We start from the raw sequence: 72,089 nt of genomic DNA, 5'->3' as shown, positions 1-72,089 counted from the left end.
ATTTTTTTTTATCATAATAATACATATAATTTTTTATATTTGATGCATGATGCACGCACCAATATTAGCTTAGGGGCCAACTACTTCTGCCCAATATTTTATAACAAAATAAATGCCATATACAATATATTTCTTACATAATTATTACAAGTACTACTGATATTAACAGGGTTAGAACTAATCTTTTCTATTATTTGGACATAAAAATAGGTTGACACTATTTTTTTTTTTTTGGTAAAAAGTTGTCACTATTTTTTGAAAAAAAAAATTTATTGCATGCATAGTTCATAAGATAAGGACTACTAGATGATGCATAATTATTGTTGAGTTTTTTATTAATATAAAATTAGATCATGGTAAATATTTGTTAAATGCATGCTTGAAGTATAAAAGTCCCTATGGTACTCCTTTTTCGGTAAATCTATATGCGACTCCTTCAACGTAGATTATAACTAGAAGATGGTAGAAATATGAACATAAGAAAAATACATGCTAACATATAAATTATCTAGAGTGTCTCTAAGATATTTAGACACGAGAGCAAATGGTGATGGAGTCATGATATTCATGCAACGTAGGTGATACGTAGTGGTTGGCATTGATGATATCATCTTCTTGACTCTAGCTCTTATGTTAGTTTAAAATTTAGCCCATTAATTTCGTGTAGTAAAATGTTCTACGTAAGTGATCCTTGTGCATGAGAAAAACAGAGAGACTTTTTTGTTCTTCTTCTTTTTCTTTTTCGCTTTGTCGCCATCAAGGGCAAAAAAAAGTTTAAACCCTGTGGCAATTTATGTGATTGTTTGCGAAGACGAGGGCAGAAGTGGGAGCGGAGATAGCGAGAACCGCAGCAGAGAGGCTGCCGTAAACGGGGCCCACGCGTGGGTCACGCGTACGTTATCCCCCCCGTCAATCGGCAAAAGTCTTATCCGACACCGACCTTTTTCTCGCTCCCACTACCCCCCTCCACCTCAATTAAATAAAAAAAATCTAGGGGCGATTCCTCCAGCTGTTTTCCCGCCACTAGAGGAGAATCGTGGCCGTCGATCCTGTCGCCCATAGGTCGCTGTCCGTCGGATGACGCGGGAAAGGATGGCGACCCACCGATGCGATCACGCCCAAGGCCAACTTTGTTTTTAAAAACACACCGCTGGCCTAGCCCTTCAAGCTTAATTTTTAGATTAAATTATAAAAATCTTCTCATTAGTTATAATTATTTTACTTACATCCAATAATACATAAAATTTATATTTATCTCAATTAAATTTATACAATTAATAAAATTATTTATTTTATATAAAAATAAAATTATCCTTATACAAGACATTAATGCATATATTTTTTTCATATCTTTCGTATTGCGTTTGGTACAGACAATCTTGAAAGATAATATAGATTGCCGTCGTGATAGATTGCCAACATTAAATTATCAGTAATATTGATTAATATATTTGATACACATAAATAATATTATAATAAAATTATTAAAAATTTTGATTGATATATTTGATATAATAATCAAATTATCAGTAATATAAAATCAAATTTTTAAAATACTTCGAATAATTTTACCATGATACTCTTTTTTTCTCTGATGAAAGGTAACAAGAGTGATGTGAGTGTGATGGTGGTACAGAAAAATAACAGATCGAGAGATGTGGAGAACCTTGGGCACTAGAGGGTGGAGAGGAGGTGGGCGCATATAAGACCGTAGGGGGTAGTGGGGATGGGGGATGGGCGTAGGGGTGGCAAACGGGTCGGAACAGTCATAAATGGGTCGGATCATAAATGGATCGAATCATAAAATGATCAATCGAAATCCGACCTATTTATTAAACAGATCAAAAATTTAAATCCGAACCCGATCTATTTATTTAATCCGACCCAATCCGTTTAATCCATTTATTAAATAGGTCAAATTAGGTTAAATGAGTTAAACAGGTTAAATGGATTAAACAGGTTAAATGGGTCAAGTTAAATGGGTCAGAAACAGGTTAAACATATTTTAAACAGATTAAATAGGCCTTAAATGGGTTAAACATATTAAACAGATCGGATTAAATGGATCAAAAATAGGTTAAATAAGTTAAATGGGTTATTTGACTCAATCCAACCTAAATATTAAATGGGTTAAACGGATTAAATAGGTCAAATATCTAAAATCCATATCCGACCCAATTATTAAACAGATTAAACGGATCGATCCATTTATGATCTGAATCCGTTTAGCCTAAACCCAAACCTGTTTATGACGGATCGAACACGAGTCGGGTTGGTAGGTTGAATCATATTTTGCTAGCCCTAGATGGGCATGGAGGAGCCATAGAGGGTGGTGGGGACAAGGGTGGAGGAGCTACTGATAGACAAAAAGAGATAGAAGAGCTGCGGGCCGATGGGACATATGGAGGAGGGTGAGGGAGAAGGTTGGATAATAAATTTTATGTGATTTTTTTGAAGAATAATTTTGTCTAAAATTTTTATTATAATATTATCAAAAAAAATGATAATCTAGGTAGCCATCCTTTCCTAAGACAATTCAGATTGCCTCCCATCAAACTTCCATGAGGCAATCTAGATTGCCAACTCCCATCAAATTTCTACGAGGCAATCTAGATTGCCAAAATAATCTAAATTATCATTTCAAAAGCATATCAAATACAATAATTCAAATTATCACATTAAATTATCAGCAATTTGGATAGATTACCAGTTACCTAACACAATTTAAATGATTATAATATCATATGAGATTATTTTAATTATGTACAAAATTTTTATATAATATTTAAATTTTATTTGAGATTAATTATTTGATTAAATTTTATTAAATTATAAATTAAAATATTAAATAAAATAAAATTATAAAGATTTTTGGAATTATAAATTATAAGTGTAATTTAGTTTTAATTTTTATGATTTTGTAGTTTAATTTAATTTTTAATATACAGTAAGCTCTACATTATTCATATTTGTTCAAAGTTGATGTAAAAGAATATTATTATTACTCTAAAGAAATAAAAAAAATACTATCATTATTTAATGTACACCACTTGTCTCTCGCACTCTCTCTCTGCTTCTCAGACAGATATAGTGTAGAAGGAACAAAAAGGTAGGCATCTACAAAGGGAAAGAGTTTTGTAATCAATTGCCTGTGAGGAAAAAGAGTGGGCAATAAGTCCAGTTCTGGGACAACTTATTGTACGCTCCATTAACTCAGTATTCATTGATGTTGTCAGTTGTGCAATCGGTACGCAAGTAGTTTTCTTTTCCCCTTCAATTTGATGGATGGATACCTGAAGTTGGATTTTTTTTTTTCTTGCTTAAATAATCATGTGATGGATGATTGGAGATTTCCGTGGGTCGGATCAGATCCATTTGGAGCTAAATTTAAAGCCGAATCATGTTGACTCAATTTTTTTAAAATAAAATTAAAATTGAACGGATCATCTATAAAAATAATTTGATATTAAATAAAAAAATTTGATCCAAAATAGATTAATATTTTATTTTATATAAAAATATATAAAAATTAATATATATTTTATTATATATATTTTTTAAAAATAAATTAATGAAAAATATTTAATTAAGTTTAAATTTAAAAGTAGCTGTCCATTTAAATTTTAAGTAAAAAATTCTTCACACTTGAAATATAACTTAAAAGCAGTTATCCAAATGGGATGAAATAACTCAATTGTCCATTATAGTAATAAAGCAACACTATACTATTATAAAATAATACTATACTATTATAAAATAATACTGTACTATTATAAAATAGTACTCAACTATTATAAAGTTATATCACACTATTATAAAGCAACATTGCATTATTATAAAATAATACTATATTATGATAATATCATACCACCTTATTGTAAAAGAATACTATACTAATATAATACAATAAAGCAACACTGCATTATTATAAAAAAATACTACACTAATATAATATAATACTGTCTTATTGTAAAGAAATACTGCACTAATATAATACAATAAAGTAACACTGTATTATTATAAAGAAATACTATATCAATATAATATAATATTATCTTATTGTAAATAAATACTGTACTATGATAATATAATACTATAATATTTTAAAAGATATAAATATAATTTTAACCAAAAATAGATAGTTATTTTTAATTTATGTTTAGAATGAGTAGCTACTTTTATATAAAACTCATCCGAAAAACTGCTTTTAAGTTGAAAGTAAAATTGAAAATTTATCTCTAGTTCTCTATTTTTTTTTCTCAGCTCACGAGAGAAGATCAAGACTTCAAAAACATTAGAAACCAAATGCTGATGGATGTAATAAAATCAGGATATTAAAAGCTCAACAAAAATAATAAAATTAGCATAATAGATTTTAAAATTATTAGTTTTGAAATTAATTATTGATGAGTAAACAATAGTTTTTTTTTATGGAAAAGTATTTGAAAAATTTGCTGATTATGTTGATAGCCAATATTTGATATATATCAGTTTTAAATTGGATGGCATTATAAAAACTGAAATATTATTGCTAGGTATTGATGAATGCTAAATGTCAATACCCAAATGAATTCTTGTATGCTATGAAAATTGCTCATCCATTACATATAAATTTCTAACATGACCACCAATGCCAAATTATAAAATTGTACCATGCATATTGAAAATAAAATTTAGTAGCTTGATTGCATGGCTGAATCATGAGAGGCACATGCTAAAAGAAAAAGTAATAAATCTCTAATTAATTGCATGAGTGATAAGAATACTAGTTAATGCTTGGGCATTTGATTATTGCTCCCAGTAAGACCTGTCCTAAGATGTAATTGCAATAGCATGGAATATTAGTTGTCATTGGGATTGGAGAATTGATATTCTTATTGATTGTATTATCTCCTTTCTTGGGTTCTTTGATTCAATGAAGGATTTGAGTTATATTTCCTAATCTTATACATGTTGTCATACAATTAAGGAATCTGTGGTGTCTAAATAGCCCTATCAAGTTTTCTTATATATTAATTAATGAAATGATGAAGATTTGGTTATATACTGTTCAAAAATTTTGTATTTCAGAAGAATTAAGAACTAGTATAGATGAAAGCTCAGTCGGAATCAAATGAGGTTGGATTTATACCAAAGTTACTGATACCAACATCGAAAAACTCTACCAACTAAATGATTTCCTTTTGTAAAAAATATTTAGCATAGCTGCCATAGATTATAGACATAATGCCCTCTTTACGTAGTTAGAATATTTCTTCATTAATTAATTTATAAATTTTTGAGTGAAATTGTATGTGAAATCATATGTAACTTCCATGCTTCTCTTAATTGATGAGCATCACATACTACTATTCATTGGCAAGAGGATAAGAGCTATGATTTTAGTTATGACATCATATGGATAAGAGCCATTGACAATAAGACCATAGCCAATTGATACAACATCAAAACTATAGTTAATTAAAAATAATACAAAATTAATTTTTGAAATTTTTTGCTACTATATAATCACAACCACCATCGGCTATGAAAATTGAAAGGACTGACCGTGGAGTAATCGAGCACATCCTAATCTATACAGTATACAAATACAACGAAAATAAGATTGTTTTGTCAAGAAAAGATAACTAGAACAAACATAGAACGCAAAATAGAGGAGACAATCAAGTAATAAAAAATAAGAGAAAAGAAAGTATATCAGATTTACATGGTTCGGTCTGATTGTTGGCCTATATCTACGGACAAGACCTCCTCAATATTTTTTTATTAATAATTCACGACACAACGAAGTACAAAATTGAAGAAGAAAAATAAAATGCTCACACAGACTCTCTTTTACAAAAGAAAAAATACTCTTTTTCTCTCAAAGGAATCTCACACCTCTCTTAGAAAAAATTCTCTTATTTTTTTCTCTACTATCGGATTTGATTTTTCTGCTCTCAACCCTACTATAAACCTCTCCCAAGACCCTCTCTTTAAATAGAGCTTGTAATCAGGAGAAATCTGATCCAAACTGCATAAAAAATGGACTCCGATTCGCTGTTCAATTGAAAGTCTGAAGTCCATCATCGGATCTGCATCGCATGGTCCAAAAACATGCCTCAAACGGTCCCGAAATCAGTCCAAAAACAAAAACAAAATACCATCAGCCATTCAATCAAAACTAGAAAGAATGAGGACCATTCGATCGCATCAATGGAGTGGGCCACCACTGCTTTATATGGTAAAGAGGAATCTCGGCCATCCGATCGTGTGTATGGCGTGTTCTTGACCGTTGGATGGCGCTCGGATTTGATGAACCATCAGTGGACTGCACCTGGTCCATAGAAAACCATGTACACCGATCTGCCCTAGCACCGCTTGGGCTTGGGCCGGCACTTCCACGCGCGTGCGCCCGCGCTTGTGGGCCTGGGTTGCTCTTTCTTGGGTCTGGGCCGGCCAGACATGGGCTTCAATCTGCTAATTCTCTCACTTGAAGATATGTGCCGAACTCATAAGAATATTTCTGGTGGCCTTGCCAACCTCCCACTCCTCACGTAGCTCCAAGATCGAGAAAAGCTTTACTCCAATTGAACTTCTCTTGAGTCACCGGCTTTGTCAACATATTTATTGGATTTGCATTAGTATGAATTTTCAATAATGAGACTAGACCATCATCAACCACATCTCTCACAAAGTGGCGAATGTCAATATGCTTCATCCGAGAGTAAAACATTGGATTTTTCGTCAAGTGCAACGCACTTTGACTATCACAATTCACGCTCATCACATCTTGCTTCATCTTGAAGTCTCCAAGAAGCCTTTTGAGCCAGATAACTTCTTTGCATGTGTATGGTACTGCAATATACTCTGCCTCTATCGTTGATAACGTCACCACTGACTGAAGCTTAAACTTCCAACTAAGAGCACCGTCGTCCATGGAGAACACATAACCCGTGGTAGATCTCCTCCTGTCTCGATCACCTGCAAAATTAGAATCAACATATCCAATGCACTCCAAACCTTCTGAATCGTAACAGAGTGAATGATTAGTCATCCTCCTCAGATATTGGAGGATCTACTTAACTGCTATCCAATGGTCGCTACCTGGATTCACCATATACCGGCTCACAACTTCCACTGCTTATGCAATATCTAGTCTTGTGCATATCATGGCAAACATAAGACTCCCTACTGTTAATGAATATGGTACCCAAGCTATGTCAGCTTTTTCTGCTTCCGTGTTGGGTGATTGCTCTGCTGACAGTTTTAACTGAATAAGAAACAAGGTAGACACCGGCTTTGCATTCTGCATATTGAAGCTCCGTAGAACTTTCTCCACATATCCTTTTTGTGAAAGCCAGACATTCCTATCCTTCCTCTCCCGTAGCACCTTCATCCTGAATATTTGGTTCACGGCTCTTAAGTCCTTCATCTCGAACTCTTCAACCAACTGAGTTTTTAGATCTAATATCCAACTCTTACTATTCCCTGCGACTACCATATCGTCAATATATAACAGCAAGATACAGAAACTTTCGTCATCATAACCGCAGAAATATGCACAATGATCTGCCTCCAGTCGATCAAATCTCAAACTCACAATAAAGAAATCAAATCGCTTGTACCAACACCTCGACGCCTATTTGAGACTATGCAATGATTTGTTCAACCGACAAACCAACTCCTTCTGACTTTTTTCAACAAAACCTTCAGGTTGCACCATATAAATCTCCTCCTTTGGTCATCATGCAAGAAAGTCGTCTTTACATCCATTTGCTCGAGCTCCAAATCCATGACTGTTGTGATTGCCAAAACAATCCGAATAGTAGTAAGACGAACCACCGATGAGAAAATTTTATTAAAATTATTTTCTGACTTCTGAGCATAACCCTTCACCACCAAACGTGCTTTGAACCTCTCTATATTTTCATCCATATCCTTCTTCATTTTGTAGACCCACCGACATCTGATTGGACTTCTCTCCTCCGGTAGAACTACAAGCTCCCATGTTTTGTTCTTTCAAAGTGACTCCATCTCTTCCTCCATAGCACAATGTCACTTTCCAGCATTGGTGGACTCACATGCCTCTTTGTATGAAGTTGGCTCATCCTCCTCCGCCAAAGTAACATAAGCATAAACATGGTTAGCAGAAGGAATGAAAAAAGTGACATAGTCATTATATCTAGCAGAAGATCTAATGACCCTCCTAGGTCGCTCAGACTATGTTGGTGGCTCTTCCAGTGAGATAGCATCCTCAGGAGATTGCGGAAACTCTGCACCTGGTCCATCATCAACTACCTCGTCATTCACCTATGCTTGCTCTGCTTGCACCTCATCACCTACATTAAAGAACTCAATAGAAGTAATGTCTTCATCATCTTGCTTTTTCTTGGTACCTTGAAAAGATTCTTCATTAAAAACAACATCTCAACTAACAACGATCTTGTAGGTAGTAGGGTCCCACAATCGATATCCCTTTACTCCTTTAGCATAGCCAAAAAAAATACACCTCCGAGAGTTCCTATCCAATTTTGTCTTCTTTTTTTTTGAAATCCACATATATGCATCACATCCAAAGACACGAAAATGAGAATAATTTACTGACTTACCGCTCTAAAATTTTTCTGAAATTTCTAATTTAAGAGATTTTGTCAGTGCTCGATTGATTAAGTAACAAGCCATGCACATAGCCTCTGTCCAAAATCTTTTGTCAAATTTTGTAGTACTCATCATACTACGGACCTTATCCATGATTGTTCTATTAAATCTCTCTGCCACACCATTTTGCTCCAGTATCCCGGGAGCCGTAAGTTGTCGCCAAATTCTATGCTCACCACAAAACTCATCAAACTCCTTGGAGCAATATTCTCCTCCATTATCAGAATGTAGGTATTTAATTTTTAAAAATTTTTTATTTTTTATCAGAGCCTTGAATTTCTTAAAGGTTTCAAAAATATCAAATTTTCACTTCAGAATATATATCCAAACCTTTCAAGAATAGTCATCAATGAAGGAGACGAAGTAGAAACACCCACCCAATGATCTATCAGATGACTCTCAAGTATCTGAGTAGATCAATTCAAACAATTTCTTACTCCGCTGCTGTGATAAAAAGAAGAAAATCCTTCTTTGTTTACCATAGATGCAATCTTTTCCAGTGGTGCTGACTTATACCCTGAAAGAAGCTTCTTATTTGATAATAATTGTAGCCCATGCTCGCTCATATATCCCAAACGTCGATGATAAACTGTTGGAGATACTATCTTTGAACTTGCTATTGCCGCCTCTTCCATCTGAGTCTCGTCCATCAATTTATAAAGACCACCTATTTGTACCCCCCTTATCACCACCAAATATCCTTTGGACACCTTCAATTGATCTTTATCTCCGATAAACTTTAAGCTTTGCTTACAAAATTTTTTAAGTGACAGTAGATTCTTGCACAATGCAGGAACATACTGTATATTAGAAACCGTTTGAATTATACCATCAAATATTTTGATTCGAACATCTCTCACTTGAATCACAAGATAAGTTGTATTGTTACCAAAATAGATAACTCCTCCATCCAATGATTTATATGTATGAAACCACTCCCTAAAATGAGTCATGTGAAAAGATGCCCCCGAATCCAAAATCCAATAATGTGCAAGCTCAAATCTCTCTGATGCCGTCAGTGCATCTCCGTCGTCTGAAGTAGCTGAACTAGTTTCACTTTCTACTACATTATCTTGGAAGTTTCTCGATTCGAATTTTGTATCAACTCTTTTAACCCGACAATCTTTCTTTACATGTTCCATTTTTCTACAATTCTAGTATTTCACCTTTTTCTTGCCCTTGGATTTAGATCTTGTCTTCCCTCGATCACCACGTTTCCTTTCGAAAGGTCTACCTCATGCTACCATGATCTCCCATGAAGAGCTTTCTTGATTAGATTTCTGCCTCATCTCTTCTGTAAGCAATGATGCAACAACTGACTCCATCTTGAAGATTTTAACGTGACTCAAGTTCATAATAAGATTATCCCAAGACTCCGACATAGAATAAAGTAGAATGCTAGCTTTCTCTTCATCATTAATTCTGACATCTAGGGCCGCAAGCTTGCTCACAATGAAATTGAATACACCCAAGTGCTTTAGAACTGATGCTCCATCCTTCATCTTTAGATTGTATAATTGCCGTCTTAAATAAATTTTATTTACTAAAAACTTTCTTTCACAAAGATTCTTCAATTTTTTTCAAATTCCTTTTGCAGTAGTCTCGATCTCGATATTGAACAATATCGAATCATCCAATGCCAAATAGAGGTTTGCCATTGCCAGCTTGTCTTTCTCCTTATGTTGCCCATCCATCATCTTTTGAGGTTTGCATTTTTTTTCTTGCAAAATAATTTTACAACCATCTTTGATCAATACCGCTTGTATTTTTATCTTTCAAAGTACAAAGTTTGATCCATCAAATCTTGATATCTCGTATTTTGTTGTCGTCATCTTGCCCATCATTGTTTCAAAATAAACCAACTACAAAAGAATCTCCTTGCTCTGATACCAAACTGAAAGGACCGGCCGTGGAGTAATCAAGCACATTTCGATCCACATAGCACACAAATACAGCAGAAACAAGATCGTTTTGTAGAGGAAAGATAACTAGAACAAACGCAGAATACAAAATAGAGGAGACAATCAAGCAGTAAAAAAATAAAAGAAAAGAAAACACATCAGATTTACGTGGTTCGGCCGGATTGCTGGCCTACATCTACGAGCAAGACCTCCTTAACGTTCTTCTATTAATAATCTATGACATAACGAAGTATAAAATTGGAGAAAAAACATAAAAAGCTCATACAGACTCTCTTTTACAAAAAAAAATACTCTTTTTTTCTCAAAAAGTTCTCACATCTCTCTTAGAAAAATCTCTCTTATTTTTTTTCTACTCTCGATTGATTTTTCTGCTCTCAACCCTACTATAAACCTCTCTCGAGGCCCTCCCTTTAAATAGAGCTCGTAATCAGGAGAAATCCGGTCCAAACTGCATCAAAAATGGACTCTAATTCGCTGTTGAATTGAAACTCCGAAGTTTATCATTGGATCTGCATTACACGGTCCTAAAACATGTCTGAAACAGTCTTAAAATCAGCCCAAAAACAAAAACAAAACACCATCAATCGTTCGATCAAAATCAGAAAGAATGAGGACCGTCCAATCATGCTAATGGAGTGGGTCACCACCACTTTATATGATAAAGAGGAATCTCGACTGTCCGATCGCGTGTATGGCACGTTCTCGACCGTTGGATGGCGCTCGGATCTGATGAATCGCCGGTGGACCGCGTCTGGTCCACAGAAAATCGCGTACACCGATCAGCCCTAGCATTGCTTGGGCTTGGGCTGGCACTTCCACGTGCGTGCGCCCACACGCGTGGGCTTGGGCTGCTCTTTCTTGGGTCTGAGCCGACCGGACATGGGCTTCAATCTGTCAGAAATAACTCTATTTTTTACGCAATAGAAACTACTGAATTATGATATAATTTATTCAAATATTATTGATTTATATGTAAATAAATTTATGTTATGTATCAATTATTATAAAAATAATCTTTAATTTTGTAAAGAATGTAATAACTATTGTAATCAACATATAATGCCCCCGTAATGGCCACAACAAGTTTAATGATCATTATTTATGTTCCATTCAAGGCCATATGATGGTTGTCGAGCCAACTAATCCTCCGTGCACATTGTAATACCATTGCTCGGAGAAGAGAGATGAAATGAATATGGTAGTGTCACTTTCATGGGATTTGCATCATTGATTAGTATCGAGTTAATCAATACATGGCATGGCAAAAGTTGAAATCATTGGTTATCTCTGTGACACGATGACCAAAGGTAATTCAGAGCTAAAATAAACCCATTCTCTGGGTTTCATGGAGCCTTTGGAATGCCAATGGGCATCTCATATTAGCCCTCAATTCATGAAACTTTGTGTTTGGGTGCGAATAATTTAATTACGTTGAGAAATCTAGGTATATGATAGCTGATATCTCAAACTCATCATAAGTATGATCACACAATATAATATTCTTAAACCTTTGAAGGGTATAAATATACTATTCAATAAATAGGTCTATGATTGAGTGCTATAAGCTGGTCTTCCAAGCACTCCTCTTTATAAAACTATACATTTTTCACTACTTATGATTGGAATATTTTTTCATGGCGATAAAGTTTTTGATCACATATTGAAGCTTGTCTTTCCTCCTCAAATCAAAAGTAAGAATACTAAAGCTGCCCATTTCTTCAGTACTTAGCTTCCTGCACCAAGCACTACTCATTACCGTCAACATTCCCTGGCCTTTGTTGAATGACCCACTCGTACGGATGAACAAAAAGTGTAGGCGCCCAATGATGTTGAGCAGTCATTTTATGTTCACTTTCCTTTTCACATGATACAAGATTAGGACCTTGTTTTGTTAGAATAAGCTAATTTGTCTCATTTCGCTCACACTATCTTTCAAATGCTAAAAAAATTGTAAGCAGACCCAGAGATTTGATCACAATGTTACCAACATTACCAGTGTTCCCAAAATAAATTGCTATTCTTGAGCAGCCATAGAGATTTGATCTTTTATAGAACATTATTTTATTTTGATGGACAATAAAATATCAAATAATGACTGCATAACTTGTTATCTAAAATCCTTTATATGTATCTTCAATAGCTAACTAATTCTTTCAGAATTTTTGAAGTAGAAAAATATGCAAGCCAACAAGTTACTGAAGTCGAAATGATTTGAAACCTATTCATGGAGTTCAAACTCACAAAAATATCATTGTTTGCTGATTTGCATGGTTGATACAGTTGTTTCTTCCATGATTTAACCATGCAAACAAACACAGAGAAACAATTATTTCAATTTTCATAGGTGACCATCTTCTCTTGGAATTTCATTGGCTGGTTATTTTTATCATGTCCCAAAAGCTGCCTATGATTTAAGGGACCACCATTGTTGCCATTTCATGCCATCACATGAACCAGGCCCCATAAAATGCAGCAAACCTGACCTCTTGGACCAGTTTCAGGATAGGTGCAGGCCCCGTTTTGAGTCCAGAATTCCTTGTCCAGTCTGAGCCAATCTATGATGAGCCGAGTTTCATAATAAAGGAAGGCTGGTTCTGGAGCTGGTTTCAGTGTTTCAAAAAAACGGAGCCACATGAGAAAGTCTCTCTCCTTGTGGACATATTTAAGGAGGTCAGCATGAAGTTGACGAAGTTTTTAATGGTTCACAACAACCACAACATATATGCCAGTACCCGCACAGCTCAAGCCCATTTAATATGGGACCTGCTCCGTCATCTCATTTCTTTGAATGAGATCGAGAATTGATCATGGGTAATAATTTTGTTGGATAATTTATGTCTAAAAATTTGTTTAGCTGAAATAGAACAGTAAAAATAAGATGTACATGCGACATTATATGACTCGGCAAATGTCTTTTACTCCTTGGTGTGACGCATCCTCAAGATATTAAGATTGATGCTTCTAAAGTTTACCTTGATAGCTCAAATTACTATATTCGACATATAATTTGATCATTTTGGCCACATAAAGCTTTCCCACAATAATGCATAACATCATCCCTCGAGCCATAGACTTTTTTTTCATTTGGTTAAGCTCTAACAGAAGCAGAATCACGGATAAATACCAATTTGTTATCATTCTTTCAACATCTCTCCTATATCATACTTATTATTAGGTGAAACCTCATTATAGTACAATCTTGCTGTAAAAATGAAGCCAATGCAGAAGTTAGAATGCAGCCTATTTCAGAGTTAATCCTAAAAACTGGCAGAAGTGAGAACTTAAAAAAGGAAAAATAATACAGGTCATACAGAACAAATATGAGAGCTTGGAAAGCATAAAAGTGATCATCCATCATGGCTTGTGTAATAGGGTCTTTTCCTCGCAGTTCTCTTTGCTTCTGGAATTTTGGCAAGCTTCCAAGGACCCCACACCCCACATTATTACTCTTACAAGCAGCATGGGCCTCCATCCTCAGCTGTATTTCTGAAAGGAAGGTGGTGTTCACGAGATCAGTTAAGACTACTCAGTTTCTGCACATGAAACAAGGACAACCAAGAACTGATGCATTTTCAGTTGAGCAAGTATAACTTCCCCCAAAAGAGCTTTCATTGTTACCAAAACCAGGATGTCTCAGCTTTGAATGCTTTAAAGGGTTCCCTTATCTGTTTATATATATTCTTTCATGAAAGCATTGTATTCAACTGAATTCTGTCAAAATAATGCAAAAGAACTTCCATTGGAGAATGCATAGATCTATATCCATAGCATGAACATACCAGTAGCCAAAAAGCATGTGAAGGTAGTGTTCTCTATTGGTTGGTCATGTTTTGTCCCCAATCGGTTTGCCATATTTTCCTCCATTCTTCTTTCATGGAGTTGATATGGTTGCAGCTAAAGCATTGTTTTTTGAGTTACAGGTGGGCACAAGTATTGTCATTCTTTGTGGATAATGTGGATAGAGAGAAGAATTATGGATAGCACAGGATGGGCTCAAATTTTTGTTCTGAAGGCACTACTTTGGGCAACTCGGAATGAGAAATATGCTGGTGCATTCTTCAGCGAAAACAAAAACTTGGCCTTGTAGGCTTTGTTTGTGATCAATTAATTTACTGGAGCTTAAACAAGAGCTTCTTTGACAATGAAACATATTTGCTTAGAGATGAAGCATGAAAACATAGATGGCCACTTTAGTCATGGAGTGGTGATATTGATGAAGACGGGATTTTTTGTACCATGCCGAACCGGCCGGTACATCCTGTACTTACCGGACCGATGGAGAAACAGCAGCATGGTTCGGCCGGTTTAAACGGTATACCGACGGGACCGGGAAGAAAAGAGAGGAAAAATGAGAAAGAGAGAGAGAAGAGGGAGTCGGGAGCCGTCGGAGGTTGGCAGTGGCCCGTTGTGGCCGCTGGAGGGCTTTCGAGCCCCGTTATCGCCTGATAGGGCACTTGAAAGAGCAATAAAGAGAGAGAGAGAGAGCTCGGGGGGGGGCACGTACCAGACGGATGACACCTCCATCGCGAGGTCCCCGATGGCCGGCGAGTTGACACCGACGACCTGAGGGCGATCGAGCGGGTGGAGCCGTGGTCCACCCTGTTCTTCTTTTTCGAAATAGGCGACGGCTTGTTTCCTTTTGTTTTTTTGGTTTTAAACTCATGAAGTCGGCAACTCAGTTGCCGACTTCAGGATTATTTAAAAAAAAAAAATCGGCTGGCTTCACTTAAAAGTTAAAACCTGATTTTTAAAAAAAAAAATTTGTGAAACAGGGGCGTCGCCTCTATTTCATGCCCACGGCGCCGCACGCATGGACTGCACCCTCCGGTGGCCAACTGAAGGCCGTTGGCAACCCCGCCGGCTCCTTTCCCTCCCTCTTTTTCTTTCTTCCTCCCTCTCTCTCTCTATTTCTCTCCCTTTCTTCTCCCAGTTCGGCTCCGGGTTCCTTCATCGGTTCGCCTTGATTCGGTACGGTATGGAACCATACCGTACCATACCGCTAGCCAACCGAAACGGCCTCCGGTACCGGTATGGGAAATCTCGATGAAGACTATAAATACATGCACAACATGCTCATTACATGTGAATCCTTAAAATATATATATTATCTGCATTACAAACAAATTGAAGTTCATGGTACTTCTGGTGTGACTGGGTTTCTGATTCTCATGGTAAAAGCTTCATGGATGATCCACCCTGACTTGAAGGGGTGTTGGAGAAAGCCAACGTATTAGCTACCCGCCATGCACATAAATTTCAACAGTAGGTTACCCACTCATGCATCATTAAATTCTTGCTTCAGCCTGTATACTGAATTTATAAATATTTAGATATATGCACCATTAGTGTGGTCACATACCCTCCATGTGCGAGTTATATAATTTACATTGCCTATGTGTTTTATTTTCTGCATGCCTTAATTTGGAAAATGCATTGACTCAAACACATGCAACAGAAGCTTGGACTTAAGATGCAATTATTGTTCCAGCAACTACAAAATCAATCTGTGCCTCATAATGCAGCATGATATGTACTGATGCCTAAAACAATGCTTGTGATGCAGATAGGCATATTATGTTACTCGAGTTGGAATTGGGTACTGAATGTGTAATGGTTAATTATCTAGACAGGTTGCATGCAATATCTTGCTAATTTTCTCTTCATACATGGTGTACAAAACTTTACGCTCCTAAATGAAGTCGGGACCAAGTTTATATGGTATTTCGATACTGTGATGCAGGAAGAAGCAGAAATACAAAGGCCCATGCTGGAGCACATGCTCCAGATAACATGTGAAATTTTATACTTAATAACATGGTCTTGAATTGTGCTCCTGACCGAAAATTTTCCATAGGCCACTTAAGGGTTCATATGTTTCATTAATTAGTATCATGATATCCAACAGAAAAACATAAGAATGCAGTTGATTAAGCAACACAGACACTTGTGTTGTGTGCTGGCATTGTATGAAGTTGGACAAGGTAAGCTCCCAATGTGCTCAAATGACAATAATAGGTTATTTATGAAAATTGCAATCTACATCTATATGCAATTATGCATTACACACTGAGGTAAGAATGATCAACCAATCTAATGGGCTTAACTAAAAGACCAGCTTGTGATATCATCACCATGAAAAAAAAAATTAAAAAATATTTTATAACCTGCGGATAATTGGTCTGACAGTTAACTATATCATTTAAGTACTTCCATCAGAACATCACCGTAATCACAATTGGCAACCTTGACAATTACACATCTAGAGGTTCTTTCTCACAGTAAAATGAGTTCCAAATAATAATTAACAATAAACAAATTCCTAAGCTTCTAAAATTGAAGCATCTCATCAGAAATCTGAAATGAGCTCAAGTAGCTTGATCCAGATGGCCCTATAATCCAAAAGAAAAACCTAAAAGATGTCATGAATAAGACCAAACACAATTACCTCCTTTTGGGTATGCCTGCAGTGACACCCAAGAAACATGCCTAGCAGCGGAGACCTTCCCCAGAGAAACCTTGAGAACATCTAATCCCTCTCAATCTTGCTTCTACGAAAACATCTAACCAATCTCCTTTTCAAATCTAGACAAACTTCTTCCTCATCTTTCTCCTCCTTTTTTTTCATTCCCCTTTCCTCTCTTTCTTTCATCTATGGGTCAAATGACAACTGTAGATCCTCAAAAAGGATAGAGTGAAACATTCCTCTCTCTCTCTCTCTCTCTTTCTGTGTGCGCATGTCTGTTTCTGATGTACCAATATGTTCTCAAGTCCTTAACCAGACTCTTCACTTGTTCAAATCATCCTTCTCTTCCTCTAAAATTAACAAAAATACACATTTTTTTTATGCATCCAACCATCAGACTCAAGCACTTAATGATGTATAATTTCATTTTCTTTTTTTTTAAAATATTGCCAACCTTTCTGTGCAATGCCCTGTACTAACCTTGTTGTAACATAAAAGATTTTTTCCTTCATTGCCTGAGCTCATATTAGAGGCCATGGTCTTAATTGCTACAATGAAAATCAGGCCGTCATTGCTTGTTATAATTGGTGAAACAATGCATGAGTCATGGAAGTCCAACACTTCTTGTATAAATATATTTCTTGAAAGATATTTCAATGTTGCAAAAAGTTAAACAGAAAGAACATAAACAAAACATATATAATATATTATGTTGCTTACTCACAAGTTATACCTATAATTTGATGATTTAAAGACTCCAATATATTGATTTTATGTAACTTATTCTTCACATCAATTGTCCTCACTGTTGGAAAAAAAATAATATTGTCCTTACTTTGGCAAAAAAAATTAACTCTATCGCCTTAGAGGAAAGCCCCTCCACCTGTAAGAAGTAACTTTTTTACACAACAAAGACCAAAGTGCAGCCTATGAGAGATGTCCAAGAGGAAGCCTACGGATAGTGTCAAAAGGAAAAAGAATACAGCATAAGAAAGTACATCAAAAGTATACTTTCTCTTCCTTTTCTCAGACATGCCTTTCATGCTCATCTTTCCCCCCTTCTTCCTCTAGAAAGCCTTTGCTTTCAAACTCTCATAAAACTTAAGGGACCTAATATTCTTCCTTTTCTCCTCATCTTTCTCGTATTCTCTGACTTGCATGAAAAAGGGCATCTGAGAAACCAGAGCCAAAGAGAATGCAAAGAATCACATGGTTTGTAACTTTGTATATTCTAAACAAGTAGCAACATACTCATAGCCAGTCCAATACCCCAAATCCATGATTGTGTTTACTTCCTTATCTCTTAAGGGCAGGAAAAATAAAAGATATATAACAATTACACAGCAACGTGGATTCAACACCATAGTATGGACATGAGAAAAGGCTAAATTATAAAGACATAAATTCAAGTTTTCTCCACTATCACAGTTGCAAAGCAAGACAAAATAGCTCACTGGTTAACCTTTATATGTGACAGGTTGAAGGTGATAATTGAAAGGGTCACTATACATTGCAAGGAGAAGCACTTGTTCGTGATTCCTAGAGGATAAAATGTGTAACTTATAGCCATAAATGACATATCAGAACAAGAATTTCTCTAGATAATGGGAGGATTTGTTTGCCTGAAAGTTTCCTACAATGAATGGAGTTGAATTTTCCTGTCTTATTTATTGTACAGTTCTAGAACCTGATTGAGTTGGAGACAAATAGATATCACATATTTTCATTGTTTTCCTAGGCAGTGATCATGAGATATTGGCACTTGATTTGCCACCCGTTATACTTCACCTATGGTGTACAGAAAAGTTTATAGGATTTGGATGATTTCTCAATGAGAGATCATTACTAATTGTTACGAATGTACTTCACTGAGTACATTGCGAAAAAAAGAAATTCTTAGGAGCATATGATCCTTAATCCATTAGACATTGTATTTATGATTCTTGCTTGATTTCTTCATGGTCTCCCATGATTGCCTAATATTTGTTGGTTGCTTGTCAATATTTCTGATTAACCTGGGATGCCTAAAGAGTACTTCCTTGCTTGTATTTCCAGAATTTTTAACTGAATATGGGCTGCATGATGAGATAATCAATTAGTTACTATTGCATATTCAGAGCTATCAAGCTAGAAGAACAACACTATTTAGTCATAAAGCCTATGGAGGATATAAGTTTCAGTTGAAACCACTTTGTTTTGACTGAAACAGATAGGCTTTGGCTGAGATCTATCTGAAACTGACCAGTACCAGTTTCAGGAGTTTCAGCCAGCTTTAGTTGGTTCAGCTAGTTTCAATTAGTTTTTGCTGATTTTGGCCAGTTTTGGTTGTTTCTGTTGAAACGTATCCAGACTGTTGTTTCTCTTTCTTTTCTTTCTTTCATTTCTTTTTTTTAACTGCAGGATTGCTAACATAAAGCCAAAGTATGCTGTCACATGTCTACTAGGAAGATGATCAATGTTGTTGCCCTAAGTTCAGGTAACAATCCTTAATTATAAGGTTAAAATATTTAAATGAAAGGTTGCCATACCATTTATCATTAAATGCTTGTTGCATTCGGTGTGATGGCCTGATCCATCGGACCAGCCTATCACCTAATTGGCCCCAAAAGAAAAACCCACCAGAAAAAAAACAAAGGGGTAAAAAAAGCTAGAAGAAGACTCCCGATGGGATCGGAAATTTTATTCTCCGATTGATTCCGGGAAGAGCCAGAGTCCTAGGGCAACTAGGACCTCAAGGCTCTCTATAAATAGCCCCTATTTCCCCCCTATGGTCCTCTATTTGAGATCATCGCATTCTTCCTCTTTCCTTCTCCTGATTTTCACCGGATTCCTTTCTCCATCCTCATCGGAAGTCAAGGTTGAAGATGTTGCTAGAGCTCAAGGTAAGCCCCGATCCCACCTCTTCTCTTTATTCCCCTTCTTCCGATGACCCTATGCACCGTTGCCGGCCATCAATTTCACTGGAAAATCCACTGAAAAAAAGAATCTCTATTCATCCCCTATTTTTGGCCTTCTTTTCTTCTTTTTCAGACCACCAGCATCGCTGTCCCTTGACACTGGACTGGTGGTCGAGTCATCCAGCTTCCCTATCAACCTCCGTAGCAAGACCATCGCCGCCGGTGAACAACCAACGGCCAAAAATAAGAGCAAGGGACTTGGATCCCCTGTTTTCCGAGTCCCTTTTCCTTGATTCAATTCAACCAATCCTCACCATCAACTATCCATCGTGGCCCACCATCGGCCAGCATCACTACCCACCGTCGGATCATGACCATGGCACCTGCTTTCCTCCCTTGTTCGGCCAAAGAAGAAAAAAAGAAGAAGAAAGAAGGAGAAAGAAAGAAAAAAAAAAAAAAAGAAAAGGGAAAGAGAGAGAAGAGTTGTCTCTCTCTCCTTTGCTCTAGGGTGTCTCTCTCTCTACTCTCTATTCCTCTGTTTATCTGATCCATGGACCTCGATAAAGGGCCCCGTGCTTCTTTACAATGAACCTAAGATGACCTTTTTGAAAAGAGGTCCGAAATCACTTTGATATCCATGCGGTATGTCAACCCCACCTCAATCCTTGCAGATACATCTAGAATCCAACATAGTTGAACTCTGAAGGTTCAAAGCAGAAAGGTAAGTAACCTTGAAACTTCTTATTTATTTTGAATTATCAATTATTTTTATCATAAAAAGAATTACTCCGTATTTTCATAAATAAGGATCAAGCATATGTATTATGAAACTCTATGATTTATTGTAAAATAGTGATTCTACAAATATTTTAATATGAATGACTTGTTTATGAAATATGAACTTTATATTTATAAAATTTATATTTTGATATCAGAAGAAGGATTGCGTGATTGTTCTACTATTAAAGGTTTTTTATGGACTTTGAACTCTATAAAATTATCTAATGTGTTATATATATATGATTTAAGTATGATTCAGAAAAATATGATTCAAAAAAATTTATTTTAATAAATATAAAAAAAACTCTCAGATAGCTATATATGGCCCTTAAAATTGGAGAAGATAGACATCCGGAGCTAAAATCTGTATGACCCTACTAGTCGATAATAATTGGCATACGATCCTGCCAACATATAATAGTAGTTGACATATGACCCTGCTAGCGGATAATTGTAGTAAGCACACGATCCTACCAACGAATAATAGTAGTTGGTATTTATTAATTACGATCCTATTATGGATACAATAGTGGCCTTAGCATTTAGTCTGAAAGAATTATTAAGAATAATGATATGAAAAAAATTAATTAATAATTATGATTTTATTTATAAAGTCAGCATGATTTATGAATTTATTTATACTATGCATTGGAAACCATAGCTATTTAAAGTGCATGATTTATATAGCATGATTGATTTATGATAAAGTATTATTATGAAAGTTTTATTTTTTAATGGTAATTATTTTCTCTAAATGATTTATTGAAACATGAAAAACTTATATTTCATCCAGCAAAGAAGTGTAGGTTTTATTCACTGAGCTAGTGTAGCTCATTCCCTTTTTATTTTCTTTTTTCGCAGAGGAATAAGACTACTAGGAACGATGAAGCAACCGGACCTAGGGATCTGTGTAGCAAGCTTGAAAATTTTGTAGCTGAATCTTAGTTTATTGGATGATTATGAATTTATAGTCAACTATTTATGAACATGGAGACATGGGTTTTGATATTTTATGTCGGATCTAATCGCTCTGAACCGATATTTATTTAATTATTCAATAGATAATAATTGGATCTTTTATATTTATCTAAGATTATAATTTTTGGTTGTGTTATCGTGGGCGGTACCCCATGGTAGCATGCCCGTGTTATGTCCTTGCTTTAGGGTGTGACATTCGGCTGAAGCATGGTCATAGTTTGAGTTTGACTATTGGTGCTGTCTGATCGGGTCTAGATTTTAGTGAACCTAGACCCAGACCTAGACCTACACCCATTGGGATTTGGAGTCTAAATTTTGTTCCATATCGATCCATTGAAGGATTGGTTTGAGTCCACTTTAAAGTAATAAAAATATCATAAAATCCCCAAGGTCTTTGAATCAGGCTCAGGCAAGGAATGCCGTACCGAACCATCCGATACGGGGCGTACTGAACCGGACTAGCGGCCAGCTGATCCAGTTCGGCCATTTTTTCAGAAAAACAGGTCAGAACCGTATCAAACCGGACGGTTTGGCACGGTTCGGGGCCATACTGCTCGAAATCGGGCGGTATGGCTCGGTACGGTTCGGCGTTGAACCGAACCGTACCGACAAACATCACATGGGGGGTTGGGGGGTGTGGGGGAGGGTTGTAGTGGGGTCTGGGCTGTCATTTAGTGACAGCCCAGGTGCTTTGTCTGAGAGACCTGAGAGCTCTCTCAGAGAACTCTCGAGCTCATCTGAGAGGAAAACAAGACGCGAAAAAATTAGAAAAAGAGAAAAATTCTGTCAAATTGCAGCACTGGTTCGAAGAGACGCTGATTTTTGGCCAGAAGTAAGATAATATATTATTTTTTTAATAAATATTTTATTTTTTACATTTTTATTGTTAAAAAAAGATAAGAACGAAGAAGTATGAAAATAAGAAAAAATCATGTCAAAATTTTATGATTTTGGAATGATTTGATCATATGTGATAGATCTTTGGAAGATCTACATAATGACACTAAAATTATTGATTTTTATTAATTATATATTTTTTAAATATTTATATATATTTATTTTAAAAAATTTATTAAAAAAATAAATTCAAAAAAATAAAAAATCAAAATTTCAAAATCATGTTTAGAATGATTCAAGCTACTTAAATCTAACCTCAATTTTTTTAAAAATTTTTGAAATTAAAAAATATTTTTATAATTATTTAAAAAATAAAAAATGTTATCAAATAAAAAATATGTAAAAATAGTATTATATTTTAGTTAATTCAAAAATATTATTTGAAGCATATAACATATTTTTTTGAATTTATAAGTTTTAAAATTATTATTAATTTTTTTTGAATTTATATATAATATTTTTTAATAATTATTAAACTGTCGTGTTTTATTATACTTGCAGAAATTTGTAAGAAGAAAAATTCAGAGCATAACATTCGTTGATTTTCATTAATTATATATATTTTTTTAAATATATGTATTTATTTATAAAAAAAATTTAAAAAAAAATTAAAAAAATAAAAAAATCAAAATTTCAAAATCATATTTAGAATGATTCAAGCTACTTGAATCTAATCTCAGATTTTTTTTAAATTTTTGAAATTAAAAAATATTTTTGTAATTATTTAAATAATAAAAAATATTTTCAAATAAAAAATATATAAAATTAGTATTATATTATAGTTAATTCAAAAATATTATTTGAAGCATATAACATATTTTTTTTGAATTTATGAGTTTCAAAATTATTATTGAAATTTTTTTGAATTTATATATAATATTTTTTTAATAATTATTAAACTATCGTGTTTTATTATACTTGCAGAAATGAGTAAGAAGAAAGATTCAGAGCGTGACATTGATTGGGATCATGACGAGATGCTCTCGGCTCGGCATCATTAAAAATGAAAATGGTGCAACACAGAATTCAAGGGAGGAGAGATGACTAGGTTGAAGCAGCACCTGACTAGTGGTTATCCTGATGTGTCTATATATCAAAATTGCCCACAGAAGGTCCGACAGTTGATGAAGAAGCACTTCGCTGATTCGAAAGTAGCAAAAGAAAGGACAAAGCAGAAGAGGACGGAAGTGGACCATCGAGCTGCAGAGCCACCTTATCACTCTAAAGAGTCAGAAGAGACTTCTGCTCCAGATGATGAGGATACACAGATTGAGGCTGCCATTCAGACAAGCTTGGCTGATCAGTACTGACAGGAGGAGATGACCAGGTATAGAGAGCAATTTGGACCATCATACTATAAATTGGGATGTGGATCAGCGACCGATGGGAGAGAATTCGAGTTCAGGACTACCTCAGTCAGAGAGTCCGGTGGTAGAGGGAGCAGGCACAGCATGTCATTTTTGTTGAGTGCTTTTGACAATAGAAGGAGGTCCTCTAAAGATATTCTAGTAGAAGCCACCATCCATAATTTGGATCCACATGTTTTTCTCAGTAAGGATTCAAAGCAGCAGAGGATTGACACTATGGTGAAAAATGATAAGAAAGAATATGTGGCAAGCTATTAGATCATGATTTCATTTCAGTCATATTCCAACAAATGCAGTAGGCAATTTTTACTATCGATCTGCTATTTCAGCTATAGAGGCTGCCGGTCAGAGTGTTGATCCGTCAGGACCTAAGGACATCTATGGTCAGCTTCTTGACAGTAACAAAGAGGATCTGTAGAGATGGATTGCTTCTTACAAGAATAAATGACCTACATACGGACTGACAATGATGTGTGATGGTTGGATCGGTCTTACTAGATGGAGCATCATTAATTTTTTGACATACTATGATAGAAAAATATTTTTTCACAAATCAATTGATGCTTCAGATAAGATGCATGATGCCACATATATCCTTGGTCTGATGGAGGTGATTGATTCAGTGGATGAGCAGTATGTCGTACAGATCATTACAGATAATGGGCCACAATATAAGGCTGTTGAAGAGTTGCTGATGGAGCAACGATCGCAGATATACTGGACCCCATGTGCTGCATATTGTATTGATCTTATATTGATGAATATTGAAAAGATTCGTAGGGTGCAGTACGTAGTAGAGATTGCCCAGACTATTACTAGATTTATCTACAATCACACATGGATCCTTTCATTAATGCGGACGTTTATTAAGGGAGAGATCTTAAGACGGGATATTACACGATTTGCTACCAACTACATAGTACTTGATAGTCTTCTTCAGAAAAAAGCAACCTTACGTCAGATGTTTGTCAGTGCCGAGTGGTAGGAGAGCAGAAATGCGAGAGCCGACACTGATGGAAGTCATGTGGAGAACTTGGTGACAAGTTAGTCATTCTGGCAGCGGACTAAGAAAGTAGTAAAAGCTATTAAGCCATTATGTGAGATGCTTTGTGCCATGGATAGTGAAAGATATCCTCAGATGAGCTTCTTATATTACATAATGGAGAGGGCAAAGAAATAGATCAGTAAGAATGATCCAAAGCATGCTCAAGAATTCATTAACATCATTAAGCGCCGTTGAGACTATCAGATGGATAGAGATTTGCATCTAGCCGGTAAGCACGGATTCAAGAATATTTTAAACTATTTTTTTTATACTTGTAAAAATATATTTAATCAATTATAAAATTTATCTGCGCTTATTATTTGAATCCGAGATTTCAATATACCATTCCTGGAACAGATATGGATAACGAGCTTCTTGCTGCTCCTCGTAATGTGATATATAAGATGATGTCCGATCAGAAATCGCATCGTTGTCTGCATGAAGTATGCTAGTTTAAAACAGATGTGATTATTCAACTAAATTCGATCTGTACTCGACGATATATTTATAAATTTAATAAATATATTTTTTTACAGACGAAACAGTTTAGAGAGGGATTAGACGGCTTTAGAGTCCCATCAACTGTCGTAAGCAAAAAGCAGATGAATCCTAATTATACATATCAATAATGAGCAACATAGATTGACATCAAATGCCTAATAATATCATAAAATTTGATATGTAATTTTGCTTTTGCAGCTGAATGGTGGATTCATTTTGAAATGTCCGCAGAACATTTGAGAGGTGTGACTGTCCGCATTCTTTTCCAGACGGTCTTTGCTAGTGGCTGTGAGCGCAATTGATCGACTTTCGCCCTTATCCACAGCAAACAGAGAAATCGTCTGACACAAAAACGCCTTAATGATCTTATATATGTTCATTATAATCTGAGGTTGAGGCTAAAATACATTCAGAAGGAAGTATAATTGAAGTACACTGATTCAACACTAGATGATTATGCTGACGAGGATGACGATCCGATCATCGGATGGCTTACAGGTCAGCAGCAGGAGCCAGAACTTGATGAGCCAAGGTCCCCTCCATAACTAGCCAGTGTGGTAGCTAGGGAGATCAGGGTGGATTTAGGACAATGAGTAGAAAGAAATATTTCACATAAGGTTTCAGCTGATCAGCCACAGCCTGAGGGGACACAGGAGACTCATTCATCATATGACTCGATGTCCGATACATCATCGCAGAGATTTGAGCGACAAATGTTTAGACAAGATCGGCAGTCAGCAACAAGACATCCATTCTCCCAATCACAGGAAACTCAGTCACAGAGGGGCACAAGGAGAGAAAGAAAAGACAGTTGCACGTGCAGCACTCTCGAGAATACAAAAGCTATCTGACTCAGATTCTGAGATCAAAGAGAGTGATGATGATACTAGTAGTAGTCATGGATCTGATGATTAGAGAGGAACTGGAGGACAAGAGACCACTGCTTATGAGACAGCCGCAGGATGATATTCGATTCATCGGTGAGTTTCAGTTTACACATGCCACACAAGATAGGGACCATGGTGGATGAGTCGGTAGAGACCGTAGGAAGCCGATTTCATATAGACGACAGACTCCTAGAGGTCATCCAGCACACAATGCAGCTGCAGACGATCTTGCATATGGAGTAGGATCCATGAATGTATCTGCATCATCCTCGCATTATGGATCTTATTATCCGCAGTCACCTTATGATCCATATGGATATGGTGCATCCGAAGCATCATCTTCTAGTGGTTACTATCCTATGCAGTCTGGAGCATCTTACGGATCAAATTTTGCTACCGACATATTTGGATGGGCTCCTCTACAGCCATATCATCATCTCGAAGATACTTCTCAGAGTCAAAGTTTGAGTGAGAGATCTGAGATGTCTTACAATCCAGAAAAGATACCTTATGGGATGAATATTCAGAAGCACAGTGCATCTTGGTTAGAGGAATGGACTGATGTTCCTCCAGACTATGCCAATGATGCAGATATCTACAAGCGTCACAGACACTTGACAAGATATTAAATACAGAGCAGATCTTGAGGTTAGTATATCATTTTTTGTACTTTGTATTTTAAAAATTTAGATACATTTTAATGCACATTTATATATATATTTTTTAATTTTAAGATGATAGAGTTATAATATAATGAAAATAAATATATATTTAAAATTTTGGATCAAGAGTCCCTGTACTGCTACCGAATTCAAAAATTGAATCCAAATATGTCAATAATATGCAATATAATATAATTTTGGGGTTATAATTATAAATTAATAACTTGGAGACCCAAAAAAAATGAAACAAAACAAAAAAAAATTATACTGGTACCGTACCGGTACGTCAGAGCGTACCGTGTGTCGGTATGGTATGGTACTGATACCGCACCGTACCGGCTCGATGCTGGTACATGCACCAGTATTGGTACAGCGGACCTTGGGCTCAGGTATATAAAACCTGCACCCTACTTAATATGCATTGGGTTTGGGTTAGTGTGGATGGGATTTGGGCTCCCATCAACTATCAAAAAGACAAATCTTGAATAATTAACCAAGTTAAAACCGTCCATGCTTTGAGAAGCTCATCAATAAAACATCCAATCATGACATGCTCCAAAATTAAATTATGAACTTGTACTTGATAATTAACAATATAAAAATGGTTGACTAAGAATTGAAAAGAGACATTTAGTTTAAAGTCAACAAACATCTAAATATGTTCTAACATGTGATTATGTTTATTCTTTCTTCCCCACTAAGTTATAGAGTAACATATAAAGTTTCATGCAGTAAGAGTTTAGAAACTGGAAAGGTATATAAATAAAATCAATATTGCATATGTATATAAATAAATGAAATAATTAGTCGGTACAAGGTCGGTTCACATCTAAAAACCTCAAGCCTAGACCTGATTTGAAATTTGCAATAGATCTTCCTTTTGAACCCACATCAAGCCCACCAACTGACAGGTTAGGGCTGGTTTGGGTTGGGTTTGGGTCGGGTACCGGGTTTGCATGTTAGGGTAACAGCCCTAAGTTTGACATCATAATAGAATCTGTTAGTGAATAAAATTGCTTCATAGTTTTACCTAGAGGAGATGACACATCAATTTGGCTCTTGTGACTTACTAATCATATTTTAAAAAGCATTACTTCATTAATGCTATGCTCAAAAGAGTGAGATTTCAAATCCTTATCCAAGAAACCTCTAGCTATTCTCTGCTTTCCTTTGAAATATCCAAAAATGAAAAAGAATCCTACAAATGTTTAATCTTGTTCGATTTATAACAATGTTATTTTAGGCATGTTGTGTGAATGTGAACCCACTGAATAGGTAATGAGTATGAATGAATGATGCTTAATTAGTCAAACTACATAAATTATGGTACTAGACAATCCAAAGTACAATAAAACAATAAAACAATGTGAATTAAATTGCCTTAATCTCTTTATTTTTATCTTACTTTTTCTTCCTTAGGATTTTATATTGATGTTTTGACCGAAACTTCGCAACTCAAAGAGAAGCTGCCAAAATCGAAACTCTACCTGGGGGACTGAAACCAAGTTTTATAACCTTGGCATATTCTCAAAATTTACCAATGATTATTCCATCATGTCAGCTCCCAAGAAGTTTTCAGAATAAAAATTGCAGAAATGCTTAAATGATAATAATTTCACTCCTTGATGATACCAAACCTATGTAAGTTAATAATATCTGTTTCAACTTTTCATTTGCCTGCAAACAATCTTGATAAGTAGAGAAATTGGTTAAGGGACTGTTGGTCAAGGGAGTCCAGTCCTTTAGATGCCTTTCCTTAATAAAAAATGCTGATATAAACAATGGAAAAGTATTTCAAGAATTCAATTCCTACAGATGTTCCACCTGAAATACTTCTTCTAATTGAAAATGTTGGATTGCTAATATTGGTTTTCGAGAAGATCCTTAATAGGCCCTACACATCCTTCCAAGCAATGCCAGCATGTACGTCCTTTTCTTGCAAACTTCAAATTATTTGAAACAATGGCCTCTTTTGCTCCTTGGAACATCAAGACTTGTTAGAAAAGGATCAAATTAGAGTTTAAACTACAAAGCATTTGAATTTTGTAGGTTTATAATGTCCTTGAGAATAATTTTGATAGTTTGAACTAAACAATTGAGGAGAAATTCTGTTGAAGTTTTGAAGGAAGGTTCAGAAAATTAAATATAAATTTAGAGTTGAACAGTAGATCTTCAAGAATAAAAGGAAACAGAGAGAGGACTCTGGAGCTAATATTCTTTATGTATATCAACTGATATTCTTTATGAATTTGTAGGATAGAAAGAAAATCTGTAGAGCTTGAGGTTCACTAAATTATACAGATTTTGTTCAGTGGGTTTCAAATGATTCTTTTGTGGTCTTATTCAATATCACTGAGTCCTCTTTTACCCTCTTGTTACCAAAAATTCATCTCAAACCTGGATAATAACAAACTTTGGATCCCAGGCACTTTGGTTTTCTTACATGCAGCATAAAACATCCCCAGTTATCTTAGACCTAACCAACACCTCTCTGATATAAAACCTGCCCGTTAAACATTCTCAGTTATCTAAGATTGTTGCTCCTTGAATTGATTTTGATGATTACAAAGCATTTGAGGGGGTTACTAATGATTTTGGCTTGAAAAAAAATTTATTATTTTTCAGGAGCAAAATTGTAATTTCACTAAGTCCTAACTCGAAAGCCTCAAGAGCAAGAACAGAAGATTTGTGATCTACTGGAGGTAATTTCAAAATTTTTGAATGTGTATTTTGAAAGAAAATCATGTTTATAAAATTGAGTCTACCCCATGAGTCGACCATGTTAAAAGGGACTGAACGGCACGCTGATTTTTTGACTGGCACACCTAATTGAGTCGACCCCATGAGTCGATCCCTATGCATGAGTCGACCCTATGAATCGACCTCTGTTGCTGTGTACGTCAAAATTACAGAACTGTCATTTTCTGCTCTATGCCACAGAAGTCGACCCCATAAATCGACTCATGTGCATGAGTCAACCCTATGAGTCGACCCTTGTGACGGAAAAACTTTGCAATGGCTAGTTTTCAGCTCGTTTTGGCTGCATTTAATGCTCATTTAATGATCTCCAACGCCTCTAAATCTACCCAGATTACTCTCTACCATCATTTGAAGTTATAAAAGGCACTTAAAGGAAGGAATAAAGAAGATTTTTCAAGCATTCATTTCAGCCCTAAGCAAAGAACCCTCTTGAAGTTAAAGAAGCTTTCATTTCAAGTTCACTAACCCCTTAAGAGCTCATTCAAGTCTTCAACCACCTTGAGGAAAATCAGAAAAGCTTCCTTCTTATTGTGTAAAGTGTATTTAAAATTTTATTTGTTCATTAAAGGAACTAAATTTGTATTTTCGTGTGACTAACTCACATACTCTGTTTTGTCTTGATCTTTAGTTTTGGAAGGATTCCAAAACTTGAAAAGATTGATCCGAACCTTGAATCGAATTGTATTGGATTAGCTTGTACCTGAAAAACAAATATTCTAGCTTGGGATAGCTAGAGTCGGAGGTACCGACGTTGTATTCTTGTTAAATACGGTTTAGTGGATTTGAATTCCCAAGTAGGAGCTTGGAGAATGGATGTGGATGCAAGGTTGGCATCAAACCACTATAAATCTTGTTTGTTTGTGTTGTGCTTACTTGCTCTCTTTCTAAATTTCCTTATCTACTTGCATTCTTGCATCTAATTTCTACACCTTGCTTAAATCACTCTCTACATATATCCTGCTCATTGTTATTTAATCCTCATAGTTCTAAATTAACGTTAAATTTTTTAAAAACCCAATTCACCCCCTCTCTTGGGTTGCATAGCTAGGCAACAAGTGGTACCAGAGCTCAGTGCTCTAGCCCTACTTTGATTTAACCATCAAAGAGCTAAAGATCTATGGCAACTCAAGTTGGTGCTTCACTAGTCGAGGGGCAGTCCACAAACCGACCTCCACTTTTCAATAGGTCAAACTATACCTATTGGAAAGCTCGGATGAAAATTTTTATTCAGACATTTGATTATGATATGTGGAGTATCATAGTTAATGGACCACACACACCCACTAAGATAATTGATGGTGTAGAATCAACCAAATCCGAAAGAGAATAGAATGAGGTTGACAAGAAAATGGCTTAACTGAATGCTAAAGCCATGAATGTTTTATATTGTGCTTTAGATGCTAATGAGTTTAATTGCATTTTAACATGCATGTCAGCTAAAGAAATATGGGATAGATTAGAAGTAACACATGAAGGCACTAATCAAGTTAAGGAATAAAAAATTAACATGCTTGTGCACAAATATGAACTCTTTAAAATAGAGCATGATGAATCAATAACTGAAATGTTTACTCGTTTTACAGATATTATTAATGATCTAAAAAATCTTGGTAAGTCTTATTCTAACAGCGATCTTGTGAGAAAGATTCTTAGATCTTTACCAAAGACGTGGGAGGCCAAAATGACCGCAATCTAAGAAGCCAAAGATCTGAATATTTTATCCATAGAGGAGCTTCTAGGATCGCTAATGACACACGAGCTAAGCATGAAACAACATCGAGAAGAAAATATCAAGAAGAAGACAATCGCCCTCAAGTCCACTACTCAACTCGATGAGAAATCCGAAGAAACTAAAAATGAAGAGCAAGATAAAAAAATGACCCTCATCACTGGAAAGTTTAAAAGATTCTTGAAGAAAAGAAGACAAGAGATGAGGAAGAGGCCACCTACAAAAGAGAAACATAGCAAAGAAAAAGATAAGGAGCAGCTCCTTATTTGTTACGAATGTAAGAAGCCAGGATACTTTAGATCTGAATGTCCACAACTTAAGAAGGACCCCAAGAAGTACAAGAAAAAGGCTATAATGGCTATTTGGAGTGATAGTGATGAGTCAAGCTCCGAAGAAGAAGATTCACATGAGCAAGCCAACTTGTGCCTTATGGCACATGAAAATGAGGTAAACGCTGAAATTTCTGATGACTTTACTTTCGAAGAACTTCAAGAAGTATTTTATGATCTAGTTGATGATCTAAAGAAGTTAGGGGTAAAGAACAAAGAATTAAAATAAAAAAATCAATCTTTACTAAAAGAAAATGAAATAATTTCAAATGAAAAATTGATCTTGACATAAGAAAATCTAAACTTGAAAAATGAAATTGCTAAGTTAAAACCTATGCTAGAAAAGTTCACTCTTAGTTCAACTAAACTTCAAATGATACTTGATAGTCAAAAGGCCATTTATGATAAAGCCGGTCTTGGCTACAACCCTTTAAAGAAACAAAAATTCTTGAAAAACATCTATTCGAACTCATCAAGCAACAAGTTTTAAAATACTACTTGCTTTAAATGTGGTAGAGTATGACACAAATCCTATACTTGTTTCTCTAACAAATCTAAAAATTCTAATGTGAAGAAAATATGGATTCCAAAAGGAACCACTGTAACTAACCAAAAAGAACCCAAAAAAGCTTAGGTACCTAAAGTGAAAACTTGATTTTTGCATGCATGTGTGTCTTGCATCCCAAGAAACAAATTGAAAATGATATCTTGATAGTGGATGCTCAAGATATATGACCGGTGATGAATTCCAATTCATCACACTTGATGCAAAAGATGGAGGGATGGTGACCTTTGAAGACAATAGCAAAGGAAAAATCATCGGTATAGGTAACATTGGTATCACTCCCTCCAAGTATATTGAAAATATTTTGTTAGTAGATGGTTTGAAACATAATCTATTGAGCATTAGTCAATTCTGTGACAAAGGGTACAAAATCATTTTTGAATCTTCATTATGCATAGTAACTAATCCCAATGAAGAAGGCATTAAATTTGTTAGACATAGACATGGTAATGTTTATATGATAGATTTGAATGATCTTTTCAAGATAAACATGCAATGCCTAGTAGCCTTGAATGCCAAAATTAATGAGACTAGTTGGCTTTGACACCGTAGGCTTGCACATATTAACATGCATTCACTTTCAAAACTTATTGAAAAGGAATTGATTACCAATTTACCTAAATTAAATTTTGAAAAGGATAAAATTTGTGATGCATGTCAACTAGGTAAACAAACAAAAGTATCATTCAAATCTAAAAATATTATTTCAACTTTTAGACCATTAGAATTATTGCACATGAATTTATTTAGACCCACTAGAACTACTAGTCTGGAAGGAAAACGATATGACTTTGTAATTATTGATGATTTCTCTCGTTTTACATGGGTTTTATTTTTGACACATAAGGATGAAACTTTTCATGTGTTCTCAAAATTTTATCGAAAAGTTATTAATGAAAAATATTTTTCAATTCAACATATTCAAAGTGATCATGGAACCGAATTTGAAAATCAAGATTTTGAAAAATTTTGTGATGAAAAAGGTATTGACCATAACTTTTCAGCACCTAGGACATCCTAACAAAATGAGATAGTAGAAAAAAAAATAAGACCCTTGAAGAAATGGTCCGTACCATGCTATGTGAAAGCAACCTCCCAAGATACTTTTGGATGGAAGCAATTAACGCGGCATATTACATATTAAATCGTGCTTTAATTAGACCAATACTAAAGAAAACACCTTATGAGCTTTAGAAAGGAAGAAAATCAAATATTGCATATTTACACGTTTTTAGTTGCCGATGTTTTGTTTTGAACAACGGTAAAGAAAGATTAGAAAAATTTGATGCAAAATCCGATGAAGCTATTTTGCTTGATTATTTCTCTTCTAGTAAAGCTTTTAGAGTTTTCAACAAAAGAACTTTAGTAGTAGAGGAGTCAATACATGTTGTTTTTGATGAAACTAATGATCTTCCCTCAAAGAAGAATGAAAGTATTGATGATGCAGATCCTCTTATAGAAGAGATGGAGGAGCTCATCCTAAAAGACTCAACAATTCAAAATGAAGAAGAACATGAAAACAAACAGGATGATGAAGGTGAAGAACAACAAGAACAACCTCAAGATATAAATGATCTACCCAAAGAATGAAGGTATGATCACAATCACCCTAAGGAACTAATCATTGGTGATCCTACACATGAAGTAAGAACTCGTTCTTCACTTAGAGATACATACAATTATTTTGCATTTGTTTCTCATCTTGAACCTAAAACCATAGATGAAGCTGAAAAAGATTATAATTGGATAAATGCAATGCAAGAAGAACTTAATCAATTTGAAAGAAATAATGTATGGACTTTAGTATCAAGACCTAAAAATTATCCAGTAATTGGCACAAAATGGGTATATAGAAATAAACTGGATGAACATGAAAATATAATTAGAAATAAAGCAAGATTGGTTACAAAGGATTATAATCAAGAAGAGGAAATTGATTTTGACGAGACCTTTGCACCTATTGCTAGATTAGAAGCAATTAGGCTTTTACTTGCATATGCATGCTTTATGGATTTCAAATTATTCCAAATGGATGTCAAAAGTACTTTTCTAAATGGTTATATTGCTGAAAAAATTTTTGTAGAACAACCCCCGATTTTAAAAATCATGCTTTTCCTAATCATATTTTTAAATTAAATAAATCTCTATATGGTCTAAAGTAAGCACCTAGGGCTTGGTATGAAAGATTAAGTAAATTCTTGTTTAAGAATGATTTTTCAAGAGAAAATGTAGATACAACCATTTTCATTAAAAGAAATCATGATGATATCTTAGTTATACAAATATACGTTGATGACATTATTTTTGGGTCTACTAATGAAACTCTTTGTCAAAATTTTGCCAAGCTCATGCAGGGAGAGTTCGAGATGAGCATGATGGAAGAACTTACATTCTTCCTCGGACTCCAAATCAAACAAAGGGATCTCCATCACCTAAAGCAAGTACACAAGAAAACTACTCAAAAAATTTAGAATTGAAAGCTCCAAAGCAATTGGTGCACCCATGAGCCCATCATGTAAGCTTGACAAGGATGAAGGAGGTAAAAACGTAGACTCAAAACTTTATAGAGGGATGATTGGTTCTTTATTGTATTTAACTGCTAGTAGACCAGATATTATGTTTAATGTTTGTTTATATGCTCGCTTTCAATCAAATCCAAAAGAATCACACTTAAATACAGTTAAAAGAATTTTTAAATATTTAAAAGGTACACAAACTCTAAGATTATGGTATTCTAAGGACTCATCAATTGACTTAATAGGATATTCAGATGCCGATTTTGCTGGATGTAAATTAAATAGAAAAAGTACTAGTAGAACTTGCCAATTTCTTGGAGTTAACTTAATATCTTGATTTAGCAAGAAGCAAAACTTGATAGCATTGTCTACGGTCGAGGCCGAATACATTGCAGCCGGAAGTTGTTGTGATCAGATCTTGTGGATTAAGCAACAACTTAAGGACTTTGGCATCAAACTCAATAAAACTCCTATAAGATATGATAACACTAGTGCTATTAATCTAACTAAAAATCTAATTTAGCACTCTAGATCAAAATATATTGAAATTAGACATCATTTCATAAGAAAATATGTCCGAAACAATAATATAATTCTTGATTATATACTGAAAAATAATTGACTGACATCTTTACCAAGGCCTTAAGTGAAGATAAATTTTATCAAATTAGGAGAGAACTAGGAATCCTTGATCCATCAGCTTAAGTATCTCTTTGATTCCAAATTCTTAATGCTAAAAATTTATTGAGCTCAATTCTCATCTCTCCTTTTTTTTAAGAGCTCAAAAGCTCACAACTATCCTTCACATGATCAATCACTGGGTAAACACCCTTCTCTCAAAGTTTCAAATTTTTTTGAAATTTTTTCATCATTCTTTTGAATTTTTTCGTGCCATGAGTCGACCCCTCCAGGATCGATCCTAGGATAAACTTGTAATTTTTGACAAAACCCTTCGGGCGTTCTCTTTTTATTGAAAATTTTTTTGTTGAGCCGACTCTTACCCTTCTTCTTTCTCCCACTGAACGAAAGCTCTCCCTCTCCTCTCTCAAACCGAAGGTTTCTCTCAAAATCCCTTTTCCCACCAATCTTCACCCTTCAAATCACCCATTAAGGAACCAACTTCCTCTTCTCTTTCTTTCTCATTTGGGCGGTTCGAGCTTGCCCTAGATTCAACCCCTCTTCTCCAAATCGGTGATTTACCTCCCCAAAATCCTTGCTTTTTCTTCTAAAATCCTTTCCTCTCTATCTCTCATTTAGTCTCTTAAGCTCCTTACAAGTCTCTTTTGTCCAAATGACTCCCAAAATGAAGCTACCACAAAGAAGAAAATCTGTTCGTGGGTTGGAAGAGAGTGTGCGCAGAAAAAGAATGACAGCCGAGCCCTCTCCTGCTCCAATTCCTGCTCCAGGTCTTGCTTCAGCTTCTACACAGTCCCCAATCAGTCCAAGCAAGGTACCTCTCTCTGATCGAAAAGTGAAATCCGAGAAGAATATAGATTTCAAGTTTTTTGAAAAAGAAGGATTCTCTATTAGATCAAAGATTAAAAATCAAGGATGGGAGTTTTACTGTCTATTGAAAGAAAATACTTATGTTGATTTGGTTAGAGAATTTTATTTGAACTTAAGTTACTTCAATGAAACAGTAAAGTCTACAGTAAAAGATGTTGATATTATTCTTGATCCATTGCATTTGTGACAAATCCTGCACTTGCCTTGTGAAGGCTATACTAATATAGAGCTCCTAATCAAAGAAGAAGGAATTAATGTTATCTTAGGGAGAACTTTTACTGAAAGTTTAAATAGATTAGAAGCCAAGATACTTTCAGTGGAAATGAAGCTTTTGCATCACATGGTGACCAAACTCTGTCCCTAGGAGTGGTAAGCATGACTTCTTATCTGGTAGGGATATATGCATCATGTACCATGTGATCACCAAGATCCCCTTGAACCTTCCTATTCTGATGATTGAGACTATGAGAGAGACCCTAAATAGGTCTAAGGCTCACTTGCCTTTTGGTATGGCACTCACCTTGATCTTTAGAAGGTTTAGAGTCAGTTTTGAGGGGAAGGCAGTTGCCAAATTATCTCATTCTGACACTATCAACCGCCACACACTGTACCGTATGGGTTTTTCAAAGACTAATGACGGTTGGTCAAAGGATGTTGAGGAGAGAGCAGAGGAGGAGAGACTGTCTTCACCTCCTCGTGATCACAGAGCATCTCCTGATATTCAGTTCGTGTCTGATCACGAGGCTGGTCCCTCAGTATCAATGAGGAGGCATGCTTCAGTTCCACAGTCAGAGAGCAAGGTACATCCTTCAGAGTTTAGACTTGCAGATGATCAGATTGAGCTGATGTCCCAGCGTGTTGCCTCCACTTTATCTCAGCAGTTTGCCACCTCAGTCTTTGCTCAGAGGTCGACATCTCGGGATGACTCAGATCAGACTTTGATCCCTCATATCTCTACTATTTTTCAGATGCTCACAGCTCAGTCCGGACGACTTGAGGAGCTTGAGGGATGTGTTCTGAGACTGACGGGCAAAGTTCTAGATTTGCAGAGGCAAGTATTAGCCTTAGCCCATCCCCAGCCGTATGAGGACATCACAGAGGTCTCCAACCTGTCTGTAGAGGCGGCTAGACTTCGAAGAGTTTTGGAGGATGGATTTGACTTTTTGAGGAGAGGGATCAGGGACTCCAGTGAGACTGTCTCTACTCAGTTTGGTATCCTGATGCAGTCTGTGTCGAGAGCTTTGGATCTTCTGGACACCATCAGACTTTTTCTTCTAGCATAGTCCATATCTTCTCCAGCTCCAAGACCTTCTCGTCCCTCTATTCGTGCCGGTACTTTTACCCGTGGCCGAGGCAGACGTGATCGAGGTCGTGCCCGTGGATTTGATCCTACATCTCCTCATCATATCTCTGACTCTTCTGATTCTGATGCCTCCAGCCATGATATATATTAGATCTAGAATAGTTAGTCTTTTATGTCTAGAATCTATCTTATGACCTTTGTATTTGTTGGCTGATTGACTCTTGGATAGTTGTTATCCATGACTTTTGTATTTTGAGTTGACTCATATGTATTAGGACACCTATGTATTCAGTCACATATATATATTTATATGCTTTGAATTTCAATGAATGTTTATGATTGGGATCAATTGAATTGTCTTAATTATGAGATATGAAAAATAACTCATATTTGTGCTATGAAATATTATGAATAGCAATATCTTCTATATGAACAAATTGATATGTTCTTTATGATTGCTATAATGAGGGAGAGTAGAGAAATAAACAATCAAAGAGGAGTAAAAAAATAAAATATGGTATCAAAAAAAGAGAGTAGAGAAAATATGTCCTTTATGTTATTCTTTTGTTTCTCTCTTCAAAATCCCTTAAGATCTTAATTGATGCTGTTAAAAAGGGAGAGTAGAGAATCAAAAATCGAGATCGAGCAATAAGCAATAAAAAAATAGAATCGAGAGCAATAAGCAAAATTGTCAAAGCAAATGTGTCAAAGAACCAAAATTGTCAGCAATTTTCAATTTAATCTTCAAAGCAAATCAAAGAACCAAAATTGTCAGCAATTTTCAATTTAATTTTCAAAGCAAATGATCTTATAAGCAAATTTCAAATTGATCTTCAAACTACTCATGATATATTTCATTCAAATAACTGACTATGATGTTTAAGTGATGCATCTTCATAAATTTGAAATTCACGTTCCATGCTTTATATCTGTTATATTCTGCTTTTGCTCAAGTATTTTGTCATCATCAAAAAGGGGGAGATTGTTGCTCCTTGAATTGATTTTGATGATTACAAAGCATTTGAGAGGGTTACTAATGATTTTGGCTTGGAAAAAGATTTATTATTTTTCAAGGGCAAAATCGTAATTTCATCAAGTCCCAACTCGAAAGCCCAAGAACATAAGATTTGTGATATATTGGAGGCAATTTCAAAATTTTTGGATGTGTATTTTGAAAGAAAATCATGTTTATAAAATTGAGTCGACCCCATGAGTCGACTCATGTCAAAAGGAGCTGAACGGTACGCTGATTTTTTGGCTGGCACACCCAATTGAGTTGACCCCATGAGTTGATCTCTGTGCATGAGTCGACCCTATGAGTCGACCTCTGTTGCTGTGTACGCCAAAATTACAGAACAGTCATTTTCTGCTCTGCCACAAAAATCGACCCCATGAGTCGACTCATGTGCATGAGTCGACCCTATGAGTCGACCCCTGTGACGGAAAAACTCCGCAACGACTAGTTTTCAGCTCGTTTTGATTGCATTTAATGCTCATTTAATGATCTCCAACGGCTCTAAACCTACCCAGATTATTCTCAACCATCATTTGAAGTTATAAAAGGCACTTAAAGGAGGAAATAAAAAAAAATTTTCAAGCATTCATTTCAGTCCTAAGCAAAGAGTCCTCTTGAAATTAAAGAAGCTTTCATTTCAAGTTCACCAACCCCTCGAGAGCTCATTCAAGTCTTTAGCCATCTTGAGAAAAATCAGAAAAGCTTCCTTCTTATTGTGTAAAGTGCATTCAAAATTTTATTTGCTCATTAAAAGAGCTAAATTTGTATTTTCATGTGATTCACTCACATACTCTGTTTTGTCTTGATCTTTAGTTTTGGAAGAGTTCCAAAACTTGAAAAGGTTGGTCCGAATCTTGAATCGAATTGTATTGAGTTGGCTTATACCCGAAAAATAAGTGTTCTAGCTTGAGATAGCTAGAGTTGGAGGTACCGACGTTGTATTCTTGTTAAATACGATTTAGTGGATTTGAATTCCCAAATAGGAGCTTGGGGAGTGGATATAGGTGCAAGGTTGGCACCGAACCACTATAAATCTTGTTTGTTTGTGTTGTACTTACTTGCTCTCTTTCTAAATTTTCTTATCTACTTGCATTCTTGCATCTAATTTCTACACCTTGCTTAAATCACTCTCTACATATATCTTGCTCATTGTTATTTAATTCTCATAGTTCTAAATTAACATTAAATTTTTTAAAAATCCAATTCACCCCTCCTCTTGGGTTGCATAGCTGGGCAACAAAGACCTAACCAACATCTCTCCCATATAAATCCTGCCCACTAAACACTCCCATTAGACAAGTCCTCAATACCAGCAGCCTATAGACTTAGGTGTGATATGTTAAAAACTGAAGACACCTATATACTCCATAATTGAGCCACCCGAACACCTTCCATCCAGTTGAAGGTTTGAAATAGCATGTTATCCTGTCAAAGCATCCCCCCCCCCACTGAAACCATTGTTCCCCATTATAATGATTATAACAGGTGTTATTTGCCTCAAAAAGCAACTTTTGAGATTTTAATATTGAAATATTTACCAAAATAATGGCTGTGCCTGCAATAACAGTGTTATAATGGGAAGTAATGAACAGTAACAACTAACAAAAAAAGATAGCAGTATTATTTTTCCCTTCATTTCTAGTGGATAATGTAATATTATTATTTTTTGGACCATGCAATCACTATTGGAAGGAATTTTAAGGCAAAAGAAATTGAATCCTAAAAACAATATTATTTATTCAAAAGAAGGTATAAGTGAAAATAGCAATGGTTATTTATGTTATAATGGCATGTTATAGTGGGAAATAACAGAAAATAACTACAGTTATTTTTTCTTTGTTATTTATCCTAATAACATAATGAGGGGTGGCTGAAACCATTACAATGGCTGTTATAACAGTTATAAGTTATCACATCAGTTTTATTTAAAACCACGATCCAGTTTACTTTTTTTAAAAAAAATCTTTTTTTTCTAAGCAATTACTCACTTTTGTTAGTTAATATAATTAGATAAGAACAAACACTTGAAAAATGATTCTCCAAAATCACATCCTAGACATTTCATAGACTCCCACTAGATGAACTCAGTACCACCCTAAAAGTTGCACAAAGATTGAAACTGAAAATTCAAGTATCGTGAACATTTGAAAAATGATTCTCTAATAACATATTGTAACCTTGCTTATGAACTTGTACTAGCTGAACTCAAAATCATCCAAATAGTTGCGTAATGATTGAAGCCAAGGATTTAGGTATTGTCGACAAGGCCCCTACATGTATTGCCCATATCACCGCATACCAACATAGGGTACTTACCATGCTAGTAGATCCATCTATCATACGGGCCAGTAGACGAATAATATACCAACCAATGACTGGTAGAGGTCCATACTGGAGTTTTCAAAATATTGATTGAAAATATGGTAGAAGACAACAAATTAAAACTTATATCTTATTCAACATTGCTAACATTTAACATACATCACTTTGACTCAACAATCCACTTCTGATTCCATCAAAAAAACTCAAATCTTCATCAAGTTTGGCCCAAACTTGGCTCACTCTATATGTATAGTAAGTGTGTACACAAATCTCAGACCATGGGGTACAACTCCTTGGACAAAGTTATGGGTGGCTAATCCGAGGATTTAATTCAATATTGTTCCATATAAAAAAAGTTCTAAAGGGAGAACTATGTTTTTGATAACAAAACAGGAAAGACCTAATAAGATATCGATGAGTTAAAATGATCAATCTATTCTTGCAATAATAGAATAACCAAGAATAGATACACAGGCAAGCACTAAAATACCATCAGAACACGATGGTAGTGGTACCACTGGTGCTCTACCATTCTGACAGAAAATCAGCACCAGTATGGGTTTGGGACACTGAAATTGATTGGATCAATACATACCGACTGTACAACCCTATATCAGTCAATAATGATAGGTACCAATATTCTGTACCAATACCCTACTAATGATACCAATTGATTTTCATTCTGTTTCGTGATTATGATCTATGCACCAACCACACTATTATTGTATTATTCCAATGGAAAACCATTACAGGATTTCATACTAGCATTTAAAACCTTCTATGCAGGTATCAAGATGACCGACAATTTGAAAGACTTTGACTCAAAATGCTCAGTGTTAAAAAAAACAACTCGACATTGTCAAAAATCTATATTCTAAGCTCATTTGGATAGGGATAGTCCATTGCAAAGTATCACCTCTAAATAAAGTTGCCCCCAAACAAGCATGATACATACACTGCTAATTCTCACCCTACTATTAGACAAAGCCTAGTTCACAACCCCACGAAGAAAAGCTTATTCAACTTGAAGCATAACATTTTACTTAACTAAAAAGCCAATTTCACTCAATTGCTTGTAATTATTAAATCTATTCCTCCTAAACACCCTTAATATTACACCTACATATACTTCTTTTTTCATCAAGTTCTTAACATTTTAATTGTTACACCAACAGGCCATATGTACATGTCATCCGTTGCCGCTTGGGCAAGGGGACGAGGGCTTAATTCTGGTTGGCATCTCCCTTAAGGGGTGGGGTGGGAACAAGGGTAGAAAGGTGGGATTAGCCTCTCCAAGTGTCAAAAAAAAAAAAAAAAAAAAGCAAGGTTCGTAGACTCAGTATCAGAATCCGTGCCGGCCGGCCGACGATAGGATCAGTACGGTTCCGTATCGGACCGGACCGGACCGGCGCGAATCAACACAAGAAAAGAATGCGAATCGGGAGGAACAGAGAGAGAAAGAAATAGAGAGAGAGGAGGGAAGAAAGAAAAGGAGGGAGGGGACCCATCGGAGATGCCATTGGACAGCCTCCGACTGGCCGTTATGGCTGCTGGATAGTGCACTCCGCATGTGCGGTGCAGCAGGCATGAACTTGTTTCACAGCTATTTTTTTAAAAAAGCTCGAAATACTTGAAGCCGATAATCGATTTACCGGATTCACTAAGCATTTGCTGACTTCACTGTTTTGGCCTTTTTTTTCAAAAAAAAATTCGAAAGTGAAGTTGGCAGACCAATTGCTGACTTCACTATTCATCTTCATTTTTTAAAATGGGCGATGAACAAGGGCTGTCACCCCTGTTCCGCAGCTGCTACTCCGCCTGCACGGTTTCCGCCGTCCGATGGCCATGGCAGCCATCCGACAAACACCGGCAGCCCCTTCGCTAGCTGCGCATCCTTTGATATATCGCTTCTCCCCCCTCTGAGCTTTGTCTCTCTTTCTCGCTCTTGTAAAAGCCTTATCGAACGATAATCGGGCCGCGGAAGCCTTCCAACGGCCGCAGCGAGCCATCGTTGGCATTCAATGGTTAGAGCTTTTTCTCCCTCTCCTCCTCTCTCTCTTCCTCTCTTTTCCTCTCCCTCCTCTGGTATACAAGTTTCATCGGCCGAACCATCGCGGTTCTCCGACGGTTCGACTTCATATGGGGTGTGCCGACCGATTCGGACCGGTACGGAATTTCTTAAAAAAAAAACATTACAGCCGAGAATCTTTCAATGAGATACCCATTTTCCATGGCATGGAGATAAACAAAATACATGCTTATGGCCATTATATTCCTAGATTGAAGGATCAACAAGAATGGACAGCCAAAAGTATGTTGAATGACAAGCTTACAACATTGGAAACCAATCTCATACGGTCATAAATCTTATTGTCAAAGACTCAAAATTCCACTTCTATCTTGAAAAACATAGTAACTCCTGCCAATTAATTTTTTGACAAGTTCGCTGCTAGCCGCTGCTTGTGCATACAACTTTGTGAAACATAAACCTGAAAGTAAAGGGTTATCAGACTAGTATGAGCTAAGTGGTATACTTTATGGCATAAATTGGCATACTACATTCACTTTGTGAGCTTCTTTTGAGTAAGTATCATACTGTTTTCATATCATTACAGCATCAGCTGTAGCTTGACACTCGAAAAGGCAATTCACTATCATTTCATTTGTTGTAGTTGCTTGTGTGGTATGTCATGGTTTTTCTAATGTCAATGATGCTATTTCTCATCCAAGGTAAGCATATATGCACGTATGTTTGTATATGTATATATGTTGATATGTGGACATATGTATGTGTATACATGTATATAAGTGGAGAGGTGCATTTGGAATAACGTGATAGGCATATTCATTGGAGACTTAAGAGAAAATTTTATAGAATGGTAAGGCCTGCCATGTTGTATGGCACAAAATACTAATAAAAAAAATAGATGAAAAGAGGTCTAACAGATATGAGAATGTTAAAATGGATGTGTAGTAAAACTAAAAAGTGTAAAATAAGAAATGAATATAGCAGAGAGGTTGCAGGATTTGCATGGATTAAGAACAAATTGATGAAAAATTGATAGAAATGGTATGGATATCTTCAACAAAGATATAAGGATGCGACAGTAAGAAAAGGTACTTTACTTTGTATCAGGGTTCGCCGAAGTTCTGAACTGGATGGAACTAGCCAGTTTGGATATGCCAAACCATACTAGTAGCTAACCGGGATAGTTTCGACGTTCGAAATGAAACACTAGAAAGGATGAGGGGAGGGAGAAGGAAAGAGAGAGGGCAGGAAGGAAGGAAAGGGAAAGGTCGGGAAAGCCACCGGAGGACTGCCGAGGCCTTTGAAGTTTTGCCCTCCTCTGAAGAGAGGAAAATAGAGAGAAGGGGGTGGAAGGAGAGAGAGGGCAGAGAGGCCGATGGTGGCCGTCGGATGGCCGTGGATGGCTGGATCTCCCTCCCTGCCTAGCACTCGATTGGCATATATTTGTTTGTCAACTGACAGTGAAGTTGGCAACTTGAGTCAGTAAAAAAGATGTCAATTGATCGAAATAGGGGCGAGCGCCTCTGTTTCAATCCGCAAAGGGTGGGGAGGGATATCCGACCATCCATGGCCCTTTGACGAACATTATCGGTCTCCCTGCCCCCTCCCTCTCCCTCTCCCTCTCCCTCCCTCCCCTATCTCTCTTTTTCTCTCTCGATTCTTCCTTTTCCCCACTCTTCCGGTCATCCGAGACCCTCTACGGCCACTACCAACCTCCCCACCCTCTCCTTCCCTCCCTCTCTCTTCCTCTCCAGTTCTCCTTCTCTCCTGCTCTTTCTGTTGTGTCAGTTCGTGCCCAGCACGGAATAGCACAACAGCATATCGAACCGTGCCATTGACCGACCGATACGGGCCTCGATACCAGCACAGCCAATCTTAGTTTGCATTGAAGGTGGTAAGAAAGGGATAAAGACCCAACATAACATGAATGAAGATTGTGAGGAAGATTATGGAGAAACTTGGAACAATATTAGAGGTGGCTCTAAATGTAATAATCCAGCCCATTGGGCTCTTGGGCACAGCCTAACCCAATTAAGCCCATTCCCACCTAAAACACGTGTGTGGCGTGTGGGAGGAGAGGAGGAAGAAGACTCCCTAACCCAATTGAGCCCATTCCCACCTAAAACACGTGTGTGGCGCGTGGGAGGAGAGGAGGAAGAAGACTCCTAACCGGAGTCTTCATCCCTCCCGATTTCGTCGAGATCGGGGTGAAGGGGAGTCTCGATTAGCTTAGGAAATCCATCTATAAAAAGACTCCATCCCCCTCCCTTGGATCTCCACCTTGGATAGTTTGAGGAGCCGTCAAAAATCGTTTGGGATCTCTCGAGGTTGCCGGTGGGTTGCTGCAGGGAAAAGGGTCATCGGAACTCTTCTGTAGCCATTGGAACAAGGTAAGCTCCTTTCCCTCTTCACTATTTCGGCAGTTCCCTCGTCGCCAGCATGCGATTGAAGCCGGCAAGCCGTCGATTTAGTCAAAATAGGGCAGCCCCTGTTTTCTTCTTGGTTTCACCTATCGACACCGGTAACAGCCACCGTTGGGGACTATCGTCAAGGCCGTGGCTTCACCGCCATCAAGAACTGCCGTGGGTGGCGGGCCTGGTCTTCCATGGCCAAGCATAGGAGAGGAAGAACGGGGAGCAAAACCCCCCGGTTGAAGAGAAGAAGAGGATAAGAGAAGGCTTTTCTCTCTCTTCTTTGATTTATTTTAATTAAATAAATTTTTTTATTAGTTAGTCAATTAATTAATTAATTAGTTAATTATTTAATTAATTAGTTAATTAATTAATTAGTTAATTAATTAATTAATTTTCTTCTTGGATGGGTTATGGAAAATTCTGGAAGGGAAAAAACTTATGAGACTAGGGTGTGGACCCTGGTGAACCCCAATAGAGGGTTCTAGGTATTTAATTAAATTTATTTGATTTATTTTGTCAACATTAATTCGAATAATATATGAGAGTAATCTGTCAGATAGGAGAACATCGAGTTAGACCTTTAATACCAAATCATAACCTAGTGAGTTCAGTTTGTCGTCAATTAAGATAAGAATTTCTATACATGACCACCATTATGTATACTATTTTTATCATTGGATTTGTATCATTAGTTTTGTATCATTGGATTCATGTCGAGGGATTTGTCATGTTCGAGACTTTTGTTTCTTGTATGATTTTTTTTAGCATGAATATATTATACGATTGACCATATATATGTGTATAAGTGATTGATGATATGATTATATGGGTATGACATACTTCTTTTGGTCACACTATAAATTGGAAATGATTGATGAAGTCAACATGTAATAATTGGATGGAAAAGATATGATTTCAATTAGCTTCGTCGTGTGGAACAGCCGATCATGAGCTTATGCCTGGGACAGCCTTCATGGGCTTAGGCATGAAAATTTGATCCGAAAAACATCATGAACATTTGATCCGAGAAAGATCATAGATATTCGATCCGATAAAGATCGTCACACGATCTTGGTTAGTCCAAAGCTAGAAAGTTAAAAGTTATCAAATTGGAATTATGGATAAAAAGAAACAAATGTTAAGACCAGATGGATTTATGTTGAATAAAAGATCTTACCTGATGGCATGTGATGATCTATTGCTTGATTATATGTTTGATGCATGTTATTTCAGATATGTGTTATGACTTTTCATAATTTCATCTTGATATGCTTATTGATATATTTTTAAAATATCTATTATTTTGGTGTAGATGTATGGTGATTCTTACTGAATTGAAAAAGCTCATATCCCTATCTTGTTTTTTTCAGAGACTCCAGAAACTTAGTTCGGATGGGTTGGGCGAGAAGTCGAGCATCGGAACTCTTAATGCTTAGTCAAATTTTCTAATACCATTAGACATTTGAATATTTGTAATTGAACAAGTTGGCTATTTATTTTGATATATCAACTTGGTTGACATGATTGGTATTTATTTGATTATTTGAAAATATTTAAATTTATATTTATTTTAGGACTTACATGATTTCTAAGGCATCGTTCCAGGGTTCATGCGGCCGTGTCACGTGGCCGAACTAGGTGCTGGGTTCGAAGCGTGATAGAGTAGTATCAGAGCCTAGATATCAGGATCCTAAGATTTAATTTGAGGAGAGTGGACACAGGTAGACCTCTAGATTGAGTAAAGTTAATATGCGGCATATTTTTGACATATGTATAAATCAATTAAGACTAAAATAAGTTAGGAGACGCTAATAATAACCTATGTAGGTTGTTATAGTGCTAGAGACTGACCGTGGGCGTAATAGAAGGCCTATTCGATTTATTGATGGCTCTAATGCTTGAGAGCCTTCTAGGCAGCAGGAACATGCTCCACCCTCACTGGCCAGTGATACACATCCGCAAGAGTTTCCTAACAAGCCCATTGAAAACACTCCAGGGATGGAGACTCCGAGTGAACCTGAAATTTAACTCGGAGAACACATTACTGCATCCCAATTAATGCAAATATTGGTCCAACAACAAGCTGCTGCGAGGGAAGATATGAGAAAAATATTGAAGGCACAGTAGGGACAACAACAGCAGATCATGCAATAACTAACGTAAGAGCGACAACCGCAGCAGCAATAAGGAGATATAAATTAATAGGAGCATTAAATCAATTTGATAGACTTCAAGAAGTATGCACCACCAACATTCACAGGAACCTCAAACCCCATGAAAGCTGAATATTGGTTGAAGGCAATTGAAAGTCTTCCAAGCCCTAAGATGTCCTGTTAAGGAGGTCAACTTTACCACTTTCATGTTACAAGGCGAGGCAGCCGATTGATGAAAAATGAAGATCGAAAAGTTAGGACCAAATGACACACCGTTCACATGGGAAGAATTCAAAAAGATCTTTTATGAGAGATATTTTTCTCAGAGTATCCGACTTCAAAAGTTCCAAGAGTTCGATCGATTGGAACAGGACCACATGACGGTTGCTTAATATGCGGCCAAATTTGAAGAACTATCTAAATATGCTCCAGCACTGATAGCTAAAGAGGGTGTACGGGCCAGAAAATTTGAAAATGGACTTAAGGGTCAAATCCAGCAGTAGGTGACTGTGTTTGAACTGCCCACCTATAAGGAAGTTGTTAACAAATGTTTAATAATAAAGAAGGGGCTTGATGATGCTCAAACTACGAGAGAGAAAAGTTAGAAAAAAAGAGGCCAATCGAATGAGTCTCCAAACCCAAATAGTGAACTTTCAAGCCAAAGACTTCGAACCCAAATCAGACTGCTAATGAAGGCAAAACACAATCCCAAGATACCATTCAATGTTACAGATGTGGAGGACCCTATCTTAGGCGAGATTGCACATGGCCTGGAGAAATGTGTTACAAATGTGGATGGGATGGCCATAAGACGATTGTTTTTCACAGTGGAAGAAAATCTCTGAAGCAACAGACACTTCAGTATTTTCAGAATGTCCCCACAAATCAAGCACCTCAAAACGGACGACCGCAAGATGAGGGATAACAAAAGTCTAGAATCCAAGGACAAGTCTACACACACGCAACAGGATGCCAATGCCTTTAACTCAGTGGTGATAGATATTGAACTGACCCCTTATCTTCCTTTTTAGAGTACATGCCATGAGATGTTATGAGTTATATGCTTTCAATATAGACATATAGGTAAGGATGATAAATGTGTGGTATGAAATCATGTGACAGTTATGATTAAAATATCATCCAATAATGTATATGTTCTGTTTGACCCTGGTGTACCCACTCCTTTATATCAGCCAGTTCTGTTAAGAGGAACAATGAGTTGACTTCTGTACCCTTAGGAACCAATCTATGTGTGTCTACGCCAAGTGGAGATATCATATTGGTTAACTCAGTTTGCAAAGATTGCATTCTGAGTATTGAGGATAGAGAGATGAAAGCAGACTTATAAGTCCCAGAGATGAAGGACTTTAATTTAATCCTGAGGATGGATCAATTAGCAGCATATCATGCCATTATTGATTGTTTTGAAAAGATAGTAAGGTTCCAAATTTCGGGCCAATTGGAGTTTAGTTTTGTGAGAGATAAATTTTCCTTCTATCCAAAGTTAATCTCAGCTATTCATGCCAAGCAACTTCTTGGGAAGGGGCGTCAAGAATTTCTGGCCACTGTAATAGACATCCAGCATAAGGAGCTCGAGTTGGAGGATATTCCTATTATAAGGGATCTTTTGATGTTTTCCAGATGATCTACCAGGGCTACATCCTGATAGAGAGATTGAATTTTCTATCGAATTAACTCCTGGCACTGGTCCAATTTTCAAAGCATCGTATCAAATGGCAACTTTTGAAGCATTGTATGGTAGGAAGTGTAGATCTCCTATTTATTAGGATGTAGGAGAGAGCTAGAGTTCTAAGTGGGTGACCATGTTTTTCTAAGAATTTGTTCCACTAAAGATGTGATGAAATTTGGAGTTTGTGGCAAATTGAGTCCTAGATTTGTGGATCCTTTTGAGATTTTGGACAGAGTTGGAGAGATTGTATATTAGATAGCATTACCACCAACCTTGTCAGGTGTGCATGATGTATTTCATGTGTTGACGTTAAGAAAGTATGTTCAGAAGGATCTGACCTATGACGAGTATCCGATATAGATTGTTAATAGAAAGCATCAGATATTACAGCATCGAACCATACCTTATGTAAAGATACAATGTAGCAACCATAGTGAAAGAGAAGCTACATGAGAACTCGAAGTAGAAATGAAGGCTAAATATCTATAGGTCTTCAAAACTTCAGATATGTTAATTTCGAGGACGAAATTATTCTAAGAGAGGGGAGAATGTAATAATCCTGCCTATTGGGCTCTTGGACCCAGCCTAACCCAATTGAGCCCATTCCCACCTAAAACACGTGTGTGGCACGTGGGAGGAGAGAAGGAAGAAGACTCCTAACCGAAGTCTTCATCCCTCCCGATTTCATCAAGATCGGGGCAAAGGGGAGTCCCAATTAGCTCAGAAAATCCATCTATAAAAAGGCCCCATCCCCCTCCCTTGGATCTCCACCTTGGATAGTTTGAGGAGCTGTCAGAAATTGTTTGGGATCCTTGAGGTTGTTTGTGGGTTGCCGCAGGGAAAAGGGTCGCCGAAACTCTTCTATAGCCATCGGAGCAAAGGTAAGCTCCTTTTCTTTTTCTCTAATTTGGTAGTTCCCTCGTCGCCAGCATGCGATTGAAGTCGGCAAGTCGCTGGTTTAGTCAAAACAGGGCAGCTCTTGTTTTCTTCTTGGTTTCGCCTATCAGCACCAGTAATAGCCACCGTTGGGGGCCGTCGTCAAGGCCGTGGCTTCGCCGCCATCAGGAACCACCGTGGGGGGCCGGCCTAGTCTTCCATGGCCAAGCGTGAGAGAGGAAGAATGGGGAGCAAAACCCCCCCTATTGAAGAGAAGAAGAGGAGAAGAGAAGGCTTTTCTCTCTCTTCTTTGGTTTATTTAATAAAATAATTTTTTTTATTAGTTAGTCAATCAATTAATTAATTAATTTCCCTCTTGGATGGGTTATGGAAAATTCTGAAAGGGAAAAAAATTATAAGACTGGAGTGTGGACCCTGGTGAACCCCAATAGAAGGTTCTAGGTATTTAATTGAATTTATTTGACTTATTTTGTAAATATTAATTTGAATAATATAGGAGAGTAATCTATCGGATAGGAGAACATCGAGCAAGATCTTTAATACCAGATCATAACATAGTGAGTTCAGTTTATCGCCAATTGAGGTAAGAATTCATGTACATGATCACCATTATATATATTTTTTTATAATTAGATTTGTATCATTGAATTCATGTTGATGGATTTGTCATGTTCGAGACTTTTGTTTCTTGTATAATTTTTTGTAGCATAAGTACATTATATGATTGACCATATATATGTGTATAAGTGATTGATGATACGATTATATGGGTATGACATACTTCTTTTGGTCACACTGTAAATTGAACATTATTGATGAAGTCAACATGTAATAAGTGGATAGAAAAGATAAGGTTTGGACTAGCCTCGTCATGTGGAATAGTCAATCAGGAGATTATGCTTTGAACAGCCTCCATGGGCTTAGACGTGGAAATTTGATCCGAAAAGGATCATGAACATTTGATCCAAAAAAGAGCAAGAGAAATTTGATCCGAAAAAGATCACAAAAATTCGATCCGATAAAGATCGTCGCATGATCTTGGTTAGTCTAAAGCCAGAATGTTAAAGGTTATCAAATTGGAATTGTGAAAAAGAGAAAACATATGTTAAGACTAGATGGACTTATGTGGAATAAAAGACCTTACCTGATGGCATGTGATGATCTATTGCTTGATTATATATTCGATGCATGTTTTTTTAGATATGTGTTATGAGTTTTCATAATTTCATCTCGATATGCTTATTGCTATATTTTTAATATCTCTATTATTTTGGTGTAGATGTATGGTGATTTTTACTAAGCTGGAAAAGCTCATATCCCTATGTTATTTTTTTTTAGAGACTCCGGAAGCTTAGTTCGGATGGGTTGGGCAAGAAGTCGAGTATCCGAACTCTTAGTACTTTGTTAAATTTTCTGATACCATTGGATATTTGAATATTTGTAATTGAATAAGTTGGCTATTTATTTTGATTGGTCAACTTAGTTGACATGATTGGTATTTATTTGATTATTTGAAAATATTTGAATTTATACTTATTTTAGGCCTTACATGATCTCTAAGGCATCGCTCTAGGATTCGTGCGGCCATGTCACGTGGCCAACCTAGGTGCTGGGTTCGGGGTGTGACACTAAATAGAAATACTTAGCATATGAGGATCTATAAAGCTAACACTATACACACATATATGTAAGAATTTATCAAGATATAATACTTGGACACCTTACTGGTTCTAGCATTTCATTTCTACTAGAAGTAAATGAAACAAGAGGTACAATTCCTCATGCATTTATTTAGAAATCAACTTATTCATAATATATTAAGATGACCACAAATTTCTGATCATTTTTCTCACGTCTCCTATTCTCCTGTCAGTCTTTTGTGATATTCTAATACCTTATATGATCTCCTTTTCTGTTTCTGATCTTCATTAGCTATATGTGCAGAATGAGATATTCAAAAGCTTAGATAAACTTGCCCTTTTGCTCTGACTGAAGGGTTCTGCATGTTTTGGAAATTTTGTTAGCAACATAGACACAAAGAAGGGGTTTCGGATGTTTTTTTTTATTTTTATTTTTCTTCCCCGAGCGGGGGGCGGGGGGTGTGGAGGGCAAAAGGGTCTGCACATGTGGGCAATGTTGGTCTAAGTAGGGATTTAGCACAAGTAGAAGAGCTGGAGAAGTTTTTCTCGCCAACATGGGTATACATTTGTAAGACATCCCATCTATCATCCTTTGAATCAACCCACAAGGTGAGCATCTAACCTTTGTGCATTTACATCATCTTAGATAGCTCAAGGTTCAAAACATCGAGTATCAAACTAGTAAAAACCAAGCATGAGTATGCAGGTGCCATATCGTGCATAGTATCAATGAAGGGTATTGATCACCTTAAAAGGACACAGCCTATGCACCCTAGCATGACCTATTTTGACCACCAATATCATTTTCCCCTTTATGTTCTATTGTCTTGATTGGATGTTTTTTGCAAGAAATATGATAGAAACACTGACTTAAGTGCCTTAGTCATGGCTTTCAATGTGCGTTGAAGTTTATGTATTGCATGTTTGTCTCACTGGAATTAAGATGCATTTGAGACATGATTTTTGCTGGTATAGGTTTTTTGGTTAACCCAAAATCCCAAATTTACTTTATATTAGCAAATGTTGTTAAATGTTAAATCTACCAACAAGATAAAGCCCCCAAGAAATCAAAGGTGATTTACCAAGCTAGAACTAACATTCTAGCCATTGAGAATGCTTGAGTCCTACAGAAAATGGATTTTGAAAGCTCTAGTCTTATCCCTCAGCTCATTCACACCATCAAATGATGGAGAACAAACTAAAAAAATAAATAAATTATAAAATCATTCTGAACAATACCAGGTACCAGGCGATACTGGTTGGTTCAGTTCAGTTTAGGGGTGATTTTGTCCCAATCTGCCCATATCAGGCTGATACAAGTGCTTCAGGTTGCTTCAGCTGATTCTAGGGTGTACCAACCCCTCAGATGCTAGCTAAAGACTGGTATGACCGACATGTCAATCCTTAAGACAAACATGATTGAATTTTTTTCTCTCGCTGCATTTTCCTCTATCATGTACACCAAACTGCAAGCTTCACCCATAACTGTCTTCTGTTCTTTTGTTTCCAGAGAAAAGTGGTTCCTTGACCCTTCAAAATTCCTAACAGAGTCTTCCCTTGAAATCTAAATATCTAGTAAATATAGGCTCCACTAAAACCCACCTAAATTTGGATAGTATAGAGGGTTCAAGCTTATAATAATACCATTGACATCTCTTGCCCACAAACCACATTAACCTAGTCTATCCTCTCTAAGCTTCTCTCCATATCCTCCCTTTATGCAAACCTGTTTGTGAATGATAACCCACTTCTTATCCAAGGATGACAGAGAGGGGATTTTGGCATTGGAGGATAAGGGAAGACCTGATAATTTCTACGAGAAGAAAGATAATGCAAAAAGGGTTAATGAAGGAGAAGGAATAATGGAGACAAGAAGGACTTGGTGTTTATTTTGCAAAGAAGTGGCATCTCATATAGAGGTTTCAAAAATCTATTTTTGAAGCATCTCAAACAATGGACTAGAACAAATTCCTCAACTTCATCTCAGTTTCAGATATTATCTTTTAGAAAATAGCTTATCCTCATTGACAGAACTGTACTAAAGTGATTTCCAGGGATCTTCTAAGACTCGTACATCTATTCATGTCATCGGTCATGATTGTCTTTGAAAAAACAAAAATGAAAGATATGCAAGTTACATTGTTCAAAGTACACAGGATATGTTATATGAAGTAAAATATAACAAAACGTCAATAAAATACTAATTACTTCACCCATAAATCTTTGAATTTTAGAAATAATTCCATCTAATTTTTCAGGAAAATACTTGGATAGCCTCCCAAAAGTGGATGCCATATACCACTCATGAATTACCAAGGCCACTTAAAAGTCTTAAAATGTTTTTGAAGAATCTCCATGGATAATCCTTTCCTCTGAATATATCAATGAATCAAACTTTTGGTTAGAGTTTTAAATTGAAATTGACCTGATTGCAATGTCCAATAATCTAAACAACCTTAAACACTGATAGGAAAACTATTTATCAGCCACATGCAATACAATACAGCAGATAAAGAAACAAGCTGCAGCTAATGCTTTGAATGGTGTAGGACAGAGGAAAAACAAAAAGCTACACTTCTATAATTCACAAAAGCAAGAGGTAAGAACATTTGACATGTACATCAGTCTGTGATACTTGCAGTCACATACAGAGCATCACAAGCAAATAAGAACAACATCAATTATTAGAGAAAAACATACCAGGTAGGCTCCTCAATTCAATTTGGATACCTAATAATCTTCTGCAAGACAACGGTCCTTGCCTTCCCTATATCTCTGCTGCACCGGTCTGCTTGCTGACGCAAATCCTCGATGCTCTTCGTAAACACCTCCAGCTTCTCCTTGATCTCCTGAATTCCAAACTTAACTGCCTCCTCATCCCTGAGGGCGAAGTCAGCATTATCCAACAGCATATTAATCTGAGCCTCCAAGCAATCGACGAGCACACGGATGCTATCCAAGTCCTTTATAACAATGTAGGTGCGCACCTGCATGGAGCTCAGAATCTCCTTTTGCCCTTCCACTGCCTGCTGGTAGCCCTTGAACAATGAGTCGATCCATTTTCCCATCGACCCCACAGGAATGGAGGCTGCAGCAGCCAAAGCTGCAGCAACATGTGGTGCAGCCACTACAGCGGTCACCACCGAGCAAATAATAAGGGTGGCGAAGGCGGCCATGAAAATTATACTCGAGACCTTCCTCCATGCCTTGATTGATTTCAGCTTCTTGTCGAGCTTGTTCTTCCGCTGCTTTATCTTCTCGAGCATCGACTGCTGCTGCCTAGAGACCGACTGAAACACCTGGAAGAATTCCTCTGTAAAAGGATCGCCGGCAGCCTTGAAGTGCCTCAATTCCTCTATAGTCCTTAAATACTTCTTCTTGCAGTCTTCTTCCACCACCTCCTCCTCCTCTTCCTCGAAGCGCTGGAGGGCAACATGGATGATCAATTGGCTGTCCCGGGCCTTATTGAGGCACTTCTCGAGGGCGGTGCAGAAGTCTAGGGTCTGGAGGCTGTTCTCAAAGTACTCCTCGACGAGCTTGAAGAGCTCGGGGTTCTTCCAGATGTCCTCCTTGCCCTCGAGGATGACCTTGACCACCTCTTCGTTCATCTCGAGGAGGCACCCAGTGACCGCCCTGAGGGAGTCAAAGGAGAGGGAGCGGACCTCCACGCCGTGGGCGAGGGTGGAGATGACGTGGCTGGTGCGCTCCTGGAGAGTGGAGTCGAAGGACCGGAGCTCCGGATCCAGGCGGCATGCCGTTTCGTAGGAGCTCAGCTCGGCCAAGTACTCCATACCGTTGTGGCCGCCGAAGGCGGCGCCGCCCCCGGCGGAGGCGCTGGTGGCGCCGCCACCATCGACGTTGAGGACTGGCGCCGTTCCAGTGCTGAGCTGACCGCCCATATCGGTCGAGATCTAAGATTTCTATCCAACCCAAAAATCCAACCTTCAGTCGATAGAGAGATAAAGGAGAGATTTTTATCTATCGAAATGCTTCAATTCAACGTAAAGTTGGAAACTTTAGACAGAAGAATGACGAATCTGAGTGGAAAAATTCTCTTTTATGGGATTAAACAGGAAAGGTCGAAACTTTCGAGTGATAATTAAGAAGGAGAAGAGGGAGAAGAGGCCATTGTGGGAGATGGGAGGTGTTGGAAGTGGGGGAGAGAGGAGGAAAAGGGGTTTAAAAGGGAAAGGGAGATGGAAAGCGGGAAGAAGGGACAAAAGAGGAAGAGTGTGGGATTTGGAGATGACTTGTACGCATGAGAAATGAGGAGAGGAGCGATGTGGTCGGCAATGGAGATCACAAGAAGCGACTTAATCTCTCTCTCTCTCTCTCTCTCTCTCTCTCTCTCTCTGCTTGCAGTTTGCAAGCGGGAAGCAAACCAAGGAGAGGTTGGCGCGAGGAAGAGTGTGGGGGAAGAAAGCAATTAAGGAAGACTCGAAGGAGAAAAGAGGTGGAGAGGTTGGGGGCAGTGGAAGGAAGTTTCCCAGGTGCGACCACAAAGCCAATGTTTTCGCGTCTAGAATGTCCGAATCGTCCTAAATCCCATTTATGAGTTTTGTCCTTTCCATATCAGGTGTTGACGTTTTCGTGCTTGAAGTCTCTGCCTTCCTTTTTGGTTTCTATAAAAATTATAATTTGATTGCTGGGCTTTAATTGAGTCTTTGAGATGGCGAGCATGACATTGATATCATCGATGGATTTACTTGACTAGTTGATCTAACCATTTTCATTCTACCAGTTGATTCAATTTTCACTTTGGTTTATATCAAGAAAATACTTTTTGGCTTGCAGGTTGTGTATTTTATTATCATAATTTTATTATCAATTTTCCTATTCTGTTGTTTTGCTTGTCAATTTTTTTGATCATCTGGACTACAAATGAATAAAAAGAAGCACGCTAACGAGCCTGGAATTCTAGAAATTAAATTATGTTTAAGGGCAGCTTTGCTAATTCAATTAAGAGTTGGTGTCTATAAAATGAAAAAAAATTAAAATAACATATCTAAATCAAGTAGAGCTTGCTGATTCTGAAACAATAGAAAGATAAATTATGAAAATATTTTCTCAATTTTAATTTAATTTTATTTATATTTTTTGTATTTTAAAAAATATTAAATCGATCTTTCTATTTAACGAACTGTTTTAATATAATTCCGATGTTCACTTAGGTGCTGTTGGTATTAACTTGCTGTTACAAAAGATGAAAATGCCTCTTCCTCATTTGAAATGGGTTTAGATTGTAACCCTCCCAATTCTGAGAGTTTAATCTTTCACCTCCTTTGCTTTTATCTTCCTTTCTCCAATAAATTTTTAGCGACCATCACCATCCCATCCTCCACTCAGGTCCGATAGCCCCTTCTTTGCCGTATACGATAGTGGTAGGTATTTAAAAAGCTAGTTACTCTCTATCATGGTAATGAAGGATCTTCTCCTCTTCTTTAGCCGGTAATATCTTTTTTTCTTAATTTTTTTTTATAAAATTATGATTTAGTGAATATTGTATGTTGTGGTATCTCTTTATTGGCTTACTTAAATTAAGGCAACATAACCATAAATTTAGAGATGAAATTTAGATTTTTCCTTATACAATGTGTTCTGCAATATTTTCCTTGCACAATAATGTAATGCCATTGATTTTTGGATATGACATCATATTACTATACAATGTTCGTTGATACGTGTTTCATAATGGTCTCTCTTATCTATGATCTTTATTTGAATTATCTCACGGCCCATTGATAAAAGATTGTGGTCCCTCTGTGTGTTTGTGCTTGTATTTGTATTGTTCATGTATATAAAAAATTATTTTTAGATTGATGTGGTCCTTCATAAGTAATTTTTTTTAATATGTGACTCTTTGTTGTGATCCGACTATAGACTTATGTTTTATCTTTTTCAATGCAAAAAGAAAAATATTGAAAAGTATCAAAATATGTTCTCTTTTAATTTTTAAAGTATTGATTGATGTTTTTGACTTTTTAAAATGTACAATACATGGTGAAAGTAATTTTTTATCCATTTTTTGGACTAATGTTTCAATATTTTTGGACTGATGTTTCACTTTCTTAAACACTACTTTTTGATTTGTTGTTTAAGTTTGTTAACATTTGAAACATTAAAATTCTATTTGGACTAATATTTTAGTTTGTTAAGCACTATTTTTTCAATGCACAATGACTTTATTTCAGTTTTTTCATTGAAAGTTCAATTTATTTGGGACTAATATGTACCTATACAATGAACATAATACAATTCCAATAAGCAAATATGCTGAAAAATGCCCAAATAGTTTCTCATTACATAAATCATTAGAGATTATAAGTTAATCTTGAAATATCTCCAAAAACAAAATATCTACTTCTGGAACAAATTTCAAACATTCAATATAGCATACTTAGTACATTTAAAACTCATACTTGATTATATATAAAGCTATAATAATCCAGCATAGCATATAGATAACAATTCATTTGGTCTTTTTTTTGTAGCTTGAAATTTGGGCCTCGAGCTTTCTATTTTGTTGCAATAGCCAATTAAAAAAATCCTTGTCTTTTGCATTTGAAGGTGGATCATGCTAATAAAATTAATCACAACCCTCATTTGTCTTAAAAACAATCTAGGATTAGAGATTAAAGCTAAAAATCAGATAATAAATCAAAAATGAGAAAAACAACAACATCCCTTATATATCCTACATCCAAAGAAACGTCGATCAAGATTTTCAATGGTCCATGAGGTTCTCAAAGATGATTTAATTCCACAATGATAAAAATCGATAATCTAAGAGGATAAGTAACCAGAAGAATTTGATTAGAAAGCCTTCATAATCTCCTTCTTCCTCTGGAACCCTCCCTTTTGCATACACTTGATTTAGGATTTCTTCTCCTCCCCGCTTGATTTAGATTTCTTTTTTTCTCCTTGTTTGATTTAGGATAATCAGTATCCATAATCTTGGGTCATGTGATGTCTCACATATTTTGAATTTTTTGGCGCGATGACTAACACGTCTCTAGTAAATGATATTAACAATATTTTTATCATTTCATAAAAAATATGGTATAATATCAAAATTACGTAACATCATTAAGTTAACAGAGATAGACAGTAAAACTATATTAGAATAATTCGTTAAATAAAATGATTAGTTTGATATTTTTTAAAGTATAGAGAATACAATTACAATCAAGTTAAAGTCGTGGAGATATTCCTCTAACTTATTTTAAAAAGAGTGAGTGAGAGAGAGAGAGAGAGAGAGAGAGGTGTATAAGATACCTGTAAATGAATCACATAACGAGTTGGCAAAAGTAGAGCACAAAAAATAAAAAATCATAGTTTCAAGTTCGATAAAGCACTATCGAGCATCATTAGCCAATATGGCAAAGGAATGGCCCAGCGACCATGTGCGACCATGTCATTTAATTGCATCATTATAAGTAATCTTGGTGCTTCTGTGACTATATGGCCCACTAACAAGAAAATTCAACATAAAGTTAGCTTTTTCTTCGCTTTTTTAATTTTTATGGCCTAAGAGAGGAAGGGGATGATTAGACTATGATAAAATATCATTGAGTCATACACATTGGTCAATCATGAGTAAAGCATTGGTGCTCTGTCTCATTAGAAATTGTTAGCTATTGCTTGATATCCTACGGGCCAACATGTCCCAAGTGACTTGGTCAAGCTTTCAAATTGTTTTCAGAAAGAACTTGTTGATGGGTGACGGTTGATTGCGTGCATTTAAATGGTTAATGCTGAAAGCCTTGAGAGTACTGCTTTTAATTATGTTTTAATAATTGGCTAACCATGTGAAACTCTTTGAATGATAAGAATCGTCTGTTAGTATTAAAACAAAGAGCTATCATGTAAAGCAACACCATCTGTGCACGTCTATGCTTAACAAAAGATGAGGCAGATGGGCAAATACATAAAAAAGTAAAATGGTTTGCAAGGTTGTGTTTGCATCAAAATTTATGTTTCTTCCATCATCTCATTTAGTAATGACACTAGGTATTCATTTAAGCATATTTCCTATTTTCAAGGGATATTCAATAAATTAAAAAAGAAATGATATTTGTCAAAGCAGGAGTTTCTTTAGTGTATGAACCCAAAATAACAAACGGATGAGGAAGGGAAAAAAAAGATTAAAAGAAACAATGATTTTTTCAACCATCTTTAATGTTTACCATCATTAGAATAAGTGTCTAATGAAATTTATTATAAAATGATCGAGTTTCAAGCATTTCCAAAATCCCATGACCTTTTTGATTTCGAGAATTTATATGCTCTACAATCACATATTTACAAAATCATCATCATCATTAAAAGGATATTTTTGAAAAAAAAAATACTACTAATTCACATTCTGTGCGAAGTTCCAAAACCTATCTTCTCCATAAATTTTCATTTCATATAAAATATAGGAAATGTCTTCTCATAGAAAGAGATCGTTTTTCATTCTCTCTCTTCTTAAAATTCCAACTAAACAAAAGGCTTCCTCTTTACTTTTCAAAAATTATCTCTTTCTTCCTCCACTTCTCATGAATGAAATGAATCCTATAGTTTTCTTGCTTTAGTAACGGGCTCCTTCGAGTGCAATTAACCACCAGATTAAGGTAATATTGGTTGGTTTATACTTACTAATAAATACGATGCTCTTGATACCGTGCATTTCATGTTGTTCCTGATACAGGTCTTACTCATGCATCTATCAAAAGGAAATTTCTATGAGGATTACCAAAAAGTTTTCCTTTGCAGCTAGCACTACCTTCTGGGAGAAGCGAGTGCCTCTAGAAACCGGTTTTCGTTGCTAGTAGACATATATCTGGAAATTTGATCCCATATAGGCTGACTCCTTTGGGGTGAACCCTTGGCCCCGTATGGGACCTAGATTTACCTGACTATCCTCACCCCCAGATTTTGTTTTATAATTTAGATGACCATCTACTTTGAAACATAGAAGTAATCTCATGGGAGATGACTTGAAGACCTGGTTGCAAGCAGAATAATTTTTTTGTGCCAACTTCTTGCTATATCTGATTGATACAACTACTAGTAGGATAACATGGATGAGTTCGGATAATGTAAAATTAATGATTGAAATAAATATTTTTATTTCTATTTAGAGGGCATTTGGTTCGTAATCGAAATCAAAATAGGAATGAGAATGGGAATGGCTTGGAATCGAAATGGCCAAATTTCTCGAAGCATTTGGTTCGTGACCGGAATCAGAATCGAAATTAAAATTGAAATGAAAAATTGAATCCATAAAGAAGAGTAGGGATTGAGTTCTATATAGATTGACCCATTTCCATTCCATCCAAGAATCGAAATCGGAATGGGATTCCTCCCAACCAAACGGTTGGAATAGGAGGCACCCATTCCGATTCCAATTCCAGACCCCCATTTTTTCCAACCAAACACCCTCTTAGTCATTGCTCTATGGTCATGCAATGTTGCAGATTCATAATATCAAAATAGCTTTTCTACACATGGTAGTAAGATTGTGTATATTTGAATTTTCCCAGGACCTACAGCGACGAGAGCTTCATATATTGGATAGTTGTATTTTTTTAATAATTATCAGACATATAATAATATCTTTTTGGATGAAAAAGTGTATTATTTTTCACAATTTAATTACTTTTTGTGATAAATGACTATTTTAGTCTTTTTGCTAACCAAATGGGGATAAGATAAGGGGATAGATCAAATTCCCCAGACAATTTACCAAGAATAATATCTCCTTGTTACAGTTTGAATGGTTTTGCATCTAGAGATAAGACAAGATGACTAGTTTATCCCAGCCCTGATCAACAAATTAAATTGGGCCATTGAACTTGACTAAGAAGATTCTTACATCTAATACCTTGTGCTAATTTATTTTCTTTTTGTAGATAATTATCTTGTATTTCAATTAGTTATGTATGTAGAAGGATGTACTTGCTAGTCGAATGTATTTTTCTAAGGTTAGGTATAAATTTGATTTGAATGATTTTATCGAAGAGGAATAAGTAAATAAAAAAAGTAGTGTTAGCTATTTTGAGATTTTGCCTTTATTATTTATTTAATCTAGCTTCCTGTTTTGATATGACAAGGGTTACATTTTGAAATAAAACAAGGTAAATATGTTCTATTCAGATTTATTTCATGTTATTTACCAACCAAACAAGGTATGAAACATGAAAGTACTTCATTCACTTCCACTACTCAATTTGGAATTTGCAAATTATTAAATGCTTCTAAATACCCTATCATTATATAATCACAACATTCACATTAAAGTTGCAATATTTGATCAACCTCAAAATTTCATATCTATTCAAAATCATATACCAAGCCTTCAACGGCCTCTTCATTAATTTGACAACCTAATAATTTCCTACAAGTATTTTGACTAGCATGCTGCACAAAAATGATACTTCATAGTAAAATATTAGCATGACCAACCATTAAAGACCATATATAGACCCTATATAACTTTGGACCTCTATTACAATACCTTTTCTGTAGTCCTTTAAATTAGCATTATGAGATTCAAGAATACTAAATTCTACAGTCTTGCTTATGATCTTAAGGCTCGCAATGATCTTGCCAAGGATTTGCTAGTGCATGATGGTGGTACAAATAAAAGAATATATCACCTAAGGATTAAGCTATAATTTCACCAAATGCTTGATCCATGTTCTAGTGAACATTAGTTAAATTCTTTGGAGTGCTAATCTTTTTCGTGGCATGTTAAATTCTTGACTATAGCTTATTTTTTCAAGTTACCCAATTTGATTTTGTATATATATTTCTTTAAAAACTAGGCTTCATTAAACTATTGGCATATGTAAGTGTCTACATCACAACAGTCCAAGGATTGGATATTGGTACATTCTTATTCATTTCCATATTTTTTAGTGAATATAAATATAGATCCAGATAATAAACGATAAATACAGTTCTTTTTCTAAATTGACACGGACACAAATAGAATATTAAACATATCCATATTTGATTTAAAAGGATACATATATAAGTTGGATATTAGTTATATCCATTTTTCTCTATCCAAATATAGATATAAATCAAATTTTGAGTAGAATTCAATAATGAAATTAATATAAATAACATAATCATAAAAGATTGAAATAAAATCCATTATCAAGGTTGCATATGTTGCATAATTATTAGGTAATGACCTAAGATGTAATTATTAAACCTGCATAGCAACCAATTAATTGGATAAGAATCTCGATTTTATAAAAAAATATTATAAATTATTTAAATAAAATATATAATATAAAAATAAAAAATTATATTAAATACTATTATTACTTTTTAATTGCAGCATAAATAAAAAGAATTATGAATTATCTACATTTAGGAAACTTGAAAGAAAAAATTATATACAAAGTATTTAATATTTTAAAATATTTTAATCAAAAAGGCTTTGAAAGCACCATAAAGAATATAATAAATTTATTTATTTTTATTTTATTATTAAAAATGATTAAATTTTTATAAAAAATTGAAATAATAATATATGAAATTTTATAATATATTTGAAATAAGAATATTTTATAACATAAATAAGCTTTGAATAAGTATAATAAACTCTGATTGTATAACAATGTAAAATGTTGTCATAATGGTTGGTTAATATCTGACCTATTTTCTTTGATTCCTTCATATTCTTTTATTGGATATTGGATTTGGATTTTAAATAAGAAAAAAAAAATCCAGGTCCATATATGGATGATTGAACAATATCTGATTCATTTTTAGCCTAACTCCATTGAAGATCTGCTTCGATTCATTCTATATTCTTTTATCATATACCATATCCGGATTTGGATTCAAATTTAAAAAAAAAAAAATTCAAATCAAGATTTATATCCGGATGATAAAATATTATCTGATCCTTCTTTTTTTCAATTCCTTTTATATTGTTTTATCGAATATTGGATCTGGATTTGGATTTCAAATATGCAAAAAATTTAAAATCGAAATCCATATAATTTGGATGATTAAATAATATCCGGCCCATTTTCATCGTGGACCCAAAACTTAAAGAGGATTATGTTTGAATTTTCTTCTAGATCCTGACAATTGATTAATCACATCAAGTGTTGCTCCAAATGCTATAGAATTATAAAATCCGCGGATGTATTGGTTGAGTATCTGTCTGGTGGTATTAGATCTAGGTTTGGGCATCCAACGTGTCCACATGTGAAAAGCTAGAGAGAATGAAACAAAAATGATAACAAAAGATGGTTGGTGGTGAAATGATGAGATGCTGAAGGAAAATAGACTATTGCAAAAGAAAAAAAATTAATTAATAATTTATTAAAAAATAAAATATGCATTGTACTCTACAATTTATATTACATAATTATCAATTTAAGTTACTCTCGGTGGAGTTTACTTTTATTAGATCATACCAAATCCAGATTCATTTTGGATTAGACCCATATTCTCTCTGTTGTTGCTTAGCTCTGGTATCGCCGCATTGGGAGATCGGCTGGATATCATGGTAGATAGAGGCTGCCCTTTATAGTGGTCGGATCTGTAAGAAAAATCCGCTAGTCGGAGCGTGTTCGACAGGAGACCATCCAATGCCTAAGTCAGCTAGAGTACAAGGAATAGATGAAGGGAAGAAGAGAAGAGAAAGAGCGGGAGGAGAGCTCTGGGTCCTCTATTAAACTTGCCTCTTTTGACTTTATTTGAGGATTCTCTTTTTATATAGAGATAGAGTAGTAGGCTGCTGCGCTGGGTTCTCGTAGGCTACCAGGGGTCTAGCTAGGCTATGATCTAATTGGCCACTGGAAGCTGCCCTAGTCTACAGCACCACGATTTGACAGGTTATTATGTCGCCCACTATCCTATACTTAAGGTTGTTAGTCATGGGCTTTGATGGCCAGTCGCGCCTGCAGACCGGTTTGGTTAGTCGTGGGTATCAGTTGTAGGCCACGCTCCCATCTGAAAAGCTGGCGGAGTGTCCCAGGAACCGTGCATATGGTCGAGTGGGTTCGTGACCAAAGGTCGAGGCGAGGTTGAGACCTCACCTTGGATGTATCAGCATCTGCACAACACCTAAGGCATCACCCCATATTATCGATTGGCTCTCAACCTCGAGTCAGCAATAGACCAAGATGGGGGGTCAGGTGTTGGCTGACCCACAATGCTCTCTGGCTCTAGGTGCCTAGGCACTCCCCTGATATCTTGGCATGGTCTCGCCCAGCTGGGACATTGGTGGGCAACCAATCATGACCCGAAGAAAGGAGGTGGGGTCTGATAATCGGGCAGCCCCCATAATAGTTGCCCTCCACTGTTGAGCTGGGAGAGGCTTTCCTGCTTTGGGTGAAGGGAGTAGCCAGCCATTGATGTCGATCTGATATTTTCTCTTGGAACATTCATGGTGGATAGAGTCTTGAGAGTACTCCCATCCTGATTTGTTATATATCGGGCACAGATTGGTCTCATACTGCGTCTCACTGACTGTTGAAGGTGATTCGCTTCGCAAATCATATGGTGAAGGATCGTTAGTTTGAGAGCCTCAAGATACATGGCTTTTAATGCTGACATTTTTCAGAAATGATGTTTTGTTGGAGGGGACAATTGGGGCTCTATTCCTTGGGAGGTGTGGTCTCCAAAGCCTCTCAAGTGGTGATGCTTGTTGTGCAATCAGGGAGGTGATGGGATGCGCTCAGGTCCACCTCTCCTATAAATAGGGGTTCCATCACTTGAAGCTAGTTTGTCTTTTCAACGGGCATCCAATTGAAGTTTTTCATCTCTATTTTCTTTACTCCATTGTCAGAGTTTTTCTAATCTTGCAAAAGAGGATTTTCTCTAAGTGGTGAAAACCTTATCTCCTTCTATTTAAGTTGAACTGCTATTATGTAGTTGGTATTTCATTGAATAACCCTCATAGGTGCCAGGACTTGCAGCTGAATGGATATTGGAGCTAACTCATAAAGAAGCTATGTATCGAGGTTGGGCTTGTCGACCTTTTGAGGTCAAGTCTTAGCTGATGCTGTGGCATCATTCATCTATCACCCAGATAGTGAGGTCGGATGTCAACCATCTGCTGTCAGATATTATGGTCGAGTATCAACCGACCACGATTATCATTGTTGTGGTCGGATATCAACCAACCATGATTGTCATCATTGTGATCGGGTGTTAGCCAACCATGATTGTCATCATTGTGGTTGGGTATCAGCCAACTATGATTTGTTTGGTTCTCAGCTGAACACTTTTGAATGGCTTATTGGTCCACATAATTACTGTAGATAGGCTTTTGTGCAACTACTTCATGAAAAGCTACATGCAAATAAAATACTTTATTATAATATAATCATTAAGGATAAAATTTATTGATAGTACATTCGAAAGGTTTTCTGCATTCCACGTGTGGGGTATTTGGGAGCTGCTATGGTTCTCAAGATTATATGCTCCTGATCTGAGCACTTTTTTGATCTGATAAGAGCCTTCCCAATTTGGAGATAATTTCTCCTGTTTAGTCGGCTTGGAGACCTCAGCTTGTCTTAGGACGAGATCTCCTTATCGAAAAGTCTTGGACTTGACTCGAGTGTTGTAATAATGAGCCACTCATTATTGGCATGCTGTCATTTTTAACCAAACCCATTCTCGAGTCTCATCAATTAAATCAAGATCGGCATGTCATTGATCTGAGTTGCTCTGCTCATCGTAGCACTCCACTTTTACAAATGGAAGATTGATCTCCATGAAAATCATTACTTCAGTTCTGAATGCTAAGTTGAATGGGGTTTCCCTAGTTGGGATCTAGGGTATAGTCTGGTAGGCCCACAGAACACTGGATAATTTTTTCACCCGAAATCTTTTGGCTTGGCTTAGCCTCATCTTTAGACCTTACAGGATGGTCCTATTCGTCACCTCAACTTTTTCTCGTTTGATTATGCATGTGCCACTGAAGTTAGTCTATGCTTGACGTGGAGCTCTTCATAGAATTTTTTGAATTTTGGATTGTCGAATTGACATCCATTATTCATAACAATCACTCATGATAGATCGAATCAGCAAATGATTGATTTTCGTAAGAAGTCTCTGACCTTATTCTTGGTGATTTGAGCCAGTGGCTCTACCTCCATTCATTTGGTAAAGCCGTCGATTGCCATGATAAGGAATTTCTACTGACCAATTGTCTGTGAAAAGGAACCAAGGATATCCACTCCCTACTGGGTGAAAGACTAGGGCATTATAATCGGAGTCAGCTGGCTTATAGGTAGCCTCTAGACATGGCATATCTTTGGCATTGATCACATTTCTAGATCAAATCGATTGCATCTTGATGTATTGTAGACCAATAGTATCTTTGTTGGAGAACTTTGTAGACCAGCAATTTACCCTCCAAGTGATTTTCACAGATGCCTTCGTGCACCTCTTGGAGGGCATAGTGGCATCGAAGGGGTGAAGATATTTGAGCAGGGGTAAGGAGAATGATTTATGACATAATTTTCCTTCCAAAAGTATGTATCGAGATGCTGTACATCTTAGCCATCATACTTTTAAGGGATCACTGGGAAGAACTTCATCCACCAAGCAGTCGACGATGGGGTCTATCTAGCTTAGCTGTTGTTCCACAGGTAGGGCCTCCTCTGCATTGTCGATGCTCGATTTCTTGAGGTGTTCTATGTATGCCTTTTCGAACCCATCATATCTCGAGGTGGCGAGGTGAGATAAGATGTCTGTCCAAGCATTCTCCACCCTCTGAATATGAGCAATCTCAAAGTAGTTGAAATATGATTGCAAGATTTGTAACTTTTGGAGAAATCTTGCCATAGTAGGGTCTCAGGCCGCATACTCACCTTGAACTTGCCCAGCCACTAGCTGTGAGTCAGTAAGGGCTTTCAACCTCTTCACCTCGAGTTTTTAGGTGATCTTTAGTAGGGGTTCGTGTTCGGCCTGATTATTGGAGGCATCGAAGGTGAACCGAAGGGCAGACTCCACCACTCTTTTCAAATTGATCGAGATGAGCCCGGCTTCGCTCCCTTGGGAGTTCGAGGTATCGTTGATGTGTAGGATCCAGATGGACTCGAGGATTTACTCATCAGCTCCATCCATAGTCGCTTTGTCCTTGAAGATAGTGCACTTGATCATAAAGTTGGCTAGAATTTGAGCTTTCATCGAAGGTCGAAGGTGATAAGAGACGTCGAACTCACTAAGCTTAACTATCCACTTCGCCATCCTCTCTAAGATGTCGGGTCGCTATAACAAAGCTCTCAAAGGCTGATCAGTCAGAACCAAAATCAAGTATGCTTGGAAATAAGGCCTTAGTTACTGCATCGAGTTGACGAGTGTATAGACTATCTTCTCCACCCGGGAGTATTTTGTCTCGATATCATGTAGAACTTGACTCACATAGTAGATCGGGTTCTGCATTCCCTTCTTATCTTCTCAAACTAAGATCAAACTGATGGTCTCTCCTGAGGCCACAAGGTATATGTATAGGGTCTCTCTCTTGTGGGGCTCCATCAACAATGGAGGTGTACCTAGATACTTTTTCAGCTCTTCGAAGGCTTCTTGGCACCCATCTGACCAGATGAAATCTTTCATCCATCAAAAGATTTTAAAGAAGAGGAGATATTTCTCCTCCAATTTCGAGATAAACCAGCTGAGAGCCCCAATGTGTCCAGTCAGATGCTGAACCTCCTTCCTTGAAGTTGGGTGCTTCATGTCGAGGATCGCTTATATCTTTTCTGAATTAACCTCAATTCCTCATCTTGTGATCATAAAGTTGAGGAATTTTTTTGAGGTGATGTTGAAGGTGCACTTACTCGAGTTTAGCTTCATCTGATGCCACCTCAATATAGTGAAAGCTTCTTCTAAGTCGCTTATGTGTCGATCATCCTTGATGCTTTTTACCAACATATCATCAACATAGACTTTAATATTCTGACCGATTTGATTCTTGAAAATCTTATTGATGAGCCACTGATAAGTAGCTCCAGTATTTTTTATCTCAAACAATATGATCTTGTAGCGGTATTGGCCTTTCTTGATCATAAGATCATCTTTTTCTCATCCTCGGATGACATCTGAATCTAGTTACATTTGAAAAAGGCATCCATAAAACTTAACAATTTGTGCTCTGACGTCATATCCACTAGTTGGTTGATTTGGGATCAGGGAAGTTGTCCTTCGGACAAGCCTTATACAATTTGGTGAAGTTGATGCAAATTTTTCACTTTCCATTGACTTTCTTGATCATGATGATATTGGCCAACCACTCTGGGTAATGCACTTTTTGGATGAAGTTGACAGCTAGTAGCTTATTGACTTCTTTGCCAATGGCCAGTTGTCTTTTTGGGGTAAAGCTTCTCTTTTTTTGCCAAACAAGTTTGTGCACTGGATCGATGTTTAACTTATGCACAATTACTTCAGAGAGATTCCTGACATGTTTGAGATCGATCAAGCAAAGATATCTGCATTCTTGTATAGAAAGCTTAGGAGTTGGTCATGAAACTCGACTGTCAGCAACGATCCAAGCTGAATAGTCTTCATGGGTCCTCATCCCAAAGTGGGGCTGAGACTAGTTGCTCGATGGGTTTGCCTTGGCCTTCTAGGTCTCAGGGGTCCTGTCTCTCAATTGGTAAAGTTTCTTATCGCTTATTCCCTCTGATCATCATTATGAAATATTATCGAGTGAGTTATTGGTCTCCTCACATCTTGTCCATCTTGTTATTCATCGAGAAGCATACGAGTAGGTGGCAAGTTGATACTATCACTTGGAGGGCATTCAAACTGGGTCGGCCTAAGATCACTTTGTAGGTTGAAGGTATATGGGCGATAAAGAAAGTCAGCTGCATGATGGCTTGTCTAGATTTTCGTTCCCCGATGACCAATAGAACTATCTCTCCCTTCGCCTTCATCTAGTTGTCAGAAAACCTGATAAAGGGGTGTTCACCCTCTTTTATCGATCCACAGATAGGTTCATTCGAGAGAATATATCGTAGAATAAGACATCAGCAAAACTTTCATTATTGACTAGGATCCTTTTTATATCATGATTTGCTATTGTCATTGAAACGACAATAGCATCATTATGGGAAGTTTGTATTCTCCACACATCATCATAAAAAAAAAAAATAATATTGTCACCCCATTGCTTCTTGGAGGTGGGCTCCAGGTTCCTCAACTCTCCCAGATCTGCAGCCCCCTGCGATCATGTGAATTATGCCAGTTGTTTGTTGGTTGCTTGTCCTTTCGTCGGCCAGGGGTCGAGTTGGCTGGTCAATCGCTATATGGGCCTCACGGTCATGGATGAAGTTCTTGAGATAGCCACGCCTTATCAGGGCTTCTATCTTGTTCTTTAACTAAATACAGTCTTTCGTGTCATAGCCATGATCTCGGTGGAACCGACAGTATTTCTTATAGTCACATGCAATGGGAGGGGCCTTTATTGGCCAAGGCCGCTAGAGGTACTTTTGCCCCTCAATCTTCATAAGAATATGCGCACAGGGGGCCAAAAGAGGGGTGTACCTGTCGAACTTATCGATTTTATATGCCGAACTCTTTGGCCTAGGACTCAATCACTACCAAGGAGCTTTCCTCCTGACACAGGTTCTATTTGGCTCCTCCTGAGCTTGCTTCCATCTCGAAGACCTTCTTCTCTCAGCCTCTCATTTACCCAAGCGTATTTCAGTGCTTGGGTAAGGAGCTCGGCATAGGTCCTTGAAACTTGTCTAGAAAAAAGATTAGCTTGGACCTTCACTGGCCTCGCTTCATGGCTAACATGGCCACTGCTTCATTTAGGTTGTGAATCTCTAAGGTGGTTGCATTGAAGCATACCATGTCATCCTTCAGGGACTCCCCTTTTCGCTATTAGATTGAGAAGAGGCTATTGGAGTTTTGTGGCTACCTTCTATTGCTGCTGAAATGTACCACGAACTGGCTTATCTAACTATTCAAAGAAACAGATCATATCTGACGGTAGACCTGAGTACCAGACCCGAGTGGACTTCTTGAGAGTCATCAAAAAAATCAGACAAAAAAGGGCATCCATTGTCCCCTAGATCATCATGAGAGCTTTGTAGCTCTCGAGGTGATTAAGTGGGTCAGAGGAGCCGTTGAAGGGCTCCAACTGTGGCATCTTGAACTGAGGAGAGATCGATTATTCTATGATTCTCTTGGAGAAAGAACGATGGGTGTTGAACTCGAGGCCATTCGTCTGACCTCTACGGCCCTCCTGTGGCTTCGTGAGTCGCTAATCGAGCTCTTGGAGCTTCTGATCATAATCATCCAGTTGACGAGTATCATTGTGTTGTCATGAGTATGTTGGAGTTGAGTTTTTTTCGGATGATTCGGACAAGAACCGATGGCACTTCTCCCACTTTGAACTTTGGTGCTATGGAGAAGCTCACCAAACTAGAAGGTCAGAAAGATGGGACTATCCAGCAAGTTGAGATCATTAGTTGTGGTGGGATAGAAAATGGAAAGACCTTGCTCCTCAGACCGTGGTTGCAGGTTCCCCACCTACTGGGGCCCTTGGATGGTGGTTGACAAGATTTGAACTTGCCATAGTAGCGTGGTGAACTACTGCTCATCCACCACCATGACTGGATGGGCAGATGTAGGCTCGGCTACTGGGTAGATCATTCCTCTTGTCATGAGGAATGCTGACCAGAGTTGGCCGAAGCATTCCATGCTCTTGTTCTCACCATTTCCTCCCTTAAAGTCGATGATTGGACCTCCTCATCTGGCATACCAATCTAGTGCCACTCGACTTTGGTAGTACTGCATCAAAAGATTGGCCAGACATCTCGATGGGTGGAGGCCGCCCTCCACGATGGTCGGACCTACAAGAAAAGCCTACTCATCAGAGCATGTCTAGAGGATCCGCTCATCAGAGCATATCCAACGGGGGATGCTCCGATGCCTAAGTCAGTCGGAGTTTAAGAAATAGATGAAGATAAGAAGAGATGAGAAAGAGTGGGAGGAAAGCTCTGGATCCTCTGTTGGACTTATCTCTCTCAACCTTATCTGAGGGTTTTCTTTTTTACCTCTTTATATAGAGATAGAGCCATAGGCTGCTGCATGGGAGTCGCGTAAGCCACCAAAAACATGGTAGGCCATGATCTAACTGGCCATTGGAGGCTGCCCGAGCTTGCTGTGCCATGATTTGATAGATTATTATATGACCCACTACCCCATG

The 72,089-nt window shown here is 36.7% G+C and overlaps 1 protein-coding gene and 1 pseudogene across 2 annotated transcripts; one reads left to right on the top strand and one right to left on the bottom strand.

Annotated features, from left to right (window-relative positions):
• Positions 1 to 13,672: 13,672 nt before the first annotated feature.
• Positions 13,673 to 56,415, bottom strand: LOC105060953 (UPF0496 protein 1). Of its 2 annotated transcripts, none has more exons than XM_029260668.2 (2): positions 54,608 to 56,415; positions 13,673 to 14,095 (listed from the first exon to the last, which is right to left on the bottom strand). In XM_029260668.2, exon 1 carries the CDS (start codon positions 55,804 to 55,806, stop codon positions 54,625 to 54,627), a length of 1,182 nt encoding a protein of 393 aa, XP_029116501.1. In that variant the 5' UTR covers positions 55,807 to 56,415; the 3' UTR covers positions 13,673 to 14,095; positions 54,608 to 54,624. The 2 variants fall into 2 exon arrangements, with proteins under 2 accessions (XP_029116501.1, XP_010943147.1); XM_010944845.4 differs by having other exon boundaries at positions 13,673 to 14,048.
• LOC140853139 (uncharacterized) lies at positions 26,389 to 27,151 on the top strand (annotated as a pseudogene).
• Positions 56,416 to 72,089: the final 15,674 nt, after the last annotated feature.

The sequence above is a fragment of the Elaeis guineensis genome, chromosome 13 (assembly GCF_000442705.2).
Source record: "Elaeis guineensis isolate ETL-2024a chromosome 13, EG11, whole genome shotgun sequence".
Taxonomy (NCBI): Eukaryota; Viridiplantae; Streptophyta; class Magnoliopsida; order Arecales; family Arecaceae; genus Elaeis; species Elaeis guineensis.
Note: the sequence above shows the minus strand (reverse complement) of the source record. Positions and strands in the feature narration are given on the sequence as shown.

What these genes read in the sequence shown, in the direction of transcription:
- LOC105060953 (XM_029260668.2), bottom strand. Translation starts at nt 55,806, where the DNA reads ATGGGCGGTCAGCTCAGCACTGGAACGGCGCCAGTCCTCAACGTCGAT.